The sequence below is a fragment of the Schistocerca nitens genome, chromosome 2 (genome assembly GCF_023898315.1).
Source record: "Schistocerca nitens isolate TAMUIC-IGC-003100 chromosome 2, iqSchNite1.1, whole genome shotgun sequence".
Taxonomy (NCBI): Eukaryota; Metazoa; Arthropoda; class Insecta; order Orthoptera; family Acrididae; genus Schistocerca; species Schistocerca nitens.
Genome location: NC_064615.1, coordinates 783,595,516 through 783,667,604, shown reverse-complemented (window position 1 = coordinate 783,667,604; position 72,089 = coordinate 783,595,516). Strand labels below are relative to the sequence as shown.

The 72,089-nt window shown below is 38.7% G+C and overlaps 1 protein-coding gene across 1 annotated transcript; it reads left to right on the top strand.

The window, feature by feature from the left end:
• Positions 1-22,096: 22,096 nt before the first annotated feature.
• On the top strand, positions 22,097-65,866 carry LOC126237038 (reticulocalbin-2). The gene is made up of 6 exons (XM_049946799.1): positions 22,097-22,781; positions 26,602-26,749; positions 28,817-28,973; positions 43,648-43,846; positions 45,036-45,159; positions 65,612-65,866. Exons 1-6 carry the CDS (start codon positions 22,574-22,576, stop codon positions 65,781-65,783), a joined length of 1,008 nt encoding a protein of 335 aa, XP_049802756.1. The 5' UTR covers positions 22,097-22,573; the 3' UTR covers positions 65,784-65,866.
• The last annotated feature ends 6,223 nt before the right edge of the window (positions 65,867-72,089 follow it).

Sequence of the window (72,089 nt, the reverse complement as noted above, 5' to 3'; positions counted from 1 at the left end):
ACGAGAAAGTGGTACCTTGTAATAGGAGCCACCCATATATTTGGAACCATTTTTGGGATTTTTTAAAAATAATCCACAAATGAAAGATTTTACATTTAAGAAGCTAAAGGCCAAATAAACCAAATCTTAGAAGCTCATATTTTAATATAAGTGTACAAGTAGTGTTTAATTCTTAATGGTGTTAATGGTGTGAGACAAAATCAAAAGCTACCTCATATTAGGAGATTTTATGCCTCCAAATAAATTAATAAGAGATTATGCTGATCACTCAATTGTACATAAAACAGGTCAGAACACTGTTGCAGAAACAACAAAAAACCATCCCGAATTCTAAAAAGTGCAAAACTCCCAAGATTGTCAATTTTACAGAAGCTTGAAGTTCAGCGCAAACTTCAAAGGTAGGCACTTTTGATAGTTTCCACAATGAAAATCTCTCTTGTAATCTGGCAGAAAACCCAAAGTGCTTCTGGTAGTATTCAATGTCTTCACTGCACAATACCAATGGTGATGCTACTAATGACAATGCCACTAAAGCAGAGTTACTAAAGACAGTTTCCCAGAATTCCTTCACCAGCATTCGAATCAAGAACAACTGCCAAATTGAGTAACTTGGAAGTAGGTATCCTTGGTGCAGCGAAAAGTTTAAGGAGAAATCAATGGAGTTGGGTCCAAAAAGTAGATTTTTCAAAAGTATAATTTTTTAATATGCAGATTTAATTTATATTGTGTGTGAATTTTGTTGTGATAGCAGCATTAGAAGTGCCTTTACAATATTAAACTTCTTGATACAACACTGGCAGCTACCCTCATCTTTTCTGACATTTGGGAAACTGCTTGTTTCAGTGGAATTTTTGTGAGTGTAATTTATGACTGCAGTCAAGCCATATTCAGATTTCTTGTAAATCCTGATTTACTAAGGAAGTGTCTTTATGGGAATACATAAAATACAAATGAAAGCCTCAGTAATTTAATTAGGATTAGATGCTCAAAATGGACATTCTGTGGTCTTGAAGTACTTAAAATATATGAAAGTACTCTATGAAGAAGTTTCATGTTTCAATGACAGGAATAATGGCGGATTTGAAGTGCTAAAGAGAGTTCTCATAGATTCAGGTGTGTTAACAACAAGCATTGTACATCATCGATGAAGGTAGGTTCAAGAGAGCTGAAAGATCACTGTCTTACTTACAAATACAGGCCAGACAGATTTGAAAAGGAGAGAATAGAAACATGGAGTAGGAGGAGTATCGGCAGTGAGGATTTTAAAATTGAGGTGAGCTTATTACATGTATAAGAATGAGAAAAAATTTTTGAACTAGATTTTCTCAGTTTTATTTTTTTTGCATAATCAGAAGCCTTTTCTCAATAAACATATCTGCAAATGCTATGAAATTTTCAGGAGTTGTTTCAAATATGGTGCTGTCTCACTGGAACAAAAATAATACGAGATTCTGCAATAACCCTGATTTTTATAGGATGGTATGTAGAAAAAAACTTAATTTTGTATGCATAAATTTTAGAACTTTGCTGATAATACAATTTATACCATAAATTAAAGATTGTAGTTTAGTGGTCTTAGAATCTTCTTAGGATACTGCAGTACCACTTTCAAATTCATTTCATGATTAGAATTTAAGTTATGGCTTTTTGCAAAAAAGACAAAAAAACTAAAAATTCAAGTTCCTGACAAAATATTAATGTTGTATCTTTTATTATATTTTTCCGTTAAAAGACACCTCTTTTTCTTCACGAAAGCGAAATTTTATATATGTACTTCAATAACTATGGCTGTAATGATTTCTTAAATAAATGTTTACACTTTCATTATATACCCTTTAAATAACTTCATTGTGCACCAGTTTCTTCCTTTCAGAGTATGCTTATACATAGCGCCATACTTAGCAATCACTCATCGAATATATAAAGACTGGAAAGTTGCAAAAGTCACACCAATGCCCAACAAAGGGAACACATGTAATCCACTAAATCACAGACCCATATCACTGACTTCGATTTTATGTAGGATTCTGGAACATATTCTGTGTTCAAACATTATGAATTACCTCGAAGAAAATGATTTTTGACAAATAATCAACACAGATTCAGAAAAATCATTCTTGGGAAATACAGCAAGCTCTTTATTCTGATGAAGCAATGAGTGCTATCAATAGGGGATGTCAAAGTGATTCAACATTTTTAGATTTCCAGAAGGCTTTTGACATTGTTCCTCACAAGTGACTTCTAATCAACTTGTGTCTCTATAAAAGTATTGTCTCTGTTGTGTTACTGGATTCATGATTTCTTGTCAGAAATGTCACAGTTCATAGTAACTAACAGAAAGTCATCAAGTAAAGCATAAGTAATATACGGCGTTCCCAAAGTATGTGTTACAGGTCCTATGCTGTTCCTGATCCACATAAACAATTTAGGAGACAATCTGAGCAGCCCTCTTAGATGGTTCACAGATGATGCTGTCGGTTATCATCTTGTAAAGTCAAAGATGATCAAATGCCATTGAAAAATGATTTGCAAGTGATATTTTTATGGTACAAAAAGTGGCAATTGATTCTAAATAATGAATAGTATGGAGTCGTGCACATGGATACTAAAAGGAATCCGCTAAATTTGGATTACACAATAAATCATACAACTCTTAAAGCTGTAAATTCAAATGAATACTTAGGAATTACTATTACAAATAGCTTAAATTGGAATGGTGACATAGATAATGTTGTGGGGAAAGCAAACCAAACACTATGATTTATTGGCAGAACACTTACAAAATGCCACATATTCACTAAAGAGACTGCTTACGCTACACTTGTCCTCCCACTTCTGGAGCATTGCTGCGCAGTGTGGTATTTGCATCAGATAGGCTTTGACGGAGGACATCGAAAAATTTCAAAGGGCGACTCGTTTTGTATATTGTGCACTGATGTATCTCTGTGAAAAGCTGCTGCCATCATTCTCGTAATGCTGTCAACTACTTGGCAACTGGCTACATCTTGTAAGAGACGGTAATATGCTAAGAGGTCAGCTCCTATAATAATCGGCATCGTAACGTCAACGACAGTTAAGTCCCAAAGGAATGGGTGGCTCAATCCCAAATTCAACTCGGTCCACTGCATTCCGTAAGTCGATGGACGATTTATTAGTGGCAGTTAGACGGAATGCCATTGGTGGTCTACAACTGTCCGTTGAAGTTCTCAGTGGGATGCTTAAATCCGAATCGGTGTCATTCAAGTACCTCTAGGTGGACCATCTATCGCTAATGAATAGGTGCCATGACTTTGTGGGGCAATCGGTTATGCCTACTACCGACTGCCACTGGCATTTGGATATGAACACAGTGCTGCATATTTTTGTGAATGTTCACCAAACCTATGGTGGCAGAAGTACATAGGCTGTTCCATGCTCGACGACGCAGCATTGGTCGACGATTGGCTTCTGCAACTCCAGCGATAACGTCCGCTACCATTCCAAGCACCACTGTGCGACAGCAGCGTGCAGATCTGTTTGCATAACGTCTCCACATTTGCCACCAACGAGTCGAATTCTGTGCGCGCGACTTACGCTGCAACTGTCACTCTACTGCACAGCACTGTCATTGCACTAACCTGGGTGGGTGCGATGGGCTCTTGAATTCGACTGGTGAACTCCACCACCGACTGGTGAACTAGGCCACTGCGTACGACTTTTCTGTTTGTGACACCATGATCACTTTGGTCAGTGGCGGTAGTCTGCTGCTCCACAGTGTGCATAGTAGATTGTAGGATAATTACTTCCACATTGCTCAGCAAGTGGCGCATATGTAGCGATGGCTTGCGATCGCCTATGTCTTTTTGTGTCAATACTTGCCTGATTCGCTCCTCATGTGGCGCTGCGACTATCTTTATTGATTCCGACTGAAGCCTCTTGTAAGATTTCTGTTGAGGTAGCTCAGTAATCACATTGTACACATAGCGGTGGGCAAGTTGACTCATGATGACGGCGAATTTCGTCGAGCTGTCCACAATTCCCGCTTAGCAAAAGCTGGCTTCCATTTTCATGAACCACAGAAACAGGTTGTTCGGCCTGAACGGAGCCAAACGGACTACTAGTCTGGACACTGCTGGCTTGTCAGCCATGTTGTGTGATAGATAAGTCCACTGCTGGTTGTTCAATCCTCTTCAGCTCAGATCACACTGCAGTCACCACTTGTTGAATGCAGCTCACTCAGGGCTGTCTAACCTTTGCAAGACGTGGACACACTGAGACTGGAGGTTTACTGGAACAAACTACTTTACTACAGCCATCAAGTATTGATCAGAATGTAAACTCAGAAGTAAATCATCATTGAATGTACCAATATTCGAGAGGACATCAGTAAGTGATTACTGCTCTAACCAATACTGAATCAAGAACGGAACATAAAAATTCACAGCAAGGAATAAACAACACAAAGAGAGATAAAAACTTACTTGAGAACACAGCTACCACGGCGGTTTGCGCAGAAGCTGTTTCACAACTGCTACACATTTATTATCGTGCACAAGTGAGACTACACTACTACACACATGAGCATCACTGGTTGAAGCAGGCTTGACAGTAGACCGCAAAGACGACACAGAACCACATAGCAGATACTACAAAATCTGTAAAAAGTAATTACATCATTTTGTAGTGAGTTGGCGAAGATGTGAGCTCTCTTACAGCCCTTATCCCTCTACAAATTTGGAAGAAGTCACACAGCATAAGGAGTGGCACTGCATAGCAGGTCCATGGCTTCAAGAAACTAAGAGAAGGCGACCTTAAGAAAATAATCAAGGCAAAAGTTGTCATGAAAAACATTAGGGTGACGTTTGTGAATTTGATGACTGAGTTACAGACCATAGCTTAAGCTTTAACCCTTCATTGTAGCGCCAACTGGTAAGTAAGTATGTGGACAAGGGAAAGATTCCCTGCATTCTATAACAGTTTGTTCTTCCAAATTTAGATAAGTATACTAGTTATATTGGGTGGTACTACTGATTTTATATAAAATAACTGGATATCATTAAGGAGTACTGGAGAAATATTTCACGAAAATATGTACTTATTACTTATCAACTACCAGTGTGACATGTGGCTAATCTACAGCTTCTTAAGATTTCGTTTAAGATTGATAATTTGCACTCATCTTGGACAAAGTTACATTAACAGTACAGCCCTCTTCTTAGGATCAGGGTTCAGATACAACTAAATGTTGTCAGCATATAAGTGGCAATTACATGAATGTGACACAGAGGAAATATAACTGATATATGGTGAGAAAACAGTGGACCAACAACTGAATCCTGGGGGACTCCAGTCAGAATATGTTTCCATTATGACTATCCAGCTGTAACATCCACGAGATAAATTTTTGGCTACAGTGCGACAAGACGAAATTATGCCTGTAACTGTTATAAACATTATCTGTTCGACATATGAAAAAATAGTGAAAACAATGATAAATATTAATTATTTATATAATATTCTATGATGTAATTGGCCATATCGATGTGTATCATACAAAGACAATGATAATTGTAAATTGCTTTTATGATCTGCGATTGTCTTCCTTTGTTTTTACCTTTTGTTGGTTTGCTTTTGTAGGTTACGGAGGCATATCAGACTGAGGTCTGTTAAGAAATTGTAATTATTTGTTAATTATTACTTGAAAATATAGTTCATTATTATTATAAATATGAGTGAATAATTATTTGTAACTTTAATTCCTCTCTCAGTAAGCATTATCTGTGTTAATTATTTCTTTCCGCTGCAAGGAGCGCAGTCATTAATGATAGCGATTTGTATCGCGTTTTTGTCTGTGTTTTCCTTAGAAACAAATCAAATGTTTGCTTCATGAAGTCTAAGTAGTGCACAATACGAAAGTAGATTTTTTAGAGTTTAATAAGCATTTTAAATATTTACTTATTTGCTCTAACAATAGAAAGTCTCTATCAATTGTCTGCCGCCATCTTAACAATTATCTCAGCGGCAAATTCAAACTTAAATTACGCAACTCTGCAGAATAAATGCTGGAGGTAATACAAATGTGTGACAATAAATGTGCACCGGTGGTCCCGAGCTCATTTCAATGAAAATGATTCGAATCAGATTGGTTCTTTAAAAACAGTGCTCATAGCATGAGCCTGAAAAGAAACTTCTCTAGCTGATGTATAGAGTCGATATTAATTACGTACGAGTTGCAAAGAAATTTGTTTCAGGTAACATATGTCAGTGTTGTGCGTTGCTGATATTCGGTGGTTTTAATGATCATTTTGCGGAAGATAACTGCTTCCATCTTAATCAATAGTTGTAAGGAATCTGTTGTATGATCTGTGATTTAGTGACACTTACACAACTTACAGACAACACTTTAACATGACGTTAACTTGGAGTTCTTTAGCAACTTGATCAAATCTTTAGCCGGGAGAAAAATTATTTAGTAATTACTCAATGTAATAAAATAAGATTATCATTTCCATTTACAAATTAGTTAAATACCAAACCACTGAATAACACAGCAAACGCCACACAGCCTCAGTACTGTAGTGTTTATGAATGTCAGCTATTTCATTTTTATAAGAAATAAATCGTGATTGGGAGGATTAGTGACCTGAAATAAAGCAGTGTTAAAATGGTCAATTGATTTCTGACTGTGCCATGTTTAATGCAGTAAATGTCTTTGATTACAGTTGCAGCCCTATGGTGTTTTCAAAAGTCTAATTGATATTTACCAGCAATGTTATACGTTTGGATGTGATCATTTGCTTTATAAGAGCAATGTACTCCAAGACTTCAGATAGTGTGTGTAATACACTGATCAGTCTGTTGTCACCCGGTGATTTTGGATGGTAATTCTTCAGTGCTGATTGAGTTAAATTTCATTTCTATACAGTAGGTTATCTATCACAAACAAGTGGTGATTGAAGATGTCTATGACACATGGTATAACAATATTGGCAACATTATCAGTGATCTCTTTATTCATCCCATCATTATCAACTGTCTTAATTTTCTGTACTGTACATGTAGAAACATGTTTCAAGAAAAGTGCCTCTCCTGAGAAGATATTGTGGCTTATAATTTATCGCAACTTGAGAGCTGAGTGATGTTGAGAAAAAGTTGTTTGAATCGTCTGCATGTACTTCAACAGTACGCTCAATAAAGTTAAAGTTGTCTGACTTTGCTTGAATTTTCTAAATACCATTTATTAAGTTGCTAGTTATCACTCTGAATCTGTCTACTTATAAGTGAATAAAACATTTTTTCATCTTCAGTAGAAAATTTTATTATGCTGCTCTTCATACATTCTTTTTCGCATGTTACAGCTGTTTTTCCTCTGCTTACTCTTGTTTAGTCATTATCTGTCCTATTTGTCAGCCATGGGGCGGTGTGTCTTTTTCATTGAACATTTAGGGGCGTTTTTGTCACAATGTGCAATTAGTCTTGGGCTGAATTTTGTGAATTTGCCATCGAATGTCGGTTTATTGTCTATCCTGCTATGGAACATTTAAAAATCCCTTTTGTAGGGCATCATAGATAACCTATTTTAAGTTTCTGTAGCTCATTATGAGAGATTTTTCTTTGGAGGTCTGCACACAGAGCATTACGAATAACTCATGGGTTGAAAGGAGAAATCTGACTAATGCAAATTACTTTATCTCTCGACTTCATTGCTGTTATATCTATTGGGATGTGACTGTGTGGGTCGTAATGAGTTGGATCCACAGGTATAATATCCACATCATCAGAGTGAAACAGTCTTCTTAAATTCACTGCAGAGTGACAATTTAGCTACAGGTCTATATTTGTGTCTCCCATAGCGATAACTGCTTTTATTAAGACATTAATGAGGACACGACTGATTGGAAAGATGACACTTCACCAATTTTGGGTGGTTTATGGAGTACTTTGATTAAGAATTTCTGATTATCTTAATTTATTTAGGAAACAAGAAAACAGTTTCTCTTTCACCATCTGTACACAATGGGTTTAGTATCTTCAGTTTTAGATAACAGGAAAACGTGCATCTATACTACACCCATGATGAGCTACACGTTAAACCCACTGAAGCATGTAAGCTATATGAGACACAGGGTCCAAACCGATTGTTGATTTGTGACATGTCTCCCACAGAAAAATTACATGTTAGTTCAACTGGTAGGACAGGTAGTAAATTCTCTTAGGATAAGCCATTAACGATTGTCCACAGGTACATGACACCGTTGTCACCTGTGGTTCTCGATACTGTAAATTATGATTGTCTTCCTGCTCTGGTGAATGACTGACTGTCTAGTACAAAGCATCAAAAAGGACCACACTGTGTAATGACAGAGTAGTAAAACACAGTTAATAAAGTAGACAATAGTAGTGGGGAATGGGAGATATAAGGTTAAAAGGACAGGTCAGGGAGATTATTGTTGGTCAGTACTAACAAGAATGACAACTGGATATATGTAAAAACTTATAGAATGAGTAGCAGTACAAGAATGTATAATGGTCGATGAAACTTATAGAAATACAGTGAAGGAAGAATTGTTAAATGATCCTGCAACATGCATATCAATGTCAAGCCAAGGAAAAAAGAATAAACAATGAATATAGTAAATGATATTTATTTTAAAGTTAATAACTAGTTTGTACAAATATAAATGTTTTAAACTTTGAAAGAAAAAGATAGCTCATCCATTAACCCAGCCTGTCAATGAAAAATGATAAAGTAAAGAAAGTCCAAAAATCTTGACTATATATGATGATGAAAATTAAAGTGGAAAAACCATATAGTAGACTCGTTAAAACTTCTATGATCAACTACTTTTGACATAAGAATGACTATCCACTTTCCAGACAAATAAATCAGAAAGTGAACTTGGTTTTCATATCTGCATTCACTGATATAATATGAGATAATATTCTGGGTTGACTCCTGATTTGGACGAAAATTATTCATTGCACAAAATAAAGTAATGAGAATTATATATTATGTTACAGACATACTACTTGCTGGTATATTTTTAAATAATTAAGAATGATATCTATAGCCTCATATTACATGTATTCATTGCTTACGTTAGTTGTTTACTATCCCTTGCACTAATCGAACAGAAAGTACAGAAATTCACAACCATGGACTACTTGACAATGCAACCATGAAAATAAAATTGTGACAGACAATGGAAGTGTTTTCAGACATAAATGAAAGTTGTTTAAATGTAAACACATAAATATTTTCTAAATTGTCTGTTCATATGTTAATGGAGTTCATTCAAAATAAATTCCTTCACACATTCGCCCTAAAAGTGAACGTAGAAGTGTGAGCCTCATATTTTACCATGGCTTTTCATCCTCCATGAACTCTACATTGAATTTTACTGTTTAGAAATCATTCAAGAAAATTATCATCAGGTCATTAGCTATCCATTGTAAGTAAGGTATACAATCAATATCAATTTGAATCAGAATCCTTTAGTAACATGTTCGACTTCAAATGGAATATTACTCACAGTTTATCTTTCTTAAATCTGATCATGATGTAGAAATTGCAAGGATGTTGTGGAAGTATAGTCGTAATTTGCCATAGAGTTGCAGTTATGACACACTGCCTCTTTTGGCTATCTTAACAAGATTACTCCAGTCTTGAAAATAACAAAACATTGTTTTAATATAAAGATAGTAAATTTTATAATTATTTTGTAATATATGAAATGTTTTAATGTGATAATGATAATGTTTGCTTCGATCAGAAATTGTATTTAGGAGAAATGAAGTGTTTGAAACGGATTTTTCGAAAACTTTGAGAGTTCCATGTGTCATAAAATAGATGTAAAATGTATAATAACAATAAACTCTCACAACTATTGATTACATCATAAAATACACAACATAAAATGGAAATGTGCATCCACCATTTTCGGTATTTCCAGTAGCGCTATGAATGTGAGAACAAACTTGTAGATTAAGGCTATGCCAAGATAAGGGAATGCTGTTTCCGTCAGTTGTTTCCACCTATGTTGAGGAAGTAATCCTCTCTGGTTATTTTTCCCTTAAGGTCTCCCCCACAAGCAACACACTATCTGTGCACAAATCTGCACAGATATCTGTGTATGCAATAGATCATTGCAAATGTGGTATGTTAACATGATATGAATTCAAATCTGCTGATCGCTCGCCATCTGTCAGTGTAGAGAAGAAATTTCAATGGCAAGTGACTATGCTCTCATACAATAACCACAGAGTTTCTTTTTAATTTATTCAGAAGTGGAACACACTCAATTGCAGTCTTTGTTCATAACTTGTGCTGCAAAAACCAAAAAGCAAACAAAATGCAAAGAACAGAAAAACAGATCAAAATGGTCTACACTCTGCTGCTTAAGCACTCAAATTTGCTCCAGGAGTTACAGGCAGCACTCGACGACTGGCTTAATTATTTGAGTATGGATTTAACTTTTGACACTAGTAACTCCTAACTGTATGAGGGGAGAAAGTTCTCTAAATGAGCGACAGACAGCGAATTTCAGATATCTAGCAATAGGAGCTACAAGGATTTAGAATTTGCAACACAATTTTCGAAACAATCATTGAGTGAAATCATACTCAACACACATGATCTATTTAGCTGTCCTGAAGGTTGATTTCATGAAGTCAAGTAAAGTACTGTACCTCAATTCTGACAAGGTACAGATCACATTTTTACAGCTTAAAACATGTTTGAGACACAGTATATTCTTAGAAACTATATATATATATATATATATATATATATATATATATATATATATATATATATATATATACTCCTGGAAATGGAAAAAAGAACACATTGACACCGGTGTGTCAGACCCACCATACTTGCTCCGGACACTGCGAGAGGGCTGTACAAGCAATGATCACACGCACGGCACAGCGGACACACCAGGAACCGCGGTGTTGGCCGTCGAATGGCGCTAGCTGTGCAGCATTTGTGCACCGCCGCCGTCAGTGTCAGCCAGTTTGCCGTGGCATACGGAGCTCCATCGCAGTCTTTAACACTGGTAGCATGCCGCGACAGCGTGGACGTGAACCGTATGTGCAGTTGACGGACTTTGAGCGAGGGCGTATAGTGGGCATGCGGGAGGCCGGGTGGACGTACCGCCGAATTGCTCAACACGTGGGGCGTGAGGTCTCCACAGTACATCGATGTTGTCGCCAGTGGTCGGCGGAAGGTGCACGTGCCCGTCGACCTGGGACCGGACCACAGCGACGCACGGATGCACGCCAAGACCGTAGGATCCTACGCAGTGCCGTAGGGGACCGCACCGCCACTTCGCAGCAAATTAGGGACACTGTTGCTCCTGGGGTATCGGCGAGGACCATTCGCAACCGTCTCCATGAAGCTGGGCTACGGTCCCGCACACCGTTAGGCCGTCTTCCGCTCACGCCCCAACATCGTGCAGCTCGCCTCCAGTGGTGTCGCGAGAGGCGTGAATGGAGGGACGAATGGAGACGTGTCGTCTTCAGCGATGAGAGTCGCTTCTGCCTTGGTGCCAATGATGGTCGTATGCGTGTTTGGCGCCGTGCAGGTGAGCGCCACAATCAGGACTGCATACGACCGAGGCACACAGGGCCAACACCCGGCATCATGGTGTGGGGAGCGAACTCCTACACTGGCCGTACACCACTGGTGATCGTCGAGGGGACACTGAATAGTGCACGGTACATCCAAACCGTCATCGAACCCATCGTTCTACCATTCCTAGACCGGCAAGGGAACTTGCTGTTCCAACAGGACAATGCACGTCCGCATGTATCCCGTGCCACCCAACGTGCTCTAGAAGGTGTAAGTCAACTACCCTGGCCAGCAAGATCTCCGGATCTGTCCCCCATTGAGCATGTTTGGGACTGGATGAAGCGTCGTCTCATGCGGTCTGAACGTCCAGCATGAACGCTGGTCCAACTGAGGCGCCAGGTGGAAATGGCATGGCAAGCCGTTCCACAGGACTACATCCAGCATCTCTACGATCGTCTCCATGGGAGAATAGCAGCCTGCATTGCTGCGAAAGGTGGATATACACTGTACTAGTGCCGACATTGTGCATGCTCTGTTGCCTGTGTCTATGTGCCTGTGGTTCTGTCAGTGTGATCATGTGATGTATCTGACCCCAGGAATGTGTCAATAAAGTTTCCCCTTCCTGGGACAATGAATTCACGGTGTTCTTATTTCAAATTCCAGGAGTATATATATATATATATATATATATATATATATATATATATATATATATATATGTGTGTGTGTGTGTGTGTGTGTGTGTGTGGCCAATAAGCTATAGTTCAGTTTGTTTATAAGTCGACATTTTCAACTGTAAACCTGAAGTCTACTACCAGCATCTTTTCCAGCAGAATATACAGGGAGTCATAGTACATCTGGAGGAAAGTTTTGCTTGCAGTATTGTGGTAGCAAATTCTATAGTGCACCTCCAAATCACTCATTATCAACCATAAATGATATTAGGAAGTAAGAAAAATGTAATAATAACTATTTCCCTAAAGGCACTGTTCCAAGATCTTCCATTATTAGCTTAACACAACTGCACTCTTCATTAGGACAAACAGGACATACTTTTTTGTTACACTGTCACAGCCCACATTAGATTATGGTGTAGGATATTCTGAGTGAAGGTATGCTAGCAATCCCCAAGCACCTGATTGAATAGGTTGCATTATTTTGCTTGGCTGTTTTCAGTAAACAGTCCACAACGATTTTTTATTTATTATTATGATCTACCATTTTCTTGTTTCCTGATAGGTCAACCGCTCATAATTTATTTGTTAAAGAATATTATAAACAGCTCCCCTCTTATCCCCATTACTGTATTCCTTGCGTTTAACTTTTGACAAACATGATTCCAATAGATTTAATTCGGCAACGAACTGTCTAGAACACCGGCATTTATTTGCTATTTTAAAATTCACTCTGCATATATAGACGAGAAAAACCTCAATAAACAAACAGGTGACTCAGACACGTTTTAGCGACAGATTTGCGGCGGTCTCCTGTCTGCACCCTCAGCGTTGTCTGATTTGAACCCACAGATTTCAGCAATTTCGCTCAAGCCTCCAACTCCAACTTCCAGTTTTGTTCACACACAACGATCTGTCAGCGCAGATGTTACGTGAGCAGACTTTAGCGCAGACGAATCGTTGCTAGTTGACTGGCTATTAAAAGCTTCACACATAAGTGATGGATTGCACCAATCCATTGCAAGCCGTATCGCTCAGTCGGTCGCTACCCTCAGTCCTGCCACACATGAACAGTTTTCCAGGCAATTGCAACCAGTACTACGAACACCACTGTGTCGAGAATTTCTGTTACAGAAAATGAACTTCTATGCTTAGCAACAGTCTCAATAGAGCTCTATATCCCTACAAATACTTGCAAAAAATACATCGAAGAAAACGATAATAGTAACTTATGAAACTTATTTCGAAACACTTTCCTTTGGAACTGTACCTTACTGTACAGAATATATTGGGTTTTTCACTGAGGGCAAGTGGTCCTGTACATCTTCCTCGTGTGTTCATAAAATTTGTGTTTCGTTTACTAGTTCGCTCTCATTCAAATTCTGAGGGTGGCAGGGGTAAAATACAGGGAGCGAAAGGCTATTTACAATTTGTTCAGAAACCAGATGGCAGTTATAAGAGTCGAGGAACATGAAAGGGAAGCAGTGGTTGGGAAGGGAGTGAGACAGGGTTGTAGCCTATCACCGATGTTATTCAATCTGTATATTGCGCAAGCAGTAAAGGAAACAAAAGAAAAATTCGGAGTAGGAATTAAAATCCTTGGAGAAGAAATAAAAACTTTGAGGTTTGCCGACGACATTGTAATTCTGTCAGAGACAGCAAAGGACCTGGAAGAGCAGCTGAACAGAATGGACAGTGTCTTGACAACAAAAGATAAATGAGGATAATGGAATGTAGTCGAATTAAATCGGGTGATGCTGCCGGAATTAGATTAGGAAATGAGACACTTAAGGTAGTAAATGAGTTTGGCTATTTGGGGAGCAAAATAGCTGATGATGGTCGAAGTAGAGAGGATATAAAATGTAGACTGGCAATGGCAAGGAAAGCGTTTCTGAAGAAGAGAAATTTGTTAACATCGAGTATAGATTTAAGTGTCAGGAAATCTTTTCTGAAAGTATTTGTATGGAGTGTAGCCATGTATGGAAGTGAAACATGGGCGATAAATAGTTTGGACAAAAAGAGAATAGAAGCTTTCGAAATGTGGTGCTACAGAAGAATGCTGAAGATTAGATGGGTAGATCACATAACTAATGAGTAAGTATTGAATAGAATTGGAGAAAAGAGAAATTTGTGGCACAACTTGACAAGAAGAAGGGATCGGCTGTTAGGGCATATTCTGAGGCATCAAGGGATCACCAATTTAGTATTTGAGGGCAGCGTGGAGAGTAAAAATCGTAGAGGGAGACCAAGAGATGAATACACTAAACAAATTCAGAAGGATGTAGGTTGCAGTAGGTACTGGGAGATGAAGAAGCTTGCACAGGATAGAGTAGTATGGACAGCTGCATCAAACCAGTCTCTGCACTGAAGACCACAGCAACAGTTCGCAATTTCTTTTCAAAACTTCAATAAGCCTTGAAATTGTTTCATAAACAACTCAAAATCATCTGATGAAGCCCAGTGTATCGAAACTATTTCTATGAACATCCTATGAATTTTATATCTAAAGCGCAAGCTTCACAATGCTAATCACTGCAAAACGGAGAGTGTATTTTGTACTACTTAATATAACAATAGAGTACAAAAAATGGAAAAGTATGTAAGTGCCAAAAATTTTAAGAATGACTATTATAGTGAAAAGCGTTGTATAAGCCAAGCATAATGAAACGAGAAAGGTTGCAAGGGCCAGAAAAATTACTTCTAGTTTCAAGAGCAGGTCGAAGATAGCAGCACTGTGCAAGAGCCAGCGGGGCTGAGATGGGAAGGGATGTAAGTGCCACCGCCTTGATGTATATTCCAGAGCTACACAGTTGCTTTAGTTGGTGACAGTATGTTGACACAGCAGTGATTTCGGTCATTTCAAGTGTGTGTTTTAGAGTGTTCTTCAGTTGTGTGTTTAGTGTACCAACCAGAAAATGGAAAAGCCTGTCAGGAAGAAGGTGAAGCAAGAGAAAAGTGCCAGCTGTACATTAACAGTCTAGCGAAAGAGATACCTGCAAAACAATCACCAGCAGAACAGGCAAGCTGCTACTGTTAGTACAAGTGTAAATACATAAGCGGTGAACATAAACAGCTATTCTTTTAAGACTTTTATAAAGTTGATGAAGAAAGCCAAGGCACATATTTGTTTAATCATATTCAAATGGTACCTATTGGTCACAGACGTTATGGGATGTACTAAAGTGCAGTAGAGAGTAGGCAGACTTGTACTTTTGCTTATAATATCCCCGATCGTACAGGGAAAAACGTGCAAGTGTGAAAGGAAACATTGTTTTACAAACAAAAAAGAAATCAGGTTGCTTGGTTATGGCGACCAAAGATGGAAAACATCTGCATCATATGCACACTAGTTTTAATTTACAGAACATGATGGAAATCTTGTAAGATGTCATATAAACTCATTCCCCAGATACAAAGGTCACTAAAGCCGAAAAAAATCAAGTAATGAGTTTTTGCACCTGATCTAAATAAACACCAAATGTTCATGGTTTTTAAAAAACGAAATCCTTCACACCTTCACAGCTTCCAACAGCTACTTATACAACCTTATGTATGGAGCTACAACGAGTTATTTTTGTTCCAATGCTTACACATAGCACTATGTTTCATTGTAGACAGCTATCTTGCTACAATCTAGGAATACATGTTGGAGACAACAGTTCTGCATATATGTGTATGTGGCATGAAGGGATTGGAGGCCGTAGTGATAACTTAATAGCTTCTTGTTCGTTCAAAGTTGCTTCCACTGGAGGCCATTTTCCTCGTAATGGGCTTGTGTTATGTTTTGATAATTGCGGAGCAAAACAAAAGCCAAATGATGTTAATGTGTATTATTTATTTAGTCCACAAAGGAATTTATCGTTCAGTTGATGTGTAATATCTTGTAAGTGGACACAGCTACATGAGCTGTGACTGTGATTTTGAGATGATCAAGAAACAACGCAAAGCTGCGAAAGCGATAACACTTAAAGACCTTGATGCATTAGTTGCAGGTACAAAATTGACAACACCTTTTACTGTAGTATCTATGAATACTGATGCCTTCATAGATTTCAAAGGCCTCGCTAAAGACTACCTAAATACAAAGGATCTGGTTATAAGTAAAATTTCCGACTTCCACGTTTCCCACAAGAATACTAGCACAGTGCAAGTGGCATCAGTTTTGGGTCTTGAATGTGATGTTACGGTAACCCGTAAAAAAGTTGATATTTTAAAGAACTATGCTAATCTTGACAATGTACCGGATATTCATGAATTGCCAAAAATACACTTTAAAACCAAAATCTCACAAGAAAAGGAGAATGATCTTTTGAGATTGATAGATTATATAGAGAAAGAAGTAGACAAGGGCTCCTACAGAGAGGCCTGCAACATGGAGGTGTAGGAAGAAGATGAGGAATAGGACTGCTTGGAGGAAAGAAGTACAGTACTGTAAGTTTATTTCGAGTACCATATATATATATATATATATATATATATATATATATATATATATACGTGTTTTTAAAATAAAATTGGTTTAGTCAAAAACGATCAACTGTATCAGAACGAATTTCGAAAGTGAATAAAAAGTCAAAATATTATGTATATAGTTGAGACACCCAAAATAAATTTAGACATCTGATTCAGGTTTTGGTTTTCAAGTGGCTTATACTTACCAATGAAAGAAGAAGCGGAATAAAATGAAGACAAACAACTTTGCTTCAAAAAAACACCCAAAATTTTATTTTATACCTTTTTTATATTACCCTAGCCCTGTAAGAGTAAAATTATATGTAAAGTTATTAAATGTTCTCAAAATTACAGTGGACTTACCATATTTTTTAACATAAACCCCTGACTTACATCCTTTTCACAAACTCAGTAAGGCACTTACAGCGTTTTCCAGAAAACGAAAGGATGGCACTTACTTCTTTTTCCATGTACGCTTTGTTCCCTTTGTACATATTCATAAAAAACTGTTTTCATGTTTTGTAGAGGTATTTTGATATACACATATTTTTTCATAAAATTAATATAATCATCCAATATTTAAGACACATTTATTTAATATTGAAAATTTTAGTTTGTGGAGCTTACATCTTATTACATTCTTTGTACACAATTCACGTCTCAAAATAGTTCATGGTCACTGAATAACAAATGTAATGTAAAGTTCTTACTCAGCAAGGGAAAAGTGAAATGAATCCAAATTGCACAACCAAACTTAATAAATCGAGAAAAAGGTTACAGTCATCATGCAACACATCACTGCTAACCAGCTAGGCAGCAGGTCACTGCCTTCCATCACTCAAGTGGGTGTCCTTTAGTGGAGGGTCTTTCCCTTTCTCCTTTGACTTACACAACTTCTTGTGGATTGTCCATTCTACCTGTGCACTCTTGGATAGGTCTGCATTTATTGTCAACATCTGGTGTGGTCAACCAGGGCGCCTTTTCGTGAATGGAGTGTTCTCTGCAACTGGTCAGGCTGGAAGCTCATACAGGTGAGGATGTTCCTGCGTAAATGATTTCGAAGTATCCAACGTTAAATATAGCTTGTAACTTCTAGAGTTTCTTTCAGTTTTCCTCCAATTTGCATACTATTTTATTTTCCAAAAAGAAATATGGAAATTAATATACATAACAATGTTTACACTTCCACTGAACAGTTTTTTTTTTGGGCAGATTACTCATGACTCCTAAGATGCACACCCCTCTGCATCTTTGAATCCAAGTGGCAGACTAAATTGAGCCCAATTCACACCAAACATCCATGGAATGGAATGGAATGTCAGGCAGTGTGACTGCCAAATTATATTTGTATTTCTTCATTCACCCTGTAAATGGTGATTTAATACATAGTTTGCACAAATTATATAAGATAGATCAGGCTTTAAACAGCACACACTAATTTATACCTAATGTGATTTAGAAAACGACATTCAATAAACGTTGAATTTTGGTAAAATAATTATAATAACAATAAGAGAATTGAAAAAAATGGTATGGTGAAGAATATGTGATCCAGTACACTATATTTTCTTGGTGCCCCAAAAACTCAAAACCAGAGTAGAAGCTGTGATCAAGCAAGTACTCCTTTGGTTTCACTTTAAACTTACGTGAATTTTGTATCTCTTTCAGATAGGATAGCATGTGGCTATACAATATTGTGCCAGTATGATACACTCCCCCTTATAAATGTTTGTACTTACTGTGTCGACATGCAGGTAATGCTTCTGCCTAGTATCATGAGAGCAGAAATCATAAATATGCTTGAAGATATTTTTTTCTTTAATATGCGTACTTTTATGAACATAAGTATCTCGTAGATATCTCAATAAGGAAGAGTCAGTATATTGAGACTTTTAAATATTGGCCTACAGGAGTCTCTGAATTTAGCATGTGTTAGTGTTCTAACATTTTTATAGCCTAAATATTTTTCTGCTACATATGGAGTTCCACTGAAAGATAATTCCATACGTCAGCAGTGAATGGATAGTGCAATGGTACCTTGTGACCACTGATGTGCAGTTTGTTTTTATGAGAGGATTCTTACAGCATATGTGACTGTATGTAACTTTTTATTTACATTATTCAGGTGTGGCTCCCATTTCAGGTTATCCTGGATATGTATACCTAAAAATTTTGTCACATGAGACAGTTTTCAGTCAATGCTAAAAACTGGTGTTGCCACATGTAGTTTCTGTGAGATGTGTAAACTGACTGTCAATGTTTTTTTCAGAATTCAGTACTAGTTTGTTCGTTCCAAACCGCTGTGTTAAATTTTGTGTTACATCTGCACCTGTTTTTTGTAGGTATCTTCATCACAGGAGTTAATTAGGATATTTATTATTTGCAAAAGTACTGGTGTCCCTTTGGTTAATTCTCTAATAAATAATTAACATAAAGAATGAAAATGAATGGGCCCAAGGACTGACCCTCGAGGGACTCCAGATGGATTTTTTTCTGTTTATTACTATGAAAATGAGAAATTTTGTGAGTTTTTAATCTGTATTTATTTGAGTGACCTGTTGATGGTCATGCAAGTAAGAGTGTATCCACCTGTTTAGTAGGCCTTTTATTCCATAATTCCTTAGCTTCTGTAACAGGATATCATGATCAATTATATTAAAAGCTTTACTAAGATCAAGGAATATGCCAGAAATATGTTACTTATAATCGACTACACTTAGAGTTTCGTCCAGGATGGTGAACTTGACTGACTGTGTTGATCTGCCATTTCTGAATCCATGTTGTGAATCACTTATTAACGTTTCCTTATTTAGAAAGGCTTTAGTCTCCTAAGAAACAGTTTTTCAAGAATTTTGCCAAAGCTTGACAGTACTGATACAGGATGAGTTGAAAATATCTGTTAATGTTTCTATGATAAATACTGCACTTGCTTTGATGATAATACCTGCTATTTTATCAGCACCTTCTGAATATTTTGGGTAATCTTTTATAATTATAAATAATTCTTCAGGTGTTGTAGGAGACATGAACATAATTCTTGCACAACATACGAATCTGATTATAGTGTGTTGCTGTCTGGTTGTGATTTGTAATGTTTCATAATCAGGTGGTGTGCTATATTTGAAAAGTAATTGTTAAATTTATTAGTCCTTACGATGAGGTCAGTTATCTGATTGTTATTTTCTTATAAGGTTCTATGGTGTCATGGGCTAATGACATAGTGGCTGTTTCTGTTTTGATGGTGGTGGTGGTTAGTGTTTAACGTCCCGTTGACAACGAGGTCATTAGAGACGGAGCGCAAGCTCAGGTTAGGGAAGGATTGGGAAGGAAATCGGCCGTGCCCTTTCACAGGAACCATCCCGGCATGTGCCTGAAACGATTTAGGGAAATCACGGAAAGCCTAAATCAGGATGGCCGGAGACGGGATTGAACCGTTGTCCTCCCGAATGCGAGTCCAGTGTGCTAACCACTGCGCCACCTCGCTCGGTCTGTTTTGATGATTCTCCAGAGTGCATTACTCTTGTTCCATAAATTTTCTATGTTTTTGTCATTTTCCTTCTTCTTTACTTTTGATAAAAATTTTCTAAGTATTCGTTTGTATTCTTTAAAATAATTTACAAGAACAAGATTTGTGGTTTGCTTCGGGTATTCACATAATTTCCTTTATGGCATCACATTTTTATTCCTGTTGTGATCCATTTATTTCGTCTATACACAGAATTTATTACTGATGTTTGTTCACTTTCAAAAAAGTGTTTGTAAGCGGCCATAAATTTATCGAACTTGTCATCTGTGTTGTTTGAACTGCAAGCATCATTCCAGTTTGATCTTCTCGAGGCAAAATAAAATTTCCTGATGTAAGATAAAGTTGTTGTATCTCCTGGAATAGCTGTTATTACTATTTGGGCATGGTGATCACTAAAACCAGTGTTTACAATTTGTTTGTTCTGGGTATATTTTTCTCTATTTAGAAAAACTTGATCAGTGGCTTCTGCTGATGTACTAGTTGGGTTAGTGACAGTTGATTTAAGTTAAATGACTTCAGAAGATCTTTGAATCGATTATTAAATTTATTGAGTTTGGAGAAATCAACATTGAAGTCCTCAAATATGAAAATATTTTTCTTGAGGATATCAAAATTCTCTAACAGCTCTTCCATATTACTTTTTACAACTTTTTTGTCACTATCCCGTGACTTACGTACACAGATGATTACTGTGTTTTATTTAGTAGTTCTGCAATTAACAGTTGTATGTCTCTATCCCTGGATAAGCTATCAGATTTGGTTACATTATTGAATTCTATATTTCCTCGGACATATGTGCAGCTACCACCATATCTGGGTATTTTTCTACAAAATGTGCCTGCTAATTCGAACTGAGGTAGATGTGTCAGTGCTCAGTAAAACATAAAACAGAAATATCACTCAAAGCGTTTAACAAGGCTTCTGTTTCATTCAGCTTGTTGGAAAGAGTCTCAACATTCTGGTGGAGCGTTTTAAGTTTCAACCAAGGATTATATTGTGTGTTGCTTAATCACTTACCTCAGTTTTGGATGTACCATTGTTGGGTGCAAAGAAATTCTCCTCATTTTGGGTAATGTCTTCTTGCTAGATGGTTCCCTGGTTCTGCTTTCTTGTGCTGTGATGCTTCTAACGATAATCCACTTCTCGAGTTTTCATTTTTAGCACTTGCACCTCACTGGGTTTCAAACTGTATTTACTTCTCTGAAATACTGATTTCTTCAGGCAGACTTGTTGTTTCTAAGACAAATGCACCTGTATTGTACAACCGCTAATTTTAACTAACGAAGAAAGCCTACTGCATACTTACTCCTTCCCCTGTATGTTCAAGAGAAAATCGTGACGTGTGGATATATTACATCCCACTCTTTTCATTTCAAAATTTATTGATATTCTGCTTGTTACACGATTTCGAACAGTTCACTGTTTGCACTAAATGATGATTAACCATGCTGATTTTCTTTTTTATGTATTATTTGTCGTATCCTTTACGAACTGGGCGTAAAACAACATTTGTCTTAGTACTGATATCGAGGACACTTGCTTAGACATTATCAGTGTTTTCAGGAATGTTGTTGTTTAGTTGTTTAGTATCGTCTGATCCATTTTCACACTAGGTGCAACGCCAACGTCAGTTCAGTTAGCGGATCGTTAGGAAGACAACATATTAGAGCCTCACACAATGACATAAACCTATAGTTTGAAAACACTTCCTGCTTTTCAAGTTATTTTATTGAGCTACTGCACATGTGACGCACTCGCTGGCATTTATTCGCGTATCTGATCAGATGTGGACAAAAGCCCATACAAGAAGTGCAGATCGATTTATGAACGATGTGTTGTACTTGATTCTATCACAGCCGATACTCTATAGACGGTGATTCCACAAAGCTCTGAAAGCGGTGTTACGTATTTAGGATCGAAAGAAAATTATATATCGTTCGGTCACAAAATGCATAAAATTTCCATTTAAAAGCTTACATACGTTTATGGTAGTGGATTTTTAATGAATTAAAGGCCACATCTTTCAAATTACAGATAATGAACCTGAAAAAGCGATAAGAAAGTAGCCGTTCCAGAGAGTTCCTTTAAAAATCTTTTTGACAAGCGAAATACCCTTTCTGTTGCTATCATAAACACCCGTGGGGCAAGTGTTGAATACAGTAGGGGAGTGTGAAGGTAAGGCCGTATGATGCCGGCCTCTTGGCACTGCTGTGCGAAGTGAACTATGCACTGCGAAATTGTGCTGTCTTAAGCGCTACGACAGCGAATTGTTCGCCGCGCTGTCGGAATGTTGAGTATACTGTTCGTTGACGAGGACGTGCAGTTATAAATTGTCTTCACTTGCGGTGGAACAGATAAAGGCCGACGATGAAAGGAGAAATGTCTGTGTTTTTCTATTGTAATTTGTTAATTTTTACTTTATTTACGACGTGTAGCCCTTCTCCAGCTTCGCCTCACATTCATGCGCACAATCGTGGCCAAGAAAGAGAGGAGGATGGCGGTTATGTTCCAAGAGATGCTCAACATTATGCTGGAGGCGAACATCATTCAGAATTTGACCATGTAGCTATCCTAGGTAAGAAAATCGTCCTACAATGAACAGAAATGGCAATTGTTTGGTTATAGAAAGTGTCAGAATCAAGCGCTGACCAGCTAACATTTTTCATTTATAATTTTTAAACATTACCTAAAGCAGTCTGAAACTAAAATAACTATATTTGTACCTATCTCGGCAGTTTCAAAAACAATTCTCTGTTGCGGATCTATTGTGCACTTGTGTTTTATTGGATGACAAGTTCACATGCTTGTAGAAAGGAATGTCACTTTTGTTTTAGTGATAATCCGCCTTTCTTCGTTTTAATCACAGAACCATTAAAGACCATCATAGTTAATTTAGCATACGCATATTTTTTACCTAAGTTGCAATAGCATTGCTGCCTTTGTGGTGGTTATAAATGGACTGTGTTCAACAATAGTTATCCAAGCGCCAAAACTGAGATATTCTTAGATTGTGGCCGTCGTTGCTCTCAGAAGGGCTTCTCTAGTTTAGAAAAAGAACTAGGCCGACACAAGAACAGCTGTGTTACATTAATTTCTTGTAAAAACAATAATTATATGCACTGTTCCGTAATTCTATTGAAGCATGCCCCTTCTTACACACTGCCCCAACAATAATGTGAACGAGGTTTCATAATGAACGAATTAGGCCTAATTGTGAATAGTAAAATCCGTATTGGAAACGGGGTAAGAACATAATTTTAGAAGTAGTGGGATAAAAATACTTATTTTTCTTTTTTTACACGATGCTGACCATTATTTTCTTCCTGACTAGAAGCTTTTAGTATGTTGTTACCTGCCATGTATAACAATTTAGGATACAGGTAATTTCACAATCGGGAGACTTTTAGCAGCTATAACTGCACTTCCCTCATAGTTTTTTATTGTACTTTGTCCATGAGAACTTCATTGTTAAGGGAGATTGAAGTTTGAGCGATTGGGTTGCCATCGATAATGTGTTCATTCAGTAGAGATGAGCTACCTTCAGGTATTGTAACATTTTTATGGCTCTGATTAATTCTGATGTCTATATGAGGATTTGGTATCAGGAAGAGTAGGCAGCTTCAGGACAAAGTTCTAGATCTGTGAATAGTAAAATTCGCCATGTATCTAGCTGGCAAACTAGAATAATATGTGTAATTTAATAGTAATTGTAAAATCATGTATTTCCAATAGGAGATAACAATGGACTTGCATATGAAGGAGTGCATTTGTTGTTTGAGGCATAGTGGATGTTATATAGCATATACATTGTTGTGCAAAACTTGAAGTGAAAGTAACATTCACATAGAAAGAACTGCTACACTGTAGTAGAGAAGCTAACTGAAAAGATTGTGTAGTGAGGAAACGGAAATAACAAATTTATTCAAAGACAGTAATTGCACTGAAGTCATTGAGATTCAAGATGGTTCCGTTGAAAGTTCAAATGGCAGGATATAGGTCGTGTGATCACTGATGGCAATGCTTCAACATTGTGCTCCCATGCTGGTCACAAGGTTGGAGGAGGATCTTGTGGTAGAATGTTCCATTTCTCCTCCAGCTAGGTTGACAGCTGTAGGATGGTTGTTGGTGTCTGTGGACGTGCTGCAATACATCTCCCCAGTGCGTCCCACATGTGCTCAGTAGGTCTTTAGTTGGGGGAACAGGTACGCTAGTCCATCCGCTTTGTTCCAAGAACTCCTCGACCTTTGCTATTCGATACAGTCGTGCATAAAAATGAAATTAGGGCCAAATGCAAACCTCAAAAAATGCACATGGTGAAGGAGTACAGTGTCACAATAACATTAAATGGTGAATGTACCATGTTCAAAGGTTTGGAGGTCAGTATGTACATGCAGTATTATGCCTTCCCACACTAGCAAAATGATAATGTACAACAATGTTCTTGGATGCCTCACATGTTCCCACCACCCACCATATGAGGATACAGCATTGTTGGACATGATTTGTTTTGGTGGGCGATGTTTTGTGGTCTGGGTAGGTATAATGTCACATGGGCATTCTGGCCTCCAAATCTTTAAGCAAGTTACTCTCTAGTCAAAGTTATTGTTACACTATACTCCTTTTCCATGTGTGCCTTTCACAGGTGAATTCGGTCTGACTTTGTCTTTATGGATTAAAATATGCAACTGTATGAAACAGTGCAGATGGAGTAGCTCTTTGAATGATACGATATTCAACAAATGGACTGGTGTGCTCGTTCATGCCCTCCTCCCTCCCCACCCAACTTACATCCCACTGAGCACATGTAAGATGCATTGGGGAGACATATTTCTGCTCATCCACATGCACCAGCAACCATGCAGTAGTTGGCAACCATGCTGGTAGAGAAAAGGAACACCTTACTGCAAGAACTCGTTACAAATTTCATGGCCAGCATAGGAGCATGTTTCAAAGCATGCATTGCCACCCCTGTGGTGATCACACACCCCATTAGCAGTCATATTTGTAGAATCATCATAAATTGTCGTGTCTTCAATATAATTATTGTCTTTGAAGAAAAGTATCATATTTGTTCGTCTGATTGCATATTTCTGTATCTTTTGCACTACACTGTTGTAGTATTTTCTATGTGTGGTCCAAGGTCATTCAAGCTATGTTGCTTGGCAGTGACACATCATACCAGTGTTGTTTTTTCCTGGTGTTTTGCTCACTAGTGTAAAGTTTCCTCACGCAAATACTTTTAAGAGTCTTTTTTCTCAATGAGGTGTTGGGTAGTTTATTGAAATATCATTTTTTCCTCGATTCGATTCAGCCTACTTATTAGGGTCCGATATGCCCTCTAATCATCAATGTTCTTCTGTTGTGCCACTGTTCAGAAGTTTCAGTTCTCTTATTGTCTGAACTGTTTACTGTCAATGTTTTACTTCTGTACAAAGATTCACTCCAAATACCTTCGTAATGATTAAATGTGTATTCTACTCACTGAACAGAAGTGCTGAGTTGTTGACAAGCGCACACACAGAAGAGAAGAAAAATTGTTACTTTTGGAATTGGTCCTTTCTGGAGCTAGAGTAGAAATACACACAAACTTGGCCAGCATTGGGGCAGGGGAGAAATACTACTATTAATGCGTCATTAGCTAATCCAATTCCTGCAGCACTGCCTCATTTAATGACCTCTTTGCAAGACCTCATCTATTTAGGTCAACTGATCCTCCAAGGCGATTGCACAGAATTACAGTGTCACTGGCAAACTTCAGTTTTTATTTCGTCTTCCTAAACCTTAATTCTGTTGCCAAATTTCTTTGTAGTTCTCTTTTTCTGGTTGCTCAGTGCGCAGCTAAGCTAGCTGAGCTTGTTTGAAACTACTGAGAATTTGTAGCCTCTGATGTTTGATTGTTAGGAAATGAAGCATTAGGACCAGAAAAATGTGTAACGGAAATAAGAAGAGGGCGACAATACCAGCCAAAAAATCCTGCGTTGTATGTTTCCTTTTGTTCTCATCTATTGTCAGCATTTCTTGTTTACATTTTTATGTTGCCATATAATAACAAAATAAGTGTAGTGTACAAATGATATCAATTGTTTGCCAGGGATAAGTCCCTGCAGACGCAATATCCTCTGTGCCCGCGGTGGCTCAGATGGATAGAGCGTCTGCCATGTAAGCAGGAGATCCCGGGTTCGAGTCCCGGTCGGAGCACACATTTTCAACATGTCCCCAATGAAGTACATCAACGTCTGTTTGCAGCTAGGGTGTCCATTTAATTATCATTTTAAAAGAAGTGTGTTCGCTTGTTGGTACATTAATTTTCTGTAATATATGCAAGTCCACATAATCATTTTCTACTAGACCATATAAACTGTGTTCAAATGTGTGTTACAATTTTCTTTGGACAGGCAGTGTAAAGGAAGCAGAGGCATTTGATCAGCTGGAACCAGAGGAAGCCAAACGAAGGTTACGGATATTGCTCACCAAAATGGATTTGAATAATGATCAGATGATTGACAGAAATGAGTTACATGCTTGGATAATACGTTCATTCAAGTAAGTTCATTTAATTGTTTGTGTTTGTTTCTTTATCACCTGTTTAGGGTCATGGGGAAACACTTAATGTTCTTCGTTTTACCTCCTCTCATTTCCTAAATTGTTTCATGCTTCACCTCCTTCTCTTCTGCCCATTTTCTTAACAACTGTTTCCTTCTCTGTCAGTCAGTGAGATGAACAATGCTTGGCATAATTGCCTCTTATTCATGAGGATAAAAGAGAGTAGGCCTAATCCTTTTCAAGCCATTCAGATTTGTCTTTTGTGGCTTATGTAAATCATTCTAAGTGAATTCCATGATTGTTCCTATGGGCTTATTCTCCATTTGTAAAGACTTCATAATTAATAGATCATTAAATCCAAATCTTTCTACCCTCTTTCCTTCTATCTCCCCATTGGCGAGTATATTCCTACTCTTTATATCCTTTCATTGAACAGTAGTAAATCAGTGTTTGTATTTTTCTAGTATACATTTTCATATTACCTTCTAAAGTTATTGAACCAACGTGATTCCTACCCATTGTCTTTATTATATTTAGCTTCAGATTTCTCTCTTCTTTCTCTGGTCATTTTCAACCGTGTCTTTGAAGTGTTACTGTCTCAAATGCATAGATCACTTAGAGGCTTCAGTAACCTTGATTCATAGGATCTGATATGAATATTCACTAATATAATAATGTTGGTATACACTTCTCTGGTCATATGGTAGTCAGTGATCTTTATCCTGACTTTATCCCCTCATTAGCATTTTTTAAAAATTTATTAATCTTTCACATGATAACTTCTGGCATTTTCAGTGTACGTGTCTTGATTTATAGTTCTTAAAGCCCTTTTTGCTCAAAGTTTTGAGCTGTTGAAACTTCGTGGCAGGTTAGCCACACCAGAACTCAAACCAGGAACCTTGTCTTTCACAGGAAATGTATTCACTGACTGAGCTACACAGGCATCACACAAAATTCAACCTCACAGCTTTATCTCTACAGTGCCTCCTCCTATGTTCCAGACTTCACAAAAGCACTCTTTCTCACCTTGCAGGACCAGCACTTTTGGCAGTAGGGGTATTGAGCAGAAATGTTTTAGCCACAGCCTTGGGATTATTTTCATACAATGCTAATCATTTGCCTATTGAAGCATACCTATTTGATATTTGTTGTATGCTGCCTTCATGGTGCTGCAGTTTTAAGGACAGCACTGTACGGCCTTTCTGTCGAGAGAGGAGTGTGATTTATATTGGTGGATTGATGACATTATTGTGATGTAGCCTTAAAACACTACTGACAGCCATGGGTTCTATTGTCTATTTAGCACTGAATGTGCACTGTATACATAACCAATCTTCATACATTACTGAGAGGACTGTAAATAATCTTCATTATCCATATGCCTAAAGGAGGAAAATTAAGTGAAGAAAAAGAGTTCACAGTTGTACACTGATGGCAAATTATATTATTATGTAACCAATTGACCCTTTATTTGTTGATGTGTAAAATTTTGTTGAACTTTCACAGTCATCTGAATTACTTTTAATTTTAATCTCTGGTGTTACATTTATGTATGGCACACTGTTACATGGTTTTGTTAGTAATCTTCTATAAATGTAGTACTTACTCCAGTTTGGAAAATAAATTTATAAATCACAGGATTTTGTAGTGTTGCATCCAGAGCCGCGCGACTGCTACGGTCGCAGGTTCGAATCCTGCCTTGGGCTTGAATGTGTGTGATGTCCTTAGGTTAGTTAGGTTTAAGTAGTTCTAAGTTCTAGGGGACTGATGACCATAGATGTTAAGTCCCATAGTGCTCAGAGCCATTTGAACCATTTGATAGTGTTGCAGTGTGTAACTAAAAATATTAGCGGGCAGCTATGTGGAGAAATGTACGAAGTCTTGCACCTTAACTACCTCCACAAAATGAAATTTAAGATTATACAGGCTAAGAGTTGTGTAGTTATGCAGTCTGCATTGTGCTACACATTAAGTTTGTAGGCTTTACTTTCATTTTGTTTTAATTAAATTTAAATTTTATGTCTTGATTTATTTTGCTAATTATTGTGTACTGGATTCCATTTTTAGAATGCTATCAGAGGAAGATGCAAATGACCGTTTTGAAGATGCTGATGAAAATGAGGATGGGAAGGTGACATGGGCAGAATATGCTGCTGACTCATTTGGACTGGGTGCTAATGAAGATGATGATGTTTCCAATGATAGCAATGACAGTGACGCAAAGGTCTGTAATCATTGTTGTTGACGTATAGGCCTACAGTTACTGATTGAGCTTTTTAGGGATGTTTGTGTCCAGTTGTAAGTATAAGTTACATCTAACAGATGGATCACATGCCGGCTTTTGGATTACGGTGGATGTGTTCTTAATATTGGTGCAATGCCAGATTTTCAAAGCTGTTTTATTTTTTCTGTTATATGCTTTATCCTTAGTTCAGTGCCTTATACTTATCCGCATTTCCATTTTTTATGCAGAAAGATAACTTACAGAATGATTTATTAGGCCATACCAGTTTATTAACTTTCTGCATATAATGTGCTGAATCTTGTACGCAATTGTATTTCTTCCATATCAAAGGTGTCAAAAGAAAGGAAAAAGAAGAAATAGTAAAGGAGTAATTGTATGTCTAATCCATCAGTCAATCCACAAAATGGCCAATGTTGTTACTGAGGCTGGGATCGTGCGTGAAAATTATTTTGGGCTTGTCAATTCTTTCCCTGTCCCAAGGGTTTACAGATTGCTTACCTAATCCTTCCGGACCCACTGTTGGACTGTCAGACATTATGGTTTTCTAGTACAGCTCCGATGTCGGACTATGTCAGCCAAGTTTCCATTATTGTTAACGTAAAATAAATGATCAGGAGAATGTAGTGAGTAGAAAAATTGGGTTGAAAAGGGTTAATTCTCATTGCCTTCTTCTCATATCCATGTCAACAGATCTGTATTTAATCTCTTAATGTAATGTTGAACTGAAAGTGTGGAATGGGTAGAAGTTGTCCACCAAGTATTACATAGCCAGTTGCAGTGGCTTTTTTTCACAACTACTATAAATTGTGCATTGTTTCTTCTTGGAATGGACTGTGATAGATAGCTTTTCAGGTTTGTGTTTTAAGGGTTGGATGTATAAATTTAGCTGACAGAAGCTCAATTTTGACCCCATCCCAGAAAACTAATGCAGTTAATATATTCACTATGTTATGTGGCACTTAACTTGGCTCAAATGAAAGAGGTTTATTGTTAATATAAATTAGGACAATATATGCATGACAACACTGCTGAATAAGCTGTCAACATGGTTATCATTCTTAGATCACAGATGTGACATGTACATAATAGATACACAGTATTTATTATTGAAGGTTTTGTGTTGTAAAGATGGAAGAAAATAAGCAAAAGAAGGTGTTCTAAAAAAATATTTTCACAGCTATAAAATATTTTTTGCTGGAACTAGTATTTGATGAGTAACTTGTGTAAAATGTTAATAATAAGATGTACATTGCAGTTAGTGATTGTTTCCTTTTTGGTTGGTTGCGGAAGTAGTTCTGTTTTTTTAATTGTTGCAAATAATTTTTGTCCAGAAAACACATCAGTTTTATTGTTTATCATTCAGTCAAAAAATTGGTTAACTCTTTCATGGAATAAGCAGCAAGATCATTGGAACTCAGTTCCTGTTTTACAATCATCAGAAAAGTTGGATATCATCTGTAATGTAATTGGAAAAACACAGCAATCCTCTAAGACTCTTGCACACAGAAAGCTCCACACTACAATGGCCCAGAATGTAGAAAGACAACAGGAGATGTTTTCAAGTCACGTGGTTTCATAAAGAAGTGTTGTTAAAATTCTCTTTATGACCAATACCAATGAATACGTCATCCGGTAGCTGATAATACACAGTCACCTGGTTGCTTAATACCAGGGCTGATTCGACTCCGAACACAACCTGGTGCCAACTATGGTGTCACATTGCAATACATCTTATGTATCATTGGCCATGGATTTAGGCAGTTTTCTGTGTGGATGAAAGTTCCAATAGTTAACAGGTTTCAGGGTCCTCAAAATGCTAAATAAACTGTTGATGCAGAGAACGACGGAGTTATGAGTAGGTTGAGCTGTTGCCAATCTGAAGATTGATTTGAACACTACAATTACTTACTGGGAATGATTCTCTTTATGATTATTTCCTTGCCTTCCTCTGATTTTCTAATTAACTTACCCAGCAAGTTATTTGAAAGTCCAGTTTGATGTGGTTAATGAACATTGGTTCAGCTCAGCCTTTTCAGCACTAACAGATATTGCCAGAGGTAAAAATTGATAATTGCAAGCAAAACTTTCTGAATGACTAGGAACTGAACCCCAGACCTTTGTGTCTGTAGACCAGCACATAACCATAGTGCTACTAAACTTGGAGGCTAGTAAAGATATCAATGGTAATTTACCCACATGTGTGCCATCATCATTGTTCATGCAGTTGTCATACCAGTTTAGACATTGTGGACATCCAGCACCAAAATTACCAACATTCTGTACACATTGATTTCTGTAGAATTTATGTACAGGGCACTTTCTGTTGTTCAAGCCACAAGAAGTGTTCAATCATTATTGGCTACTGTTGATCTGCAGACACTTCTGTTCACTGCAAACAGTGCTAATTTTCCTTTCTTGCTTTCACAGTGTCTATGAAATGTCTTTAAACTCTTCCACATCAATTCTTATGGAAGCAATTATCTGCACTCATGACTTAGGCAGCAGACAATTTTCTTAAACTAACTACACATGTTGGGGAAAAAAATGTTGAAACCTCAGCAGTGCATTCAGATATTTACTTACGTATCTTTTGTGGTAGGAACTAGTTCTTTATTATTTATTTCTTTTAGACTTGTATTTGCACAAAATTAAATCTGCTCTTAGTGTAAATAGTTTGTGAACTGATGAGTGCAACTGAACTTCACTTGATCTGTGTAATTTTGCTAGTTAAAGTTGATACCAGTTCAAAGTGAAATAAGGTGTGGTCAGAGATTACAAAGTTCAGCCTGATCAGAATTCATTTTTTATCTTAATGTCAGATAAGTTGTTTTAGACACTTTGACCTAAACAAGGCAAGGATTGACAGTGTAGGGCAGATTTTGTTTGGTAGAAGAGCTGTGATTCCTTGCATGTGGGTAGGAAAGTTGTTTTCGTTGAATCTTGGTATGAAAGTCAATGAGAAGTCTGACACGACTTTGATTTGGTTCAAAAGGCAACACTGCACAACACAAATTTCAATCCAGAACAGTGTTGGGGATGGAGACAACTGCAAGTTTGTAGGTTCATTGGTTTGGTGGTTCTAAACATCTCTAGAATAGGGTTGCCAGCAGGATAGTGAGCAGGTTGACGTGACAGGTTTGGAAAAAGGATGGCTGCTGAGAGCCGGTCAACCATTTTGAGAAAGAGGAATTACCACAATGGGAAAAAAAGATGATGATCCTGGTCTGAGCTGCCAGAGTTGGCAGACATCACTGCATGAGGTGGGCTTGATTGTGAGAGTGAGTGGTGTAAGTTTTTCTCCTTCTTTTTCTAACAAAGGTTGTGAATGAAAGCTTGTGTGTGTCTTTTAATTGTGCCCTTCTGCAGCTTAACGTGTCTACTTGTCAGAAAGTAGCAATTTAGGAGGGCTGTTCAATAAAGAATGATCATAATTTTTTTATGGTCATAATTTCTCGCACTAAAATTTAATTGTTTGATATTCTGTTAGAGTAATGTGCAACAAACACACTGTAGTAGCTTCGTTGTTGGGACTCCTGGTTCCCGCCTATGAGAGGCAGGCAAGGTCACCCATGTTCAGTATTGCCTACTGCTGCAATGGAGGTAACATGCGAAGAACAATATGCGGCTTTGAAAGTCTGCTTTCATCTCAACATATCTTCAGCTGAGGCCTATACAATGTTACAGGAGGCCTATGGAGAGTCTGTTCTTCCCCACAGCACAGTTCGAAGGTGGTTTAAAATGTTTAAAGAGGGGAGAGAATCAATTTCAAAGGAAGGTGGACCCGGTGGTCCAGTTGCTCCTCTTGCAGAAGAAAACATCAGCATCGCTGGTGTCATTGTGAGAGAGGATCAATGAATTACCTTAAGATCACTTTATGAAATAAAGACCATTTCATTGGGTGCCACCCACACGTTGATGACAGAAAAATTACGCGTGGCATGTTCCTGTGGGATGGGGCCCAAGACCGTTGATTCCCGAACAAAAAGACATTCGTGTGCAGGTCTGCATGCAGTTAAAGTTGATGTTAGAGGAAGATCCAGAGTTTCTTTCAAATGTAATCACTGCAGATGAAACTTGGCTACATCATTTTAATCCTGAGCAAACAGCAAAGCTCAGTATGGAAATCTCCATCACCAATCCCCAAAAAAGGAAGTCATTGGTTCTGCTGGGAAAGTTATGGTCATATCATTCTTTGATATTCATGGAATGGTTTGTCAGCATTTTGTACCTACACACACATCAGTTACTGGACAATACTACAGGGATGTCCTGAAAACATTGCAAGTCCATATCAGGCCCAAAAGACCACATTTTCGTGAATCAGGCTGGATGCTGCACCAAAATAATGCACAGCCACATATTGCCAATGTTTTTGCTGAATCTCTTGCAAAAATCAATATGAAGTGCATCCCTCACCCTCCCTATAGTCCGAATTTACCCCCAGGTGACTTTTTCCTATTTCCTAACATGAAGAAACGCTTTTGTGGGGGTCATTATTAATCATCAGAAGCAGTGGTGAAGGCTGCAGAGGTGATTTTTGAAGGATCTCTTAAAAAATGGTTTCCAGCTTGTCTTGGAGGACTCACAGAAATGCTGGGACAAGTGCATCACATTCATGGGAGACTTCTTTGAGAAGGACCATCAAAATTATGAGAAGGAAAAAAAAGAAAGAAAGATCATTCTCTATTGAACAGCCCTTGTATCTTTTCCTACACCGTTAATAATGATTAAGATGTTTTTCCAAATTTAGGTAATTTTATTCTTCTGGTCAATGTCTTGAAGTGTGGCTATTTCATATGCTGATTGTTGTAGCATCTATGTGTTAATGTTTATTGAAGGAACAATACGGTAGTAAGGTCTCTTTACGTGCAGATACCAATACCCCCAGAAGGCCTCTGTCTGTGAGCCACAGCACCTCCCGAAAATGGTGCTTGCTCACAATGCTCTGTGTTGCTACTACACATTCTGTTGAAGGATAGCACTGCCTGAAGAAAATGCTCCTGTTATCTTGCCAATTTATATCAGACATAAGTTCGGGAAGAACGAAATGGTAAAAAGAAACACTTTCATCCCATTGGTACTGGCAGCTCCTTTCTTGAGCTCATCACCCCTCCCACCCCTACCCCCCCAAGCACACATGTGATTACACGTAAGTGTGAGGGGGCCGAGAAACTTCTGTCTTCATTATATCACAAAAAAGTGAAGCACCCTGGACAGCATGAAGATATGGTGTGATTGGTGGGAGATAGCACCTGACAAGAGTTTGAAACGGTCCTCATTGTGGATCTTCCTTTGGCTGCCTGGGTGAATCGTGCAATACCAAGGTGTGTAAGCATTAAAACGTGACAGTGGAATGCAAGGGAAAGTGAGAGCAGGCACAGTTGTCATCAGGGTTCTGGTCAACCACATCTGTCATAAGAGAGAATTGTTGTATCGGGAACCAAGCACTTTGTAACCTACTTCACATTTGCACCTTCCATCCGAGAACAATTAATATTCTGTGTCACCCTGCACCATTGGTCAAAGATTAGCAGCAGCTGGGATAAGGAATTACCATCCTATGCATAAGCTGCCATTAACACCACAGCAAAAACAGGTGCCTTTGGAGTAGTGCCATGACTGGGAAGCATGGACTGATGATGAATGGGGTCGTATTGTGTTAAACGATGAATTGCAATTCTTCACGACCCCAGGTGACCACTGTTGGCAGATGTGGTGGTGACATGGTGAGAAGTCCCATTCTTCAAATGTTTTGGAAAGGCACAGCAGTGTTGTTCCTGGCATTGTGGTTTGGGGAGCCATTACATATGACTTCAGGTCAGGGCTGGTTGTGGTTGAGGACTCTTACAGCAGAAAGGTACATCTAGGACATCCTGTGTCTTCATGTGGTCCTGCTCATGTGACAGTATTGTGGTGCAATTTTTCAACAGATCAATGCTCATGTCTCCATAAACTGTCTGCATGATGTTTGGAGACTCCTGTGGCCAGCAAGATCCCCAGATATGCCCCCAATAGAACGTGTGTGGGTCCAGCTTGGACATAATCTGTCCCAGTGCCATTATCCAGGATGTCAAGGACAAGTTAGAACAATTGTGGGCCAGCTTGCATCGGGAGGGGATAAAACAGCTTTTGACACCCTCCCCAAATGAATCAATACATGCAGCCAGACCAGAGACAGTGCAGTGTAATACTGATATGTGGGATTATACTGCCAAGTTCTTTGTAAATTTGACTTGGATTTTGTAGTCATTGAAATATCATATACAGTCTCAACTCATGAAGTTTAATTTTGTTTCCTCCTCCATTCCGGGTGCTTCAGCACTGTCTGGCAGTGTATTTAATTTGATTTTATTGTATATTAGATTTTGTTAATCAGTTCCTGTTACCTCCCTAATCTCTGCTCTAAATTCAGTTGTGTAACATATTTTCCAGTTTGGACACAGCAGCTTTCAACCATTGTGTTACGACAGATATTACATTCTGATCCGCTCAATTCTTTCCCCTTTATTTTCAGTCTTCTAAAGCACTGAAGTTTTCAGTGTTGTTGTTATCTCCAGTCCAAAGACTGGTTCAGTGCAGCTCCTCCTGGTGGTCTGTAAGTAGTTCTCTGAATAATTGATCTGCGATTAACTACTGCAGTCTACGACCATTTAACTTGCTTGCTGTATTCATGCCTAGGTTTCCCTCAACTATTTTTACCCATGACACTTATCTGCCTTACCAAGTAGACTACTCCTTGATTCCCCAGGATGTCACCTATCAACCAGTCTCTTCTTTTAATCAGGTTGTACCCTAAATTTCTGATTCCCCAAATTTTATTCAGTGCCTCCTCATTAGTTATCTAGTCTACATATCTAATCTTCAACATTCTTCTACAGCACTGCATTTCAAAAGCTTCTATTCTGATGTTGTCTAATCTGCTTGTTGTCCACATTTCACTTCCATGCAAAACTACACTAGAGACAAATTCTTCTTAAAAGACTGTCTAGCACTTAAATTTGTAGTCTTTTGTGCATTCTGTTCAATCACTCCTCCAAGTCTTTTGTCATCTCTGACAGAATTACAGTCTCATTGCCTAACCTCAAAAAGTTTCATTTCGTATCCCTGACCTTTAATTCCATTTCCAAATTTCTCCGTGATTTCTTTCACTAGTTGCTCAATGAATAGACTGAATAGCATCAGGAATATGCTTCAGTCATGTCTCATTCCATTCTCAGCTGCCACTTTCTTTTCTCGTCCTACTCTTATAACTATAGTCTGCTTTTTGTACAATTTTTAAATAATGTCTCACTGCCTGTGTTTTATTCCTGCTATCTTCAACTTCCTTGGAGTGTGTTCCAGTCCACATTGTCAAAAGTGTTCTCAAAATCTGAAAGTGCTATCAGTGTAAGTTTTCCTTTCTTTAAACTATCTTCTTAGATAAGTCATGGAGACAGTGTTGCCTTGTGTGTTCCAACAGTTCTCTGCAACCCAAATGGATTTTCCCTGAAATCTGCTTCCATATCTTTCAATGCAATGTGAAATCGTCTCCTGTCTCGTGTTCACCTACTTCTTGTACCTTTTCTATAATATTGTGACCTCTTTACTTAGTTTTGGCTTGTCATCTGAGCTCTTCATATTCACACAGCTGCTTATCTTTTCTCCAAAGATCTCTTTAATTTCTCTATAGGTGGCATCTCACTTTCTCATAGCCGTGCATGTTTCATCAGCCTTGGATTTGTTCTCTTGCCATTTTTACTTTGCCTGTTATCACTTTCTCTCTGTTTCATTTTTAAAATGTCTGTAATCCTTTAACCTGCTTCATTTGCTGGATTTTTATATTTTCTCCTTTTGTTAGTTAATTTTTTTATTTCCCTTGTTATCCAGGAATTTCTACTAGGCCTTGTCTTTTTATGTATTTGTTCCTCTGCTGCCATCACTATTTCCTCTCTCATAGCTACCCATTTGTGTTTTGTTGTATTCCTTTTGCACTGTTTCAGTCCTACATTGTATTCCTCTGAAACTCTCAACAGCCTGTGGTTCTTAAATTTCATACAGATCCCATCTGCTTTACTTTGTATGTTTTTGCAGTTTCTGCAGCTTTAATCTGCAGTTACTAACCAATAAGTTAGTCAGTACAAATTTTCCCATGGAAATGTTTTGCAGTTAAAAATGTGATTTCAAAATCTGTTTTACCATCTGTCTTTACCTGTGGAATGTTTTACCTTGGATGATACCATTATCTTTAAGCCATATACTAGGGGTGCATGCCATCAGGGGAGGGGGAAGGGGTGAGGATCGAAATGACTATAGTTGCCCTTTGATTTCAACCATTTGCAGTACCAGTACAGCAAGGCCATGTCAGCTAATGTTACAGATCCATCAATCATCTAGGCTTTTGCCCCTGCACCTGCTAAAAGGGCTGCTTGTCCCTCTTCAGGAGTCACAAGTTAGTGTGACCTCTCCACGGATATCCCTCTGTTGTGATTTTACCTACGGTGAGGGGATTTGTATCGTTCAGGTATGAGACCCATCCCAACTTGGCAAGGTCCATGGTTCATGGGAGGACATTTTTGATAACAAACAAAAATTCCTGGTAACAGTGCTTTCATTGGCTCATTCTGTGGGGGCAAAACAGTGTCAAGCATATTGTTATTCTGCCCTAGGACTGCTCGAGAAGATCGGTACTCAACAGCAGAAAGGGAGGAAGAACTTGTGGAGTAAACTATGATGCAAGATTGTTTCAGACCAACAGTATGTTCTTGTTTTGTCCAGTTTCTACTCCCTCTGCTTGCAGAAATAAAAATGCACTAAAAGAAAGCATTACCGCCATGTGGTAACTCTGAAGAGAAAACCACCATTGCATTGTGCAAGGCCTAGGGTTCTGGGGACTCTGGAGATCTAACAGGGATAAGTCAAAGAATCCTTGGAATTTTTCCAAACTGAAAATTCAGAAAAAATTGCTTTGAGTTTGAACATAAATTCTTTACTTAAGTCCAGTAACCTGAAAGACAAAAATAGAATCCCAATTCAAGCTTTTAAATGAGAGAGAGAGAGAGAGAGAGAGAGAGAGAGAGAGAGAATATGTAATAGAAACCGAAAACTTTCTCGATCAAATTAGCAATAAATAGTGCGAAAAATGCAAATGTTAGATGCTGCTTTTTATGTTCATAAACAAACAGATAATGTAACAAAATTCAGATCAAGTTTAGAAAAGCTCTGTCTTCTAACTTTTAGGTGCAAAAATAAAAGGTACACCTTTATTAACTGATGAGCTCCAATAAATGAAGGAAACAAGAATCCAAGTAAAACAGAATTCTAACACCTTCTGGGGGAAATGAATTATCCAAAATACTAATAGCTAAGGTTCTATTATTATTAGATTATTTCAATGCACAAACAAGCAAAGAAACATCTTTCCGTAATAGAATATCCAGCACACAACATAAGCAATAAAAATGCCAAATGATTAATTACTCTATGTAAAACCTTCCATTTGAAATTTCCAATTTCCTTCAAAAATTTGCAGTGAAATAAGAGACTTGGAGGTTAGTAAACTCAAGGTTAGGTGAAGTCAAAGTGGACAATGTAGCAGTACCTCTAAGAAATGTGAAGAAAATAAAGAATTTTAAAGCAATAAGAAGTATTGAATTTGACTTGGTTCGTTACCCCTTTGAAGTTAAATTTGAATTCCTATATCCCACTCCGTAGAAAAGTGGCGTGGTCAGACCTATCCCTAAGACTGAAAACCTACAGTCACCTTATAAGATATCCACTGTATCCAAAGCCTTGGAATATATTCTTCACAATTGACTGACTGAATAACTAATACAATAGCACAAATACTGCACAAATTGAGGTAACTGAGGAGCTGAAGTACGCTATGGACAACTGTGAGGCCACAATATTGACGCAACTATACTTACGCAAAGTACGATTAACTTTGATAGACTCCTTAGAAAATTTTGATGGCAAAAATTTGCTGAGAGTACACTGAATTGGTTTGAAAGCTACTTGAGAAATACAGCATCGTGTTGTATGTGAGAATGAAAAGTTGCGCTGAAAGCACATTCTCTCAGGATTGGCAAGGGGCACACTCCTGAGCTCACTATTGTTCTCCTTGTATGTCACTGGCATTTCATGAGGTGTGGTTTTCTGTAAATAGCCTTTGTTTGCCAACAACCTCCAGCATTACTCAAATGCCTGATGTGAAGATATAAATACTGTCATTGCCAAGATGAATGACGATCTGCCTTCAGTTTTCAGATGGGTGCAGAACCTGAGACTCAAGATAAATGGGAAAATGTTCCAAGTAGTTTTAGTATTCCATTAGAAATTAATTAGCTCAGAGTTCCATGAAAAATATCCTCCTGTACTTCTTGGTGGTAGCTCACTGTTGTATCAGAAAACGGTGAAGATATTGGGTTCAACTTTGAGTGAACATGAGAACTGGGCAGGGAATACTGACACCACATGCAGGAAAACTTCTGGTTGTCTATATGCCCTCCAGAAGTATTGGGGGATGTGAAGTGTGAACTACAGCAGTCACCAGCTCCGCTGAACCTCCAATTGAATCCAACACAGCACAAATAATGAAAACCAACCATGAATGTTTGTGTGCATTGCATCTACAACAGACATCTGTTTGAACAAGTCAGTGATTTATTTGTCCATTTAAGATGGTAACAGCCAGAGAAGTTTTGTGATTACCATATGCAATATCTTAATTCATCAGGTCACCAGTGCACATGTATGCAGGAGCTAGTATGGCCCATCAGAGATAAAGTACCTGCCCTCTTATCTGAGTCACAACGCAAGATCTCACTTAGCTAGTTTTGTAGCCATACACATCCATTGAACAGAAATATTTGCAAACTCACTCTCTGTTGCCCCCTGGAAAAAGCTATCCTGTATTTTGCACACAGTTCAGTGTCCCATAGGAAAAGAAACTTACTACTTTCTTCTGCAAAATTCATTAAAAATTTAAACACATATAACCTGTTTCTCTATGCCAAACAATAAAGTGAATACTTTACAATTTCTCATTGTTCTTTCCATTTCTCAATTGTTCTTTCCACTTTCTTTTTCCCTTTCTTCAGTACGTGTATTCCATCACATTCCTCTCCTCTCCCCCCCCCCCCCCCCCTCCCACTCCTTCTGCCAATCTTTCTTTCACGTAAGTTGCTGTCAAAACTTATAGTTTGAACTTACCTGGTTGTACTTTGTCATTGTTGTTTCACATTTTTTGAACAAATATAAACTGCCATTTTCACTTTTTATATCCTAGTTCCTATGGAATTTATAGACTTTCAAATAGAATTCTGAAAAGTTGTTCTAACTTAGTAAGTAATGTCCTTAGTGATATAAATGATAGTCAAAAACAGCCTGACAACCTTGTAAGCGTGTTGTAAGGTAGGTTGTGCTGAGAAATAATTAACACTCTCAGTACCAGGCCTATTAGAAACCAGGCAATTTTGCCATTATTTAAAAAATCACTGCATCAAATGTACTTTTTCGATTGTGGCAAATTTGGTACCATTTTGAAGCTGCACTTTTCTACTTTAATTCTGTAAAAAAAAAAGAAAAAGAAAAAAAGAAACTACTTTGGAATGCACAGCTTTAAGGTACAGCTATAGAAATCACATAGGTGTTTTTAAGAATTTAGAAACATCATACAGATAAGAGAATGCAATTGTTATTTATTTTTAACTAATATTATGGCACTACATAACATCTTTCTGTCAGTCTACACAATTGCATACAAATTTCAGACAGAATCATATTGTTTTTTAGTGTGGAAAATTTTGAAGCAAGATTCCAGGCAGAGTGTAACACCACACTGTTTACATTTGTACCATGTCTCTTGCGAGAAGCTTTGCCATTCTCTTTCTTGCTCCTGGCACTACACATGTGACACACTCGAGCAGCATATTTCTTTGTGTAGTTGGAGTGTCTCTTTGTTAGCCGACCTATAGTTCCTTCATTCCTTTGTATGACTTCAAGTGTGTCATCTTCAACAAGCTGAGATGCAAGCACTGTTACGAAGTCTGTTATTGTGAGTTTCTTGTTGTGCACTGCATTGTATAGCCAAAAATCATTTGATACTCCCATCAGCAGCAGATGGAAATAAGATTTTCGCGACCATTTCACAGTTCTGTGCTGGAATGGATTGTACTGCAGGCGCTGGTCTTCAATATCCACTCCAATTTTATTCATATTGTAATCCAGTACCTGAAGTGGTTTCATTACTACAGACCCATTTTTCTTAGTATGCATACCAAATGTGGCCTGATGCCTGGTAGACAATGTATACACATCCCTCTTATCCTTCCACTTCATTGCTAATACATTATCTTTACGCTAGAAAGACATTTCGCCCTTTCTCAGCTTATTAGATACTAAATCTTTCGGTAATCCTTTACTACATTTGTTCACAGTACCAACAGCTCCAGTAACTTTGTCAGCCAATTGTTGAAAAAGCTCTGGACTGGAATAAAATCTGTCCAAATACACAGTATGACCTTCATTCAGCAAGCCGCCGTCAGACAAAAATCGCAATACAACAGCGGACGAAGAATTTTCAACAATATGCTTACCAGCATAAACTTATAGTTAACAACATAGCCCCTAATGGCTTCAGCAGCAGCATAAACCTTCAGTCCATACTTATGAGGCTTACTTTGCATGTAAATGCAGAATCTCACTTGACCTCGAAATGGGCATATTCCTTCATCAATTGTCAATTTTTCTGAGGGACGATACGCCTGGATATGTCGCTCTTTCAAATTCTTTTAATAAGGTAAAACTTTATGAAGTGGGTGAAATCCATCTTCACCTGGTTTTTTTTTTTTTTTTTTATGTTTAGAAGTGTCTACAAGATGCAACCACGACACTATCTGAGTAAAACACAAACAACTCATAACTTGAGGACAGAAATTACAACTAAGAACAGGGTTAGTGCTCCAGTGGTCCACAATTTTAGGCTTTTTTGAAATACACATGTGGAAAAGCATACCCAAGAAATGCCTCATCTCACTGGTAGTCACTGGCTTCCAGGAACTCAAAACTGAATTAGGCTTCATATTATTTCCTCTTCTTTTCTTCTGGATTGTCTTTGATGCATACAAATTTGTCTGTATCTTGAGTTCTTGTACATCACTGTTAGTAAGGAACACTTTACTGCAACCCAGTACAGAACTTGAGTCATCACTATTCACTAGAATCTGCCTGGGTGTAGTATTGACAAGCAGAGGTCGATAGTTGTCAAATTCAATCCTGTCAATATCTTTTGGATATGTTGGATATGACACAGTCACTGGATTTGCAGTAACACCATCATCATCATTCTCGTTTGCATCTGAAGACAAGCTGTCGTCAATGTCACTCTCTAAAAGGAATATCACATTACATGTAACTACATATATCTCTTACAGAAGACATGTTCAGCATAAATGTGAGTATTGCACAATTACGAGCAGTGATGTGCCGTTGAAAATTCGGGAGTATGTACACACCATTGTATTAAGAATCACTCTCTACATTATCCAGAGTGGCTCTATCATTGATCAAATCCACGTTTTGTGTGTCTGATAAACCCTGGTGGGACATTACAAACATGAAACAACACGACGACGTAAGGAAGACTGAGAATGCAAAGATAAGTTTTAACATGAATTATGCCACTGTAAACAACACTGCTGTGCCATCTATGGACACATTTTGTTACTAAAAATCTGTAAAACCTATAACACTGGCCAAACCTGTAGAAATAATGTTGCAGTGTTTTGCATTAAATTAAATGTAGCAGCCCATAAATTTTACAGGTCTGGTGATTTTCGCCCAATCCTAGGCCCGTAAATTTTACAGGTTTGGCGCTTAGTATTAATAAAAAAGTATGATGCAGTGTACCATTCCCAATTTAATTAGCAATGAAGTTAGCCAATTAGGTTGTTTCATGCGCAGATTCAAGCAGCATGCCAAATTGGTGTCAGTTTTTCTCATAACTTTGATGATATTGCACAAGACTGCTCAGTCTTTGACCTGGGTTCGGTCCATACTACTATCCCATACCCAATTATTGTTTCTGTTTGATTTTAGGAAACCAGATGATTTACATGTTTGGCAATGCAGTCCCCCCAGATGATTTACATGTTTGGCAATGCAGTCTCTGGCAAAAATGTAGTCAGCACATTTATTCTTTTGAGTGAACGGCAAGGTGGATTTAGAAAGGGATTGTCATGCTCAGATCAGATATTGATTTTAAAATCCATGTTTCATAACAAATTACTGAACTCAAAGAACATAGTTGCAACTTGGATTTATTTTAAAAATGATGTGCCTTGCATGGCATACACAGTGCCCGTTCTCGTGGTTTGTAAAGTAACATGATAATGGCAGACAGACTATTTAAAGAGTACTTATATTACAGGCCGAGAAGCTTGAGAATCAAGCTTATGCACATGTTCTTTGTTTTATAAGTAGACTTGTGTGAAATGGGGTTATTATTTGTGAGATATTTTTCCTAGAAAACTATCCCACAAAACTTGTGTTCGTTATTCTTTGAAATGCTGTCATACATTTGTAATAAAAGTGTGGGACAGAAGACAGATGTAGAACCATTTTTGCTGTGAAGTTTGTGTGAATAAGCTCCTTATACACATGTCTTATTAAACAGATAATAAAGGAGGATAAGATGATTTTTGAAGCTGCAGATAAAAACAAAGATGGAGCTTTAGACAAATCAGAGTTTGTAAGGTTCAGCCATCCTGAAGATCATCCTGATATGTTACCACTTATATTGAAACAAACATTGAGTGAAAAGGACACTGATGGTGATGGCTTCATAGACTTCAAAGAGTTTGTTGGCGAAAAAGGTGAGAAACTTGAATTTCGTGCAACTAATTAAAACTTTATATCTAAAAAGAAAGATGATGAGACTTACCAAACAAAAGCGCTGGCAGGTCGATAGACACACAAACAAACACAAATATACACACAAAATTCAAGCTTTCGCAACAAACTGTTGCCTCATCAGGAAAGAGGGAAGGAGAGGGAAAGACGAAAGGATGTGGGTTTTAAGGGAGAGGGTAAGGAGTCATCCCAATCCCGGGAGCGGAAAGACTTACCCGGGAAGACTTACTCCCGGGATTGGGATGACTCCTTACCCTCTCCCTTAAAACCCACATCCTTTCGTCTTTCCCTCTCCTTCCCTCTTTCCTGATGAGGCAACAGTTTGTTGCGAAAGCTTGAATTTTGTGTGTATATTTGTGTTTGTTTGTGTGTCTATCGACCTGCCAGCGCTTTTGTTTGGTAAGTCTCATCATCTTTCTTTTTAGATATATTTTTTCCACGTGGAATGTTTCCCTCTGTTATATTCATATCATTAATTAAAACTTTATGTTTATTTGTACTGCAGTTTTGCCATTTTAATGGTACTACAACCTTTTCCTAATACTCCCAGGAATGTTTGTTCTAACATTTTTTACATAGTGTCAGTACCTGCCCACCTTTAACTCTTCAAAAAAATTATTTCCCTTCCCTTTTCTCTGTAATGGTACAGGGAGGAGAATAGGAGAAACCCCCTGTTGGAGAAAATACTAATAAAAATGAACTTTCATGTAATGTGATTGGTAATTTAGCCAATAGAAGATCTGTCTAGCTTTGCATGCAATTTCTGAGATTCCATATAGCGGTGCTTCCAATTGCTGTTATGACCTAATGAATTAAATTGTTATAAGTGTTTTAGTACTTGTGATCTTCAAGTATTCTCTGTGTGATGGATTAATAGTGAGCTTGTGGGTATTCAGCTGAGTAGTTGGTTTCCATTTTCTGCGCTGTATTTCGAACAGTTGGATTGGTCATTGGAGTATTATTCAGGACAGTGAAACAACAACTCGGCTAAACACTTCGAAGCTCAGTATTAATTTTAGTACTTGTTTAACACCTGTTCTTTCATATGTTTTACTATTAAAAATGATAGGTTACTTCTCACTGTGTTGTGATATGGTAATTATTCTAAAATTGTAAAGCATACTGTTTATTCTTTATTTCCTTTCTTTTCAGCTCGGCATGAAGACAAGGAGTGGCTTATGGTAGAGAAAGAAAAATTTGATCATGACTATGACAAAGATTCTGATGGAAAACTTAACTCTGCTGAAATTCTCTCCTGGGTTGTTCCCAGCGATGAGTATGTACCTAATGATAAACATATATTACCTAATATTTAATTACACATTGTATTTACTGAAGTACAGGGCAGTTTTGTGTTGCTCTTTTGCTGTTTTCTGTTCTACCAGTTCTAAATTTGTGTACAGTAACTCCTGAATTGGACACTTCACAACACTTTCTAGGAGAAATAGTTGTCTTTTCCTGTTATTGCCTTGTTTAAGAAGGAAATGTCGTTATGACCTGCCATACTGCTGAATTCTCTGCGCACTAGCTTAAGACCTGTATTGAATCAGCACAACATATCGATTTGTCTCTTACACCAGCCAACTTGAGTGTTGCATTTTGTCACTCACTCATATTTAGGCAACTGCTGGTCTAATTTCTTATCACCACCACCACCACCACCACCACCACCACCACCCAGAAATACTATACAATATACACAGAACAAGAGTTCACATGATTCAAAAAGATGGCACCCATGACTTTTCTCTTTAGAAGTGACTGAAGATTGGAAAGACAACAAGGGCATCCTGCTGCAGATTTAAAATAACATAATTAGTAAATCTTGCATGAATACCTGTCTGTCATTAGTCGACACTGTCACAGCATGATAAGTTCTAAAGAGATAGAAGCAGAAGGTATTACGTTATCTTTAACTAGTGCTTTGCAATTGCTAAATATGTATGGGAATTGGATATATGACCAAATCAACTCCTGCCTCTCCTCTTAGTGCATCATCTCCTACCCTCTGTCACTATCATCTCCTCCTCCTCCTCCTCCTCCTCCTCCCCCTCCCCCCTCTCTTTGCCCATCTCCTGCTCCCCCCCCCCCTCCCCGTCTGCCCTTTACCCTGTTTATCATTGTTGCAAACGAAACTTTGATTGGGAAGTGGAAATCGCTCAGAATGAATGGGATCATTATTTACAGCGTTATGGGAGAGGTCTCGCCAGCTGCTGGATCTGTGAGGATAGTGGCACTAGTGACAAGACTTTACATATTTTTAATCTGTAAATGCGTGGGGTTACAAACTTTCAGATGATACAGATTCCATGCTTGTAAGCTATAAGTACAACTTTTTTACTCTGTTGAAACTGACTGCGAAGAAGAAGAAAACAAAGCAACATGTTGTGTGTAAAATTTTTGTTGAAAATTATATATGGGGGGAACAATTTTTCTAATGGTTTAAATGCCCTGCTATCATAGTTGTGGCGGTCTACCATAAAGTTAGGGTGTAAATGTTGTCCTAATTGCCTACACAAATGAATAGTAGTATTGTGAGAGGTGAAGACTTCTCATCAGAAAGTATCATTGTGTTCTATAGGTGCCTATAGTTGAGATGGTGTAAGTATATCCCTGACAGCTTGCACCACTGTTGCAGTTTTCGGCAGCGAAGTGCTAATGGCTTCAGGGGAAAACAGTAGCCACCTACAGAGCTATGAAAACATTGAGATGCTGCTGTAGAAATGTGCACCAAATTGCTTTATGTTATTGGTTGAGATAGGCGTGCGGTACTATTGTGGTTACCCCACTGCAACCATCAGGCATCAACTTTGCCGACTCGACTATAGTGTACAAAGAGTGGTTTCATGTTTGTGTGACATGAGCTCCTCTCTGAACGCAATTTAGAGGTGGTGTTCTGAGAGGTCTTCCGGCTCATAATCCTTGCCTATTGAGCCTCTTTTGTATTGTCTGTATTGACACCTGCACTCCTCTAGCTGTTTGGAATTGCTACCACTGACATTTAACATTGTGTTGAGGATTTCTGCTTGCTGTTACGCAGAGATTTCAGTCCTGCACACCTTTAGTTTTTCTTCTATGAAAACCTTCAACTGATTGTACCTCTGGAAACTTGTTACAGATTTTAAAGATATAACTTTTACTCACAGCAACAGTTGCTGTGACTTCCACATGCAACATTCCCTACTTCATTATAGTGACTATATGCAGCCTCTGATTATGCGTTGTTCTCCAAACCCCGCTGAAGCAACAAAACTCTCATAATGATACGCAGCACAAGTACTGCAGTGTTTATAGGTGACACAGTCTCCCCTAGACTGCTTATATTGCCCCCTCATGGTAGAAACATGGAATATTTCTGCTAGAATTATATTACTAGGGCATGTACGCCCTGGGACAACCAGGAAGCCTGGGAAAAGCCAAGGAATTTTTTTCTTATACTTCTGTGAATATTTGATTGTTTTATTTTCCTGTTAAATTTTTGTAATTTTCTCTGGTAAGAACTGATACTTTAACAAAGAATTTTACTTTTGCCCACTACTACAGAATAATACTGCAGCAATGAAACATAAATGAGAGAAAAACACCAATATAAAACATAGGTTGCAAAGAAAATGCACCATTTACAACAACAGAACACAGTGCACATTCAGGCATCTATGACAGCAGAAGTACCAAAGGCTTTAGGATGAAGACTGTGCAATACTTTGTAACAACAAACTGCTTCCAATGAGCGTGATGTCACAACTGTTCAAATTAGTCTTGTTTGAGCAGTTGCCAATGGGCTCATGTGTATGTGCAGGGCTGAAGTTGCATATGAGCAGTACTTTCTCCTTATTTCAGGTGTGGCTGTTAGCTGTATAAGCAGTAGTTGCAGGCAGCCAGATGCTACCCAGAAAAATTTTTCTCGTGTGCCCAGGCTGCCAGATTTGTGCATGCATAAAGCAGTCCGAATTGCAATGGGGAGTAATTTCTACGTGATCCTCATGTATGTTTTGTGATTTTTGCTGCTCTCTTCATTTAGAGCACTTGTGCCAGATGAAACAAAATGGATTTGTGTGGCCTGGAGCTATCAAATGAATTAAAATCTTCACATAATTACAGATTTTATTTTATTTCCACATTATTTGCAATCGAGCATTAATCACTTTGCAGAACAGAGAAGTTTTTTTTTTTTGTTTTTTAAAGAAATTTGGCTTTTATTAATCTTTTCCACTGAGGCAGTCTATTTATTTGAAATGAAGTGTTTCATTCCACACTACGGGCTAGTGTAAACTCTTCACAGAATTTCAAGTGCACCTTTTCATATTCTGACATGTATGACATTATGCCATAATAAAATACTAAACATGAGATAATAGAGTACTGCTTCTCCAACAAAACTGATTTCCTGAAAACCACATGAAAAGCTTCATAGAGTTTTACGTATCAACCATCCATGAGACAGTGTTTTTCGATCACAAGATGGGCTTCAATACTAGGCTGGTACTTCCTCTAGGCTTGACAGTATAATCTAAACTTGTTAGTTAGACATCAGTTACATCACTTATCAGGTGTAGAAATTTGAAACCAGAATTTTCCTATAGGTGGTGCCATCCATCTGTGTAGGGCACACGAGACCGTGTCTGCAGCGCCATCTGCTACCTGTAACAGCTGACGATGAATGTCAACACACAGTAACCCAAGTCCATACATCTTTATCTCTTTCAACCCGTAAACTTGCTGAGTTTTGTACCTACGAACTATGATTTGCAGATAACATTGGTTTTCTATTATCATTAGAAGAAAACTGCTGCAGAGTCGCATTGAATGCTTTCGAAGCTTTCGGTGAACATTCTCTTGGGAAAACACTGTGTTTAGAGTGGTGATTTTGGTGTGAGAAATGAGTGTGGGAAACCACCGAAAAAGTTCAAAGATAACGAATTTCAGGCTTTATTGGATGAAGATGATATTCAAATTCGCGGAATAATTGAATGTGATGCAGTGATGCAGAAAGCTGTTTCTCTAAGGTTGAGAGCTATAGGAAAGGTGGAGAAAGTGGGTTCTGCATGAACTGAATACGACAGCAAGCACATTGAAAGACTACTTGTGAAATGCTGCTCACCAGATAAAAAAGGAAGTTGTTTCTCTGTCGAATAGCTACTGGTGATGAAAAATGGATATATTTTGAGTCCTAACGGTCATAAATCATGGGTGAATCCAGGCAAACCATTGACATCCACTGCGAGACGAAATTGCTTTGAAAAGAAGACAATGCTCTGGGTTTGGTGGGATCAGAAGGGTGTCATTATTATGAGCTGCTAAAATGTGCTGAAACCATTAACACTGATTGCTACCAATGGCAGATGATTGATTTAAATCAAGCCTTATGTGAAAAAATGACTGGAATATGGAAAAAGGCAACACAGTCACATTGCTCCATGATAATGCCCCATGACACACAGCAAAATGATCAAGGTGTTCAGTTGGGAAATACTAGGATGTGCGGCTTGTTCTCCATACTTGGCCCTGTCCAATTATCATCTGTTTGAATCACTGGGACACAGTCTCACTGAACAATGCTTCAGTTTGCATGAAAATGTTTTGCTGACTGGTTCACTTCAAAAGAATTGACCTTTTTTTTGTGTGGCATCCATAGTGTGCCCGAGAGGTGGGAGAAATTTATAAATAGCAATGGAGATTATTTTGAATAAAATTTTATTTATCAGTTTCAAACAACAGACTTGTAATTATAGCATCCAAATTCCGGTTTCATGCTTCTACAACTGGTATACAGATTCTTGCTTTCACAAGTAACGTTACCTTTTCATGAAAATCTTATTGTTCTTAGTTTTGGTGTTTACAGAGAGCTATTTTTTTAATTTATTTTTGCAAGAAATTTATATTTTTTCATACTAGCTTTTTTCAGTGCTGTGTGGATGTAAACCTGATTGGAAATGTTAAATAACAGTAATACTGCAGTGCTGCACATGATCACGTGTTTCCCCACTACACACGAAATTCCAAACGCAAATTTGGCAAAAGCTGTAAGAGTAGAGCAAACACCAAGCATGGGCTTCCTATGTCATTGTAGCTGCGCATCCGCAGTAACGCCTGTTTTCTGGCATGCTCTGGCAATTGCACAAACGAACCTATTTCTAACAGGTTGTGAGGAAATATTGTGAATGGTGGTTTGAGAAGCATTACTTTTAAAGTAAATTTCCTTTTACGCAAGATGAATTGTTATGTTGAGAATGTTGTGTCCAGAAGACCAGCCATTTGTCATTATTTAAAATTTTCCTGGCACATCTTAAAGGGCAACACACACAAAAAAAAGTCAAATATTATATGTGAAAACTTAGCTGTTCTTGTAGCTATACTATTTGTATATTAATTTAAACTCTGAACTTTTCCTTTTTGTGTGTTTTTACTGCTGAACGATGATGTTGCTGATATCATATGTTCCATGCTCTGAATATCTACTGTCATTGACTGGTGAAATCACGTGACCTGAGCTATGATTTGCTGACAGAAGTTTGTTGCAATTGCGATTTCAGTGCTTTGGAAACAAATGTGCTGTGTTTGGTGGAATTCGTATTTATTCTTTAGTAATAAAAAATACTCGGCGTACATGTTGCTGTGCACCAAAGATCTTCCCAAAATGTGTACGCAGGTCTATAAAACCTTTACCATTCAAAGGATTGATAAGTTTTAGAGTTAAAAGGGGAAGTATGTCACTTAACACAGAGAAAGTGTACAGGGTGTCCGAAAAATCTTTCCCTGATTACATAAATTGATAACTCGGGCTAGAAGTAAGATACAAATATGAAACAGGTGTCTAATTGTTTACAAACTATCAAAGTTTTTTTCACACATCAGTAAACTTCCACATGAGCACCCTTTGTAGCATGTAGCACATCTAGGCGATATTCAATTTCTGTGGCCCATCACGACCAATCCATCACCCAGGAAAGGTCATATCGAGATAGGCACGGACATCCAAACCCCAATGAGGCAGTGCACAGTCTTGCTGAAACAAGACATGAAGCAGCTGAGGAACAGCATACAGTTGCAACATGTCCACATACACTGCAGATGTGATGGTAGCCTCAGCGAAGAAGAATGGCCTGATAATTCGATCGTGCAATAGCGCGCACCAAACATTCACCTTTGGACTGCCTCTGGTGCACTCCATGACCTCGTCAGGGGGTTGTGAATCCCAAATGCGCACATTATGGCAATTCACTACTCCAATGACAAAAAAAGGTTGCTTCGTCGGAAAAGGCAGTTCGTCTGAGATAACTACGTGATAGCATTTCGACCACAAAGTCATATCGACGTGTACTGTCATTGGGCAACAAGGCCTGAACAATTTGTACTTTGTATGCACTAAACAATAAACGTTTGTATACAATGTCATGCAGAGAGCTTTTTGCATCTGTAATTCATGTGAGGCCCTGCACACCGATTTCTTCGGACTTCGCAGAAAAGACTGCCTTACAGCTTCCAATCTGTCTGCTGAGGTTCTTGGTCGACCAGACCTCACAAGGTCAGCAACCGATCCTATGTTCTTGAACTTCTCATACCAGGCTTTAATGCTCTTGACATCAGGTGGATTCCTTCCAAATGTTGTCTGGAAGTGTCTGCACTGTGGTTGGTGATCGTGTCTCATGGTACCACAGGACACACTGTGCCTTCTGCTGATTGGTTAACATGGCTTCTTGGGCACTGCACCTCATCCACTACTTATATACTGCGAACCTAAAACAGAAAAAAAACTTTGATAGTTGTAAACAATTCGACACAAGTTTCATATTTGTATCTTACTTCTAGCCTGCGTTATCAATTTATGTAATCAGGGAAAGACTTTTCGGACATCCTGTATTTTCATCTGGGAATTTTTCTTCTTGGCGGCATGTACAGCCTTATTATAAACAAACCAACGTATTGATACTGAAACGTACTTCTGGATCACAATGTTTATTTTGCAAGTTTTGGCAATATACAAAATTTATTTTGACCATTGTATTATTTATGTATATATTTATGTTTACTTTCAACATACAGCCCTCCAGTAGGTATATAAAAATATGTGCATGTTTGAATGCAACATTGTGTCAAAATACCAAACAGTCGGTGAAGAACTTTCAGACTTAAGATTTCAAAAAAACGAACATTCAAATATTTATTCATATAGATAACACAGGGTAACACAGATTCTGTGGCATCTGATGTATTAATCAATTTCAGGTAATTTTGGTCTGCTGAGTAAGAAAGTAATGTTGTTGCTACACTGATTCTACATTTGGAGATATAGGCAATCTAATTATACTGGAAATTAAATTGTAAAAAAAAGAGGAATAATTTTAAAATGTTTAAAGTTATCAGATGATTTCAAACAAACAAATTGCTATAAATGATACAAATAATAATACCAAAATTAATCATAACCACAAAAACATATCATTAAGAAAAATGTTCTGTATGGGATTTTCTAGTATGTTTTTGGTCCAGACATTGTCTGAAATTCATTGTCGCCAATTTGCATTTTGTGTCCCCTGTGCTTTGGCAATTGCCAGTTCTTTTGCTGCCCAATGAGTAAAACTCATCTCCTACTTTTAGTGTTTTGTTTCACGATTTCATTCCTTCAGTATTGCCTGCTTTAATTCGTCTACCTTCCAGTACCCTTTCTTACTTTTATTAATAATTATAACATATTTACGAAAAATGTAGTCCATGTTGTTCATATCCTCTTAAAAGTCAGTCCCTTGCTGTCTCTGACAGAATTACAATGTCATTAAGGTTTTTATTTCTTCTCTCCTGACTGTAATTGCATTTCCAGGTTTCTCCTCACTTTCCTATAGTGCTTACTCCATGTGCAGTTGGATAACGTCAGGGATAAGCTTCAGCATTCACTCACTTCCTTTTCAACCACTGCCCCCATGCATGTCCCTTGAGCCTTACTACAGCAGTCTGTAAAAGCTGTAGGTAACATTTTGCCATCTGTATTTTATCCCTGGCGTCTTCAGAATTTCAAAGAGAACATTCCAGTCAACAGTGTAAAAATGTTTTGATTGTGATTCATTGTTGGTGCTGTTGTTCTGCTATGGACAGCAGCACAAGCCCAGTCTTAGGGAGCAGCATCTGTGGTGAGCAGTGCATAAACTGCAATGTATGCATGTGGGGGTATATAGTACAGTGGTTTATAGCCGTGGTATCAGTTTTCAGGACTCTGCAGCAGTAGTGTCTCCCCTAAAAATGGCAGACAGGTGGATTGCAAAAATATAGTAATGTTTCCCCCTTCTGGTATCGGCAGCTAGAAAGGGCGTGCAATTATTAATAACCTTTGTAAGAAGTGACTAAAGGACGTCTTGATCCAGTGAAACTTTTACAGTGACGACTTGGCCATTATTAGAACACTTGCCAGTTTTAGCTCATTTCACAACATTCCCTTCAAAATTTTTGTGCATTATTACGTACAGTCCCATTTTAGTGTTCCACCTCCACTTTTCTTAATCTCACAGAAGTGTGGGCCATTTGGGGAAGGACCCCTTGCCTGGTGCCTAATCTATTCAGCACGTGCTGTGATCCTCTGCAAATGTTTGAACCCAAAATTCAGTGTGGTAGCCAGTCCATTGGGAGTGGGCAGGGGGGGGGGGGGGCGGTGTTGTATCCCCTCCGACAGTGGACAATGCAGCAGACTCTGGATAACGGTTATTACTCCAGGTAGCCTTTGCTGTGGTGGGTGGCAGCCATGGGGAGAGCCTCTGATGGGAGTGGGTGGCACGAGGGCAGATGATCTGCAGTGAAATGGATCAAATTCGCCCAAATCATTGGCTGTGCTAGCACAGCTGTCTTGGTGGGTAGAAAGTAAGATTTTAATACAGACGCTTACAACCCCATGGCATTTCGGTCTCGTCATGCTGTGGGACAAGAGTCGGGCGAGGAGACAAGGAGGTTGACAGTTTGCCCAGTTCTTGGTATGCTCGAGAAGTGAATGAGAATTGTTCGCAACAACAAAGCCACTGGTTTTTGTTGAAAATATTTAGGATGAGTTCAGAGATGTTGCAGCTATAAAGAGAATGAAAAATGGGTCTTTGTTGACCAAATATTGAATGCCAATCTATTGCCAGCACTTCAGGTGTGTTATAATTTGGGGAAATACCTGTTACCATCTCTCCTATCAACAGACTCAGTAGGATACAAGGTGTCATCATCTACCATTGGCACTCACACTACAGATGAAGAATTACCCACTAACCAAGAGTGGTGTGGAGTCAATTTTGTTCATTGCATCCAGGGAGGATCTAAAGATAGTAACATGGGCACTGGAGCTGTCATCATAACCTTCGATGGAAATGTTTTACAGAGAACATTAGTCATAGTTTATAGGTGTGATAGAAGACTTTATTTTCCTACTGCTGTACTAATGAGGCTGCATGGTGTCAAAATTCAGTCCTAGTGTGATAAGATCTCAAACACTCTGGCCCTAGTCACAGGTCATTACCTATTTTTCAGGTGTGGGAGGGTACACTGGCTCCCTCGACCCCCACACGCACAACACTGGTGGTAATCGCCCCATTGGTGCCCTCTTCCGGCATCGTCAGAAAAGATGGCACACCTGCTGAGGTGCCTTTCTTCCAGCACGAAACAGACCAGCAGTCTACACCAACCAGTGACCAACAGAACATAGGTTGTGGGTTGTAGAAAAGAACAGTCCTCCTCTGCCCCAGAAGTCAAGACAGGTAAATCCCCACAGATAACTGAAACCTCATAGGGACAAGAATAATACGAGGGCCGTTCAGAAAGTAACCTCCGGTTGATTTAAAAAAATACACCAAGTTAAATAAAAATATTTTAATATATACATCTTACAACTACATCTTTGCACTATTTTTCTACATAGTCTCCATAGCGATTGAGGCACTTATCGTATCTCTTCACAAGCTTTGAAATTCCTTCTGCATAAAAATCACCCGCTTGTGCCTGGAGCCAGCCTGTGACCGCATCTTGCTGTCACTATCTCGTACAAGAGAGTCTTAGAAATCTGTGGAAAACCAGTAGACAACTCCGACATTGAGAAACGTCGATTTTCACGAACTTTTGCATCAACTGTCTGAACGAGTTCGTCAGTCACCAATGATGGTCTACCACTCCTCTCTTCATCATGAACGTTTTCTCGTCCACTTTTAAATAAACGTACCCATTCACGGACAACTCCTTCACTCATAACTCTTGGTCCGTACACGGCACAAAGCTCATGATGAATAGCTGCTGCAGAATATCCTTTGGCTGTAAAAAACCTTATGACAGCACACACTTCACATTTGGCGGGGTTTTCTATTGCAGCACACATTTCAAACTGCCACAAAAACTAAACTAGCGCAGGTACGACGTTCACTCGACCACGGCTTGATGCCGACTGACCTGTTGAGTGCGTGAACGCACAGATGGCGTCGCTACTCCCCCCACAACCCGCACTGTGACCAATCGGAGGTTACTTTCTGAACCGCCCTCGTATATCTAAAGTTAAACTATATTGTGCTGCTCTGGTCGATCTGGTCCCTGTTCCATGAGAGGTCGAGCCTGTGAATACAAATGAAGAACAGCACATTCAGGTGGAGTGCGGCTCAGCAGCAAAGTAACTTGTATTTCCATTTCCCAATTGCTGCCTTATCAGAACCCAGTCTGATGTTTCTGGTACCACCATCACTGGCTGAACGCCATCAGTTAATGGCTATTTTGCAATTGGCGTCATGCTTCAGGAGACACTGTTGTCAGAAACATAACTCCTTACCCATACAAATTACAAATCCTACTGTACTAATAGAGTTAACACTAAGACAGCATTTAGAGGAGTCTGCGTGCTTTTCCTGAGCATTTGCTACGAATCGCTGTGTTAGAAGCAGTGGCTATTCATGTCCACCTGTCAGTTAGGGTAACAGTATCTAGTATCTATCTACCCATATAAATCTACACGATATCACCATCTGGTGGAACACCTACCTCCATCCTTCCTCCTGGCAAACTTCAGTGCCCAGAATCCCTTGTGGGGCTTCCATACCACATTCTAGAAGGGCTGCAGCCTGAACATCTCATCTTAAATCTTGTGGTCTGTTTTCAGAAAATCTCTGTAACATTTTACTATCACTACCTCTTTCTTAACCTATTATGCAATGAAACATGGACCACATTGGTCAATTTGAAAAGCCAGCTACCAGACTGTTATCTCCAAAGCAACTTCCGTGGCCCATAACGAGGAGGATACCAAAGGAGTGATACAGGATACTGTTGACATGGTTATGCACACTGTGGAAACAGTGATACCGTATTTTTAGACTCTTCCTGAGTGATATCGGTGCCATAGTGCTCTGAAAAAATAGCTGCAGCTGTGGGAGAGTATTGCAAGGCACTTTAAACATCACAAGCACCATCTTCTATGGAACATTTAATAGCATCCAAGAGAATTTGAGCAAAGGCTCTGTTTTTAATGAAGAAGAGAAAGTGTGGGTGTTAGGTTTGGTGTGTATCATCTGACGGGCTACAGACTGTATGTATGGACTGAACTATCCTGCATTTGGCCCCCAACCTCCTCTCATCCCAGGAGTTCCTGGTATGTATGTCAGGGGCAGTGCTTGTACTGATCAGTGTTGAATGTTTGGTGCACATCACCAGTATACCTACATGCATTGACTACCACCTTAATTTTCTGATCCAGAAACATTTGGTGGAGTGAAACTCCATCTTTCCATGTACAAGGCTTTGAATGGTGCACTGTTCCATTTAGTGAATGGGGGATCTGCAGCTCTTTAGCAGAATGTAGACACACAGCCCCTGTCCCTCCCAGTGATGAGAGGATATTATTATTCCTACCTTGAAACTGGGAAAAAAAAGACACTCAGATTTTTACTAATTATCCATCAATCTCTAACAAATGGGCTGTACAAAATATTCGAAAGAATGGTCATACAACTGTGTTGTTGCCTGGAAGCTGGAGAACATATATCGGTTTCAAAGTGGCTTTCTGGCATTCCAGTCGACAACAGACAAACTGATTTGTCTGGAATGTACAGTGAGGAATGTTTTCACACATCGCCAACACCTGATTGCTGTGTCCTTTGTCATGCAAAAGACTTAACAATACCACCTGGTGCTATGACATCCTGTCTATGCTGCGTGAGTAGGGCTTTCCATTTTTACCCAGAATTTCTCTCTCTTCGACTGCGAGGTCCCTGGTTTTGCCATCACTGTATGTGGATGACATTTGCTTATATTACAGTTCTGCACCATTGCACACCATAGATCGCTAACTTCAAGGGGCATACATCAAGAAAATAATTTGGTCCTAAACCATGGATATAAATTTCCTCCCGGGAACTCCTGTTATGATGTTTTGTCGACTCAGAACTATACCACCGCACCCAGAACTTTACCTTAGTAACAATTTGTTTCAAGTCACTAAAACTTTCAAACTTTTAGGTCTTTTATTTGACAGTAAATTAAAGTGGTTACCACACACTAAATATCCTCGAGATTTCTCAGCAGTACCTCCTGGGATGAAGACCACACAGTTCTTCTGTGTGGTTTCCTTTACTTTCTTTCTTTTTTAAATAAATCTTTAATTTTATGCTGACTGGACTAAGGCTGTGTTGTCTGAGTCGGCAGCACTGTCTGTACTGAGTTTGAGAGACCCTGCCGACTTAGAGGTGTGTGGTTGTCAGCTGTAGGCTTCTGTACCAGCCCTGTAAACAGCCTCTTGTTGAAAGCTGATGTCCCACCACTGAGAGCCAAAAACTAACAGTGCCTGGTCAACTATGGGGTCACAATCTGTCATATGTCTGCCCCACTCATATTACTCGACTCTCCTTTCACAATCAGAAATGGAAATGATCGCATGGTGTCAGTGGCTGGGAGTTCCGTAGTGGGAAGTTTGGCCACCAAGCGCAAGTCTTATTGAGTGCAACACCACATTGTGCGTCGTTAGTGGGGGTGAAATGATGACACAACACCCAGTCCCTGAGGGGAGAAAATCTCCCACTCCGGACAGGAATTGAACCCGGCCCCCTGTGCGTGGCATTCCAACGTGCTGACCGTTCAGCTAATGGGGCGGACCACAATTAGAAATTAAAGACGGTTTATGAATCACTCAGAAATGGATGACCAGCTGTGATATGACAGGAAGGTCTCTGCTAGGCATTCAACTGCCATCTTTTGTCTGTGTTCAGAGAGTTCCCTCTTGGTGCACTCGTGCCATGTAACCTAGTTCTATGATTCAAATGGACCTCTTTTGTAGTCATAAGAAAAATGCTGATATCACCGTTCTTAGACGGCTGTTTCATTCATGTCTCCATGATTACCCAGATGTGGCATGCACCTACATGGACAGATCAAAAGTCTGTCATGGGGGTGATTATGCTTTTGCACATGCAATGGGGCACGAGAAGTACACTCCGCTGAGTGCATGCAGTGTATATACTGCAGAGTTTGTTGCCACAACATGGGCTTTGCCGTATATAAAAACTCTCATCATGAAGGACTTCCTGTTTTGTAGAAACTCCGAACTGCTTACAAGTAATAGTTAAGTGCTACCCAGAAATCCTTTTAGTTGCCAGTGTCCTCCGCAGCTCCAGTACGACAGTAATGCTCATCTGGACATAGAGCCACATGGGTATTCCAGGGAATTAACAGATTAGCTAATAAAGCAACTATAGGTGACAAACTTGTACTCTGAGTAAGGGCTGCAGACTTAAGATTGTAACTGTGACATCACATTGGAACCCCTGGGGTATGGAATGGCAGGCTACCACAACCCTCAGTGACCTAATTGTGATCAAGGGGGATGGCTTACTTTCTCCAGGTTTCTCAGAAAGATGTCATTGCACTATGCTGACAGTGTACCAGCCACACCAGATTTATCCACGAGATCCTCCACATGCAACTGTGAAAGTTATCTCACAATAGTCCATATTCTTGCCAAGTGTGCCCTACTGGCTGATTTGAGACTAGCAATCAAACGGTCTACCTCAATACTTGAAGATAATGGGTTAGCAGCTATCAGAGTCCTAAATTTCCTGAGGGGGGGGAAAGCAAATTTTATAACAAAATTCACTTCATCTCCACGTTCAGTGTAAAGGGTGGTTATGAGAGATACCTCTCGCTGTGACGTGCACTGATTTGACTTCAGGCTACGTTCTCCATCAGCATTGTTTTAACCTTTTACATGCATATTTTATTTATTTAACTGTTTAATCTTATTAGCTCTATTGTCTGTACAGTCTGCATTTTCTCATCCCATTTTTGTTGGTGCTGACTATGATGACCATTCTTGGTGTAACCCTCAGATACCAGCTATAGGTTTTAGCTGCCTGGGTTTTATCCCATTTTGAACCACAAGGTTGAATCGAATATGAATGGGATTGTAGACCTGGACCCGCACTTCAAGTACTGTTAGGTGGGGCCGTTAGGAGTGGGAAGAGCTGGCTGTTAAATAATTCCAATAGCTTCATCAGTAATGCTAACACTATCAGAGCAACAGGTGCACGCATCATTATAAAATTTATTGCTCGTGAAGGAGTTCAAACAATGGGAATTTTCCAGAGATTGACTGCACAGTTCAGTTGTCAAGGACACGTGTGTTTGCCTGGCATAAAAAGTTAAAGAAAGGAAAAGAACATGTGAAAGATCAGCAACATTATTGCCATTCTCAGACCAGCCTTACAGCTGAAAATGCTGGCATGGTGAGAGAGACACTTGAAGCCGATTAACAGGCGAGTATCAGAAATTGCAGAACAAGCTGGAATAAGTTATGGGAGCTGTCAGGTTATCATCAGAAATGACCTACAGTTCTGTAAAGCGTGTTCCAGATAGGTCCCTCTCCTTTTGACCGAAAATCAGAAGTGGAGACATTTGGGGGCACAAGAGAAGCTTACACCAAGGTTTGCGAAAGAAGGTGATACATTTTTGAGTTGGATCATCACCTGCGATGAAACATAGGTCCACCGCTACACCCATGGAATCCAAAAACGTTATGGAGTTGCAGTGGAAAGGGGAGGTCACCCTAGTGAAAGCCAAGAATCTGTCAGCTGGCAAGATTCTTTCAACAACTTTTGTCCACCAGGAAGGCATTTTGCACATTGAATTACTGTTAGTTGTTGAAGCTGAGGGATGCATATTGCCCAAAAGATGAGACCAACTGATTGGACAGGTCATCTCCCTCTGTGACAATGCCAGGCTCCATGCTGTAGCTCAAATGGTCTCCAGACTACAGGAAATGCACACCTCTCCCACTTTCATCCTTTTGCCCCCCTCTCACTTCTTTTCTTGATTCTTGGATACAGTCAAGCCCATTGAGACTTAAGTCTTTCCCATAGCCATGTGTACTTCTACAACTGTGTATTTCTTCTCTAACCATTCCTGCTTTGCCATTTTCAGTTACTATCAGTTTTATTTTCTTGGTTATCCCCATTCTCTTTTGTCCACTTCATTATTAGATTTTATCCCTGTATCATTTGTATTTAGTCTCATGTGTTATCAAAGGATTTCTACTAGGCTTTCACTTTCTGCCTATTTGATTCTATGTTTCCTTCATTATTTCATCTCGCAAAACTACGCATTTGTCTTCTGTTGTATTTCCTTACTGTTTGAGAAGGTGCCTTAGGCAACAATAGATAATCACTTTCAATTTATCATATCCAGTTTCCTTAATTTACTACCTTTTTGCAGTTCTGTCAGTTTTAATCTGCAGTTCATAACCACGAAATTATGGTAAGTTTGCCTTTACCCCTTGGAATGTTTTGCAGCTTAGAACAGTGTTTTCAAATGTCTGACTTGTCATTACATAATCTTTTTGAAACCTTCCAGTTTTTTCCAGGTCTCTTCCACACATGTACAGCTGTCTGCCACAATATTTCCACCAAATGTTATCAGTAATTTAATCCTGCTCTTTATAAAATTATACCAGGAGGCTCCCTCTATATACCTTTCCCCCGGTTCATGTTCTCCTATGTTTCCTTCTCTTCTGTTTCCTGCTATTGAATTTCACAATTCAACTTTCTTCATGTCCATTACCAACCTGAGTAATTCTGTTTCTTTTCATAACTCTTTCAATCTCTTCATCTCTGAAGCTAGTAAACACATAAACAAGTATTACTGTATTAATTGGTGGCTTTGCATCTATCTTGGCAAGAGTTACGCATTCACTTTGCTGCTTATAAGAGTTTACCCACATTCTTAGTTTATTATTCATTATTAAACCTACTCCTGTGTTGCTCCAGTTTCATTTTGTGTTGATTGACCTGTTCATTCTACCACTGTACTTCACAAATTTCCATTGTATTTAACTCTAGCAAATCCATTTAAATTCCCCAACTTACCTTCCTTATTAAGGGATCTAGGATTCATTGCTTGGGCCCATATAACACTAGTTTTTTTTGCATATGGCAACCTTGTCCTCAGTCTCCCATTCTGGTCTCTGGGTGGGTCCAATATTTTAGCTATGGAATGTTTTGCCAAAGAGGATGCTATCATTAAACTATCCAGAACAGCTGCATACCCTTTGGAAAATATAGTGGCTGTGGTTTCCCCTTGCTTTGAGCCATTTACAGTACCAACATAGCAAAGCTATAATGGTTAATGTTACAAGCCCAAATTGGACAATTATCTAGATTGTTCCTATGCTGTTACCAAAAGGCTCATCTTCAGGAACCATATGTTATTGTGACCCATCCAAAGATACACCTCTGTTGTGGTTCCACATACAGTAAATCTGTTTGCATCTTTGATGCAAGCAAGTCACCTCAGTGTGGCAAAATTGGCAGATTGTGTGAGGGTAAAAGTGGTGTAAATTCTACCGTATTAGATGTAATGGAGTTGAGAGTCTGGAGTGTACTATTTGCTTGATAGATTTGACTGGGTAACCACCTTCTTTTAATAGTTACATTAATATCGTCCATTCCTAGTGACGATATTTATCATGAGCATTTCTCCTTGATGTCTTTGTTTATTCCACATGAATTTAAGAGGTATGTGTTAAGAACTGAGCAGCAGATATTTACCTTTCAAACTTGCTGGAAAGCATTGATATTAGTCATGTCAACTTAATTCATGTTAAAGTATACATGTAAAGTTGCAAAGAGACAGTTGGGTGGCCAGTACGTACTTTTTGGATGGGGGAAGGAGGAGGTTGTAATGAGGGACCAATCAGACCTCAAGTTTAGAGCGAACCATGTATTGTGAGGACAAGGAGAGGTAAGGATGATAGAGAGGAGACAAAGAGAGTATGGCACTTACAAATTAACTATCATTGGTAATGTCCTCCTCTCTTCGTAACCTCCCCCTTTATCTTCATGTGTCCTTGTCCTCACAACAGGAGAGTTCATTTCAACATGCGATTTGCATGACAGTCCCTTCTTTCCAAGGTTCCACAACACATCTCTCACTCCTGCCTGCAGAAGGGACTAACAGATCAAAAAGTTAGGATAGTTTTTTTTTCCCCCTCTCCCTGCTTTCAAATGTCTATTGGAAGTACTTGAAATTTTACCCCCAAAAGATTGATTTAATTCTAGCTAGCTATTCTGTCTCCTAGTTACTTCTATGTTTTCTGTAGTGAATTGTATTTTGATACGATAATGTATAAATGATGCCATTTCTTAAAACTTCTCAAGGTTAGTGATTACAAATTATGGATATGGTGCTCACAATAACACGGTTGTGGTGATTGTTATAACCTAAGGATCTCGCTGCTTGTTTCCCATGAGCTTCATGTGTACATGCTTTAAGCTTCTTGAAGAAATTAAAAATCAAGGGAATTTTATTATGTGGCCTGCATCACTATCCAGACACACTGAATGAAACAAATATGGAATGTAAATCATAGACTCATTGTCATCCTTCATTACATTTTTTTTCATGTGCACTTGCCTTCAAGCTGAAAGCAGTATATGTGGGTACCACATGTCCAAGTCACAAATGAAGAGCCTGATCATGTAAAAATACACTAGACTCTCACTAATCCATCCGGTGCACATCCAGAAACACGTGCACAATGAATTATCATATTTAACAATGGTTAGTTAAACAATGCTTTATATACTGTATTTGAAATTGTAGCTTCCTTTACAGTTCGGAATCATGTCTTCTAAAAGGAAACACGTTACGCTATACCTCAAGCAGAAACTCGAAATTTTAGATAAGTTAAATTGAGGTTCTTCGCGGAAAGCCATTGCTGCTGAGTTCAATGTTGAACGAGCAACTATTTATGACATAAAACAGAAAGATGTTATTTGACAGTACTCTAGACAAATGGGTAGAGTTGGGAAAATGGAAGATTATGTGAAAGAGTGAAATGAAAAACTGGACGTAGCTGTTATAGATGGTTCATAGAACAATGCATTAAAGGAATTCCAGTCAGTGACCTGATTATAAAGGAAAAACAAGCTGCATTTAACAAACAACTTGGTGGTAGTAACTTGTTTGCAGTGAGCGAAGATTGGCTATCAAACTGGAAAAAACGACATGGCATTGGGGAAAGTCGCTCAGCTGACTATAAGGATGCTGAGTCCATAAGCAAGATATGGAAGATAATAGAGGAAGATGATTTAACTGCTGATGCCTTGTATAATGCTGATGAGACAGGACTCTTTTTAAAAGATGCTTCCTTCAAAAACAAGAATGAGAAGGAAGCTTGTGGTTACAAGCAACAGAAACAGTGCGTAACATTAATGGTGTGTTGTAATGCAAGTGGGAGTCATAAACTACCGCGGATGGTGACTGGAAAATCCAAACATCCACAAAATCTAAACATCCTCGTTGTTTTCAACACTCTGACATCAGTACTCTACCAGTGCTGTATTCTGCTCACAAGAAAGCGTGGATGGACAGACAAATATTCTCTCAGTGGTTTATGAAATGTTTGTACCAATGTAGAAGCCCTAATTCAGCCCATGGCCAGGGAATTTCGGAATCAATTAAACGTCAGGGGACTGATGACCACAGATGTTAAGTCCCATGGTGCTCAGAGCCAATCAATTAAATGTCAGTATCGACATTCACTTCTCGTCTTCTTGTTGAACGAAAGTGAAAACGACTCTATTGAGACTATGCTGAAGGTGTGGAAAGCAATTAACATATGTGATGTTTTCCAAGCAGCCAAAGCATGGGATAAAGTGGAGAATGCTACCATAATGAAGAGCTGGAGAAAATTGTGGCCATCCATTGATGCCGAGTTGGATCCTGTAGTGAGCGACGGCAATGTGCCAGTCAATATGGAATTATCAAATACTTTGTACACAGGCATGTTCCACAATCTTCCAGGAGGAGAAAAAATTGATGATGATGAAGTTACTAAGTGGCTGAATGAGGATACTGTGATACGGACAAAACTTTAACAGATGTAGAAATAAGTGTGCATGAAATTAATGATGAAAGTTATGAAGAAGAGGACACAGGAGCATGAATATTCCTCACACTGCTGGTGTCGAAGCTGCTGAGGTCTTCCTGGAGTACATTCTGCAACAACCAGATACATGCAGTACCAATGTAATGCTTGTAAAGCGGTTGCGTGATAAAGCGTGCCACCGTCGCGTATCATCGTTGCGACAGTTAAAAATTGGGGACATGTTTCATAGGAAGTGATAAGACTGTATAATTATGTACAGTATACACTCAAGGACTAAGTTTTCTTTGAGAATTAATATATTTGTGGATTTTATAAAGTATATCCTTTATGTTTCAAAATTGTATCCTTCAGTTTAATAAACTACTGTATGCTATATCCCCAATGTTTTCAAGATAAATAAAAAACAAAATAAATGAATAAAATAAATTTCAGAAACTCAATAATCCGGCACTTCTGCTAATCTGGCACTTCCGCTAATCCGGCACCCATATGTGCCAGGAACGGCCAGATTAGCAAGAGTCTAGTGTAATGGAACATTAGTGATGTCTTCAAGAAAAGTAGGACAATAATTCTTAATTCATTGGTATACTGTGGCTTCAGTTATTAAGATAAAAATTTTTAAAAAATAAGACATGTTTGGTTGGAAATTAAAATTCCTATAGTGGAAGTAAAGAATGCGTCCACTATAAATTATAAGTATATCAAACTGCACTTCGAACACACACCTTAGTGGTAAGCCATTCTGTGCAAGGTGCTTGGATAGTGCATCTGGCAATTAAAAAGTGGGGTGTCAGGTTTGGATACGAACAATTATGAAAAGGATAGATTGCTACTCACTGTAAAGGCAACATGTTGAGTTGCAGACATGCACTCCTTTCACAGCGGGCTCCACTTTCTCAAATTCCACCAGTCCCTGTCCTTCACAAACCTGGTACTGCAAAAACATATCTCTGTGGCACATCTGTTGCCTCCACAAGATAATGCTACTGTGCAGTCCCTACTACAAATTGTCCGACTCCCCCACCTGTAAACTCTGCTGGAGGGATCCTATCACAGAAGTCCAATATAACCTCCAACGCCTGCTTAGAGCTGTAGGCCCTTCCCAGAACCTCTCCCCTGAATCCATTTCCCTGTTCACCCTCATGACTCGCTGCACACCCACCTACATGCTCCCGAAAATCTACAAACTTAACAATCATGGACCCTCCCTTGTAGCTAGTTGTGTCCCCACTGAAAGGATTTTCTACTTTTCAAACTCTGGTTTGGATTGTTATATTTGTAAGCAGTATAAGAAAAAGTTTCCTTAGATTTAAATTCAACACTATTAGAAAAACTTGATATGCTTCTTGTGTTTTAGGGAGATAGCAGAAGATGAAGTTTCCCATCTGTTTGCTGAGTCTGATGACAATGAGGATGGTATTTTATCATTTGATGAAATAATTAACCACCATGAAACATTTGTTGGTAGTGAAGTTACTGATTACGGTGATCACCTGCATAACATTCATGTCTTTCAAGATGAACTGTGATCTTCCTGTTTTGTGCCACAATAATATTTATTCTTAGTATTTATTGTTTTTTTAAAGTGTGTAAATAAATGAGTGACAGAGTGGATTTTTTTATTGTCATTTGTAAATTGCCCCAAAAATTATGAACAGAAGATGCAACAACTATTGTTACACTAATTTTCTGGGTAACATTCTTTGTACTGAGCAAACACCTTATTCCTTTGTTAGTATGTTACTATTGAAAGTGATGTTTATTACTATCTAAAGTGATATTTCTGGCATAAATCAGTTATGCCTGAAAGAAATTAGGGAACTGAATAGAAACATCTGTGTCAACAGTAATATCAGTCTAATATTTTTGATAAATTTACTATTTGTTTTGAGAAAATGAAGTGTGTTTTTAGCAAGCAAACAACATAAGTATTTAAAAAATTTGGAATTTGTTTTACTTGTCATTTTATTTCTTAATGAATTGTTGTTACTAGAGCATTTTCAGAATTAAGAAATTTTCTCACTGCTTGTTGATCCAACAGACATAAATAAACTTGCTACTCATTATATTATGAATATTGTAACAAACATTAAAATGAAACAAACACTGTACCATTTTTTTTTGAAGCTTACATTATTGTAGTGTGTTAAAAATGAGAAAGGAAATAACCCATGCATGTGCGTCACTCATGCCTCATCAACAACAGAAATGTAAGAATACTTTTAAGGCAGTTGGGGGGGAGGGGGGGGACTGAACATGGACAGAAGTGCAGTCAGAATGTCCTGTTCTTTTAGTGTTTTCCTGATGGAGCTTTTGGATGCAGATCAGTATTAATGATTTTTTAAATATTTTTGTCAAATGTTTGTTTACTAAAATATTCCACCAAAATAAATGATTTTTCCAGTAACTGCAAATTTGTGGCAAGAACAATAAAAAGTATTGTAACGTGCACACTAGAGTAGAAGTTTCATTCCAAACTAAAAACATACCTGAGCCGCTGGAATAGAAATGTGACTGGTTAATTCTATTCCCAAATGTATTAGAATGACTGCTTCACAATAACTTATGTAATTAAGAACTGAAACTTACCTGCAATAGTTTTGTTATAAAAGGAAACATATATAATTACTAAATGGACTCTACTAAAAAGGAAGAAAACAAAGTTGTGACAATCATTAATTATAGCATGTAAGCTTTCACAGCCGGCGTTGTGACAAATTACCAAGGAAAAGGGAATGCTGTAAATATTAACTGGGAGGTACTCCCAGGAACACACATCTTGCAAACGCCTGATTAGCAAAGTCCAAGACCCATCTTGCACAGCAGAAACAATGACTCCCCTACTCGCACTGCAAGATACAAGGTTTCTGCAACTAAATTTACAGTTTAAAATGCTGTAGAAAGAGAACTGTTGCCCAGAATGAAATCAGATTGGAACAGCATATTATTGACCTGGGGAAACACCATGGAACAATAGAAAATTTGACTAATAGACGGTGGTGTAAGTGTCAGGGTACGCACACCAATGGTGCGGCACATAGTTGTTTCTCAGTTTGTGCCCGAGGTGCTCAACATGACTGTCTCCATGAAGAATCAAATGCTACTGGTCAATTTTCACAAGAATGGTAAAATGCGCCCTTAGCCCTGCAGAAGTCCTGGACACTCATGGTTACGAAAAAATGCATTGCTCTAATGTCTGATAAGGTCTGGCAAAAATGGTTACAAAACTTGAAAAAGACAGGTTCTATTGAATTGCAATGTGACAAAGAAAAAGGAAAGCAGTTGATCTCACTCCTGTCAAAGATGTGGCCACAGCATTGCAGGAGTGTAGAATGGTGGTTTGCAGACATGCTGTGCGTGGGAAATTGCTCAAATGTAGGAAATGCCTGCAAGCATGGTGCATAAAATCCTATGAAACATCCTGCATTACTAACCACACAAAACCACCCATGTACAGGAGTTGCTTCCAGCTGACATGCCAGCAAGACAAACATTTTCACTCTGTAATTCCTTGCCCGCACTGAAGTGGTCAATGAATAGCCGTAGAAAATTCCGTGGAGAGATGAAGCCTGTTTCTATCTCTAAGGATAGCCAGGGGACTGTATACTGTTGTGTACACCTCAATCGCCAATAAATTAAAATTTCATTGCAGTACCCATACCGCATATAAATAGTGATACAGAGTAATCTTTTGACAATTACTCATAGGTCTAATACGGACACACATAGGTTTGTCAATAAAAAAATTTGTAGTTTGGTCAGTTCTCGTAGCCGCCCGGGACTGGTGTAGTTTCCCATTTTCAATTTAGGACAAATGCCGGAGTTGGTCCTTTACTATAGGGCACAGACAATTTCTCCTGAATACCTTTATTTCCTGACAGATTTAGTTCCCTTAAAGATGGAGCCTCTCTGCTTAAATGAAAAGAGCTGTATCGAAGATGAGTAGAGCATCTATTTGGAGACCTCCAGCACTAACAGTTATATGATAAATAAATAATAATCCAAATTCTCATTTAGGCTCATGTATTTGTCTGCTGAAACATTCTTTAATGCAGAAAATGATCTTCCTTACATTTCAAGAAGTGGAAATTTGGGAGAGTGTAGGGTTGAATAATTCCAGATCCTTTGCATTTCCGCCACATAATTTTCTAGCTTTTCTATCGAACAGAGACCTCTTTATTCCAAAAGTCCAGTTTGTAATAATCGCAATGTGCCAAAAAATAAGCGCTAATGCATTCCTGCTAAGTTTCTCAGCTCAAATCCAGACTGAAAGGAGGAGAGTATAAAATGACGTTGGAGGGTGAAGGGAGGTTGGAGCTTGGCTGCTTCATAGTGGTTTGCCAAAATACAGTACTCCTAAGTAACAAGAGTATATCTCTGCTTGGTGAAAGCACCGAGATCATTTTCAAATAGAATTGTTTTTTGTGCTTTATGGAAATTTTCAGGAAAAATGAAAAACTTGTGTGTTGTGCACATTGAACAGTACAGATGGTGTAATGTGCAACTCAAATCGCAGCTCCCATATTGCGATTCATCTGTCATTTTTAGTCGAGCCTGTTTATATTTAAATGCTTACGGGCCATCCACTGATAAAATTTTCAGTCCCCTCCCCCTCCTCCCTCCATGACATTCCCCTTGCGTCAATAATATGTTGTTCCAATTTGACGTCATTCTAAGCAGTGGTCCTCTTTCCACAGAGTTTTGAAATGGAAACTTTAATTATGGACACCCTGTGTATCTTGAACACAAGAGTAATAATAGCTCAGACAGTACATCTGTGACTGGAACAGAAACCATAATATAAGGTAAAACAGAAACTGCCTTTGCCACACTGTAGTGGTTCCTAAAGTACAGATGGAAATGAAGATAATTTCCACTAAATTCAATTAATTCTTTGTAATGATAGTGGGAAAATGGGGACTAAAATAATCAGAGTATGTGTTATATTTTTGCAATGTGATGTTGCAAGTGAAAGAGTTAAAACTCCCAGCTAATACCTTTTGGCTCCCACATACATATAACAAAGCCAAGATCTTGAACACTTTTTATTGTTGTGCATGCTACCAACGTGCCTCAGCTCATTTAGAGTCCATTTCATATGCTACGACTGTGCCCTGGCCTGCTGATGCTAGTCTATTTGAGTTTTTGGCCTGCCAACAGCTCACTCTGACTGAACTCGCTGAAGGGTATGGACACTTCTACAGCTGCCAAAATTGTGAGTGCAGTATTAGATATGACCAAGTGCTAAAGTAGTTCAGTATTATTTAAGTAATTAAATCTCTTGTGTGGAGAAAATGCTGGTGCAAACAATTAAGTACCCCATCAAAATACATTGTAACATACACACAACTGTTTTTCTTCCTCTAGCTTTAGTGTGCACTGCACATGTGGATATCTTACATGATGTACATCTGCTGTATCCAATGACTGGTCCTCAAGAAACAAAGGAGTAACATAATGCATTAAGTAGTATTGGTGAGAGCACACATTGTGATCTAGCAATAGGAATGGGAAATAGTTATGATGGATGTTTCACTGTCAGGTCAGCCGGGCACACGGTGTCAGGTGAGACTGAGGCTCTGCTGTGGCTGCTGCCTCAAGGCAGTCAACGTGTTACAGAACATGTTAACACTGTCAAGTCTTAGTCACTTTGACAAATGTGAAAACAGACTATCACCAGTTGAGCTTTTGTCTTCTGTTTATAATGCATATTGATATGTCAGCAAACCAAATACACAACAAAAAAAAACATAATTGCAGCCTGACGGTAACATCTGTATGGAGTTCCACATGTGTGTCTGTAACCTAGGGGTTATCATTGACACAGAAACCCATTGCTTAGTTCCCAGTGATTACATCAAGTGCCCCCCTGCCAGTGTGGAAGTCTGAAATGTGAGGTACACTTAGCTTCATTTGGTCAAATGAGGATCTGAAAATTGTAGTACAGGTCGCTGGCAGTTGACTGGAGGAACAACTTTACACACCACGTACTTTTCACTTCTAAATCTCATCTAACTCAGAATCTGTTCTAGGTTCTCCCTTTTTCCATATAGACAGTTTGCTCATATAAAACTAAAGCAGAAGTTCTAAGCAGTACAGCACGGAGAGCACCAACAGAAAATTTATCAGTCTTTTGAGACCAGGTTTCACACTTGTAGTTTTCATATGCACTCGAGTGCTGCTCTCAAGATATAAAGAGATTCTTGAAACTTTAACTGTGTCATCTCTGAACTGCTTCACCACACAATGTGAGCTCAAGGCTTGAGCATGCTGAACAGGACAGGACAGAACAGCACAGTCAGTCATCCATGTTCATAGGACTATGAAGTAGTAGTATTACTAGTTCTGTTATATTCAGAAAATGTGTTCATACCTAAAGAAGAATAAGTGAGTCTTGATTGAAAGGTTTTTGAAATTCTGACTTTTCTTTTTAAACCAGTGGATTTGAAAGCTAGCTTTGTTCAGTAGTCTCAAGATATTCACACCATTATTTGTAACCATGTGTACTGTTAAAAGCAAACTTCAACAAACATGGAATAGATTTTTCCTTTGCTCATTTTGATTACTAATGTGCCTTCTCAGCTATGTACTGTAATATTTCACTGTCAGGTACTGAGGACAGATGGGTTACACTTTAGCCACACCAGGACACAGTGAGATTTTCCCAAAAATCATCTAGGTACAGTTCAATTAAAGTGTTTGCTTCATTCTGAAAGGGTTGTTCCATTTAAAGGCTGACAACGCAGGAATGCAGACAAACACTAAGGTATTAATAGCAGTGTTCATGAGAGAATCGGGCTAGCAGTCACCATCGGCAAGTGCCACAACAACACACACCTGAGAAAGCCACAGTGGTTTCGATGTCACACGACAGTCACCATTGAGGGAATATTGACTCACAAGGTCTGAAATTTTGTGACTATGTATGAAGATGGGAGAGAGAGGGTGTGTGTGTGGGGGGGGGGAGGGAGGGAGAGAGGGGGGGAGGTGGGGGGAATGAACAAAACTGCCACGCAGCGATGGCCACAAGATCAGCCAGTAATCGGCTGAGCAGTGAGAAGTCTCAAAAGATGTCTGAGAACTGATTTGCATGCTGGTTTGCACAAAGGGTTCTTTTCCCTCAGGAGGCATGTCAGTCTATTATATGTCAGTATATTCAGACAGTCGGATCCCTGCATTAATTCCAATGTCTGTTGTAACTTTGTGACAACTTACTTTCCATTCCATGGGACATACTTATTTTCCATTCCATGCTGAGTGGATTTTCTTATGCTCCAATGCTTGATTCTTTAAGCATCTGACTGTGTTTCCCTTGTCTGACCTTCAGCTTCCAAATATTATGCTGATGGGGCCCCTGCAGACAGTTGACACCATCTGCACAGAAAATAACACCACATTGGCCACTATGTGGAGGGACTAGGCTGCATTTCATCTAGCAAAAGAAAGGAAGGAGTTGAGCTGGCCCAGATCATCACCTCAGAGATGCAGGATGTGGGAGCTTGCCTTTTTCTCGCATGATATCCTGCAACTAACGAAGGGGAACAGGCAGATTCCATATTTGTAGATTTCCACAAAATGTCTGACAGTGCATCACTTCAGCCCGTTAACACATTGACTGCAGCACAGTCGCCGCTGGCCACAGCAGACTCTCATATCCGATACTGTGTGTCCAGTGGTGGCCACAGCTGAGCCTCACAGCTAATGCTCACAGCTAATGTCATGTGCCTGGCCTAGTAGTGTAACATCCATCACTAAGTGTGCACCAAGCACCATGTTATCGAAGGTCTGAGCACATGGAGTAGGTTCCCAGACATGTGAGAGACTTTGTATAGAAC

What these genes read in the sequence shown, in the direction of transcription:
- LOC126237038 (XM_049946799.1), top strand. Translation starts at nt 22,574, where the DNA reads ATGAAAGGAGAAATGTCTGTGTTTTTCTATTGTAATTTGTTAATTTTT. An exon ending in TGACCATGTAGCTATCCTAG is followed by an intron (nt 22,782 to 26,601) that starts GTAAGAAAATCG and finishes TTCTTTGGACAG; the next exon opens with GCAGTGTAAAGGAAGCAGAG. An exon ending in AGAGTTTGTTGGCGAAAAAG is followed by an intron (nt 43,847 to 45,035) that starts GTGAGAAACTTG and finishes CTTTCTTTTCAG; the next exon opens with CTCGGCATGAAGACAAGGAG.